Source organism: Rhopalosiphum padi, chromosome 2 (genome assembly GCF_020882245.1).
Source record: "Rhopalosiphum padi isolate XX-2018 chromosome 2, ASM2088224v1, whole genome shotgun sequence".
In the NCBI taxonomy this organism is placed as follows: Eukaryota; Metazoa; Arthropoda; class Insecta; order Hemiptera; family Aphididae; genus Rhopalosiphum; species Rhopalosiphum padi.
Window position 1 is genome coordinate 47623788 of NC_083598.1, and position 72089 is coordinate 47695876.

At 32.2% G+C, this 72089-nt stretch overlaps 1 protein-coding gene across 1 annotated transcript; it reads left to right on the forward strand.

Moving 5' to 3' along the window:
* The first annotated feature begins 14984 nt into the window (after nucleotides 1–14984).
* Nucleotides 14985–29356, forward strand: LOC132918980 (uncharacterized). The gene is made up of 3 exons (XM_060980333.1): nucleotides 14985–15336; nucleotides 28656–28681; nucleotides 28796–29356. Exons 1-3 carry the CDS (start codon nucleotides 14985–14987, stop codon nucleotides 29354–29356), a joined length of 939 nt encoding a protein of 312 aa, XP_060836316.1.
* Nucleotides 29357–72089: the final 42733 nt, after the last annotated feature.

Below are 72089 nucleotides of genomic sequence, written 5' to 3' on the forward strand. Positions count from 1 at the left end.
TGACTGTAGTCTGTAATACAATAGACATAATATTATAAATACAATCGATTTTTAATACATTATTAATATTATTTAGTTATCTAGTTATTATTTGTATTTAATGTATTAACATTATAATGGTGGAGATTTGGAATGGCATAATAATATGTTGTTCAATTTTTTATACAAAAATCTAAAAAAATAATTAAAAAAATAGTTAATAGGTACCTATTGGTATAATAATTTATAATACATATAATATTGTCACCAAGCTATTATCTAAGCTACAAAAGTTAACTCGCCGACAAATTACTTTTGAACTTATATATTCGCTACAGTTATTTGTCATCGGAATTTATGTATTATATAATATTACGATGATTTCGTTTACATTAGTTTATACTTTATTCATAAATCGTTAAACGTTCCACGATTAGGTTCAGTGAAATATATTCACAACTGTATGTTAGATATCTTCACTTTGCTGTACGTTTCTGAAGTCACACTTACATGATATACGTTCTCTGCGAGTGTGTAGTTCACAAATACCAAAACGCATTCAGACTCAGTGGTTTGACGACAAAATATTTACGGCAAACTGTGAGCGATCAACAAGTGTGAATTCGGCTACTCGTTATCATACGCCACGGCAGTAAGTCATCTCGACAAAATGTATACATAATTTAATATCACGTGATCGCGTCGTATATCGACGTTTGGCAAATATTCATTACATCCGTAGTCACGTAGGTACTTCAAAAATTCGAGTGCAACACACACAAACATTTAATCGTATAATATACTTAGACGCGTGACAATCAAACAACGAAATCGAGTAATGCAGATGAAGGACGTGTGAGTTTACATTTTGTACGTGTGCGCATTATCGGTGCGTCGTCGTCGTCGGCACTCGACAGTGCAGTTTACGGGGGTAAAAGTGAAAAAACCGTGCACGATAATTACAAAGGACTTTTGCACCCTTTAAGCGCGACGAAAACGGCCGGATTCCGCATCGTTGACGGGGAGGGAATGAGGGCTAAACCGCGGCGAGGGACCGACAGACGTACGTCGGTGACGCGCGTGTTTACGCTTCAAGCGCAACGGTCGTGTTTGGTTTGTTCTAATTAAAAAAAATAAAACCCACGGATTTCCGTCACATCCGTTTTCTCACTCACTCATACACTTTGTCTCACTCTTTCTCTGTCTATATATATATGTATGTATAGTCTACCGTATAATTATATATCCGTTTTTTGTTTCCGCTGTCCGCTGATTCACGGTGTTTGATTTGTGCGACTTTTTACGTTTTTTTTTTCGCTTTTACACATAACGAATTATTTCAACGAGTGCCTCACGGCGTCGTACCTTCCTAAATAATGCTTTACTCCACCGTCACACATGAGCAATTTTTCGTAATTTATCAACGTAATTTCAGGACGTACTTGTGTATCCAGAGAGATACGTCTCTACAGTGAGCAGATTTTTACCAAACCTAATAGAATTTGTGTAACATACTATATTATGTAGGAGTGTATATTAAATAACCACTCGTTGAAGTAATAAAATATATAAATCTTAAATCGTTTACATGACACTCAGTGAATCCATCGCGATCGTTGTCGAGTTTTCATTTTCCGTCGTCGCCATCATCATTTTTATTTCAATGAAGATAGCGGACCGATGACGATTGCTATTTGACTACTTTTTATTTGACACGACGCAAGAGTCCTGAAAAGAATAAGTCATCTATCAAAACATGCAATTGTAGTAGAGTCATGTACTCATGTGATTGTTAATATTCTAAGTTTAACATTTAAAAATCTATTTAATGTATTTTTTATTTAACAAATGTATAATTAACCTGAAAAATCGAATGAATAGAATGTGCCCTGTAAGTTATATTTTATAGTAATCCAAAATTTTAACTAAAATTTAGTTTATATCACTGGCCTATATTGCAGTTCAATGCAAATTTTAGACGTAGACTAAATGCACATTTTATATTCTAAGTGAAGTTAAAAAACGTTAATTTTGGTGTTGGTGTGACTCAAAAATGAATAACCATAGATATTTGAAATTTTCTACAAATTTTTAAATTAAAACTTTTTGTACATAATATATACATAACACAATTTTCAAAATATTTAGAAGTTTTTCGTAAAGACGTTTAAAATGTTCTTAAACCTAATTACGTTTAAACACGCCATTTATACGAATTTTCAAAACTATTTTTGAAATTCACACGATACTACTTTTACGTTAAGACTCTTAAAGATTTATAAACATGATTTTTTTTTTTTTATAAACATTTGAAATTCAAATGTTAATAATATTATATTGATCAAAATCACGAAAATTTACCAATTATTTTATAGTTAAAAACTATTATTAAATGTATAATTTTATGGCCTAGTCTTGAAAATTTAAAATTTAATTCAAGGTGCCTCATAAAGAGTAGTTAATATTGGAAAAAATCCAAAACATTTGAAAATCAGATTTCAACCAAATTTGGTATCTACCCCGCGTAGTATAACCTGAACAAAATCAATGGCGTCAAACACAATCGGGTAAAATCGCGGGAACTATGACGTACAGCTGTTATCCGCGATTGCATAAACATATTATCGCGGCAATATACGCTAATGCGTTGCGTACGGGGGTGGATAAAAACCAAATAATTGTCGTTACGCTCTATAATTCGAGGGCGGCTATGGGTAAACGGGGTGAGGCTCCATCATTACATATATTATTTTATTTTAAATAATCGCGTATACAATCCTTATTGCGTGGGTTACATAATAATATTATATAGAGCTACGTAGGTATATAACACGTTATCATCATCGTCGTCGTAATACGAGTAATATCGTGTGCGGTATACACCGTACAGGTATACTGTGCGGCAAAGCGGTCTGAGTCTTGCGGTTTCGCGTTTTTCCGTACAGCGGTCATTACGGAAGCAGGTGCGCGTCGTCGACGTTATAATATTGACTTCCGGGTCGTCCGGTCGCGCGTCTGCATTGTTATAAGTGCTGCAGGTGTGAGGAAGTGGCGGCGTCGCGGGCAGTGATTCAAAGCGAGTGGCGTACACGCACGTCATAATCCCTCTGGTGACGTGGGCGGAACACCGGATAGACGAGCGAAAGGGGTGCGCAGTCGAATCGCGTATTTCGCTGTTCGATATCACATAATATATAATGATACATTATTAAATACGATCATAATGTGCGCATTGTTCAACCGTCACATATATCGGTATACTGCAGTGTGATATAATATGATATATTATATTATATATACGTATAGCAGCGCGCACCGGAGCTCTCATGTTAATTACGCGTACCATTGTGACCGCGTGCGGATTCGATTTCCGACGACGAAGAGGGTAGGTACTCGCGCACGAACATAATACGCGCACATAATATAACGGCGGCACACGACACCGTCGCCCGAAATTAACACTCCGCTCGTACATATATATTGTTATTATTATTATTATTATATGATATGATATGCGTACATACGATATCGTGGTGTAAAACATCAACGCCACAGTGTATAAAATTATACATCGTATCGTAATCGAGTTACGGATGTGATTAATCAAAGTGGTGGTCGACTTGTGTATATACGCGCACGACGACGACTATGACGATGATAATAATAATAATAATAAAATATAGTGTCGGTGAAGGGTTTCGCGGCCGGTGCGTTAGTTATATATGATGATCGCCCACGGTTATTGTTATTATCATTATTATTATTTTTTTTTTTTTAATTTTTAATCTGTTTAATTGGCGAACCGGGTCCCAGATGCGATACGGCGCACCGGCCGACGTTAGCCCCGCGGAAATTACCGGCCGCAGCTGATGGTCCCGCCGCCGCCGCCGCTGGATGACGATGATTACTAGCTCATACTACGACCACCACTACACCACGACTGACTATATATAACTACTACCACTATATAATATACAACCACAACGATGATGATGTTATATTCTCGTCGTCGCGGGCAAGTGACGACGAACCCCCAGGGTCCGATTCTTCTTCGTTATCCGTCGACGACAAACTTTCACGGACGCAATAATTATCGTCATCGTTATTATTATTATACAACGAAGAGTTGGTTCAGGCCCCGCCGTCGATTTTTCGGCCATCACTATATAATATAATAAGTATACCATACTCATTATAATGATGTAAACGATGTCTTTTTTTTTTTAACAATTTCTTTACACATTCTTTTTGCAAAAATCATAGCGCCATGCCGATAACAATAACGCTGTAGTCGAAAAGTTGAAATGAAATTGAACGCCTTTGTATAGAGTCTATTTTTCTGAACTTAACAAACACTTATTTTGTAATTTTGTATACAAATATAAATATTTAAATTTAAATCTGATTATTACGGTTTAAACCTGTATGATAAAAAGTATTTTTCGGTTATTCTTAGATTAGTCCTAAATCATTCACACATTGGACAAAATCTAAATCCTAAGTAAAATAAAGTAATTCCCGTGAAAATGAATAAAACTGGTGACAAAGCTATTATTTATATTCAATTTATAATTTTGATATTCAGAAAAAAACAAGTAAATTTTAGTTTAATTATAGCTCTATAGCTTTGAGATAATGAAATTATAAACAGGATTTATGTAATCGAGCAGATAAAAGGGCGAAAAGTTCGATTCTATTTTAAACAGGGCGTATAACTATAGTTGGGTAACAAAACTTTAGTTGACAGTTAATCTGAATTTCCTAAACGTGCTCAACTCGATGAGTTGATTAAAACATTTTTGCAAAAGAATCATATCTTGTCGTTTGCATTGTAATTACAACAAAAATCTTAAAGTCGTGAGTGTTTTCCATAGCCCAGATTGCCAGATATAATAAGCTAGACGTTTGTCCAATTAGAAGCAAATAATAACAATCATGCCTCTTCATAGAATGTGCTCGACAATCGCTCATAATTATATATTATTGGCGTAATTTTCTTTATACGTTGTATTCAGAAAAAGTAAAAAACCAGCAAAGTAGGAAGTATAATAGATATATTATAAATTATGTGCAATATAAAATAAATAAAAAATAAGTAAATAATTATCTCTTTTCTTTTTATCAAATATTTCTGTAAACAATAATATAATATACCTATCATCGAATTTTGGTGATTATCTGATCACAGAATTAAGACGTAATTAGTCGTGTAGGGATTTTATGCACAGTTGTGGGTCCAACAAAAATATTAAATTTATTTCTATTTCCATTTTGCACAGACTATATACACCGTTTCCGAAATAAAACGATCGCGTACTATATGCAGATATAGTATATCTTCTACAAATATCGATAAACATCAAATTCAGCACAACATTTTCCGCTTTCGAAATGTTACCTCTACACGACCGAGCGTGTGCGGAGTGTTGGGAAATCATCCGTCACTGCGGCGAACACGCGCCATTGTCGTAGTGGTGCAGCGCCGCTGTTATTACACCATCACCATTATATCGCCGTCATAATCATAATCATCGTCGTATAAAACTATTCCGTTGCCCACGTGTAGCCCACGGCGGGCGCACGCGGCACTGTCGGTTATATATATATATAATACTCGAGTCGCGCAAGATGAACGAGTCTATCGGGAGATGCGAGACGGATGTGATCGAGTATGGACCGGACATGATATAATATAATATATAGCACCCTCCAGCCCACATATATTTCTTGTCCCCGGCCGAAACAGTTATATTGATTCGATTCTCGTGTACCGGTGAATTAGGGGGCGGGGTGGGGGTCAAGTTTTCTCCCGACCAAAGAACTATCGAAGAGGGTGATAGTTCACGTGTTACGTGTTGTTGTTATATTATATTATCCGTTGAGAACGAAGACGCTATTCTATAATATGCGATATGTGTATACCGCCGCGGATCATATAATAATCAGGGTTCGTGACTTATGTGTTATGTAACTCTATAAAATGTCTTAACGGTGTATGTGATCTAAATAACATCCATGTGTGAGGTGGTTCACTCCGGCACCGCCGCCGCTTACTATAGTTAAACATTTTGAAATATTAAAACAAAATTATAGTTTTTAAACTATTCGTCGAACGATTTCGAGATGTTTGTAGTAATAATTGTAGGCATTGGCCGTTGATGTATGTCGTCATGTATCCCGAAGTGTAATTATAAATTCAGATATGGCAAATAGGAGCTTAAATTTTAAATATTTCAAATTGATTTGGTACTTTGGAAAGTCTTTTTAACACTATGAATGACTTATTCGACTGCACTAAACTTCGCGTTTACTTTCTCTGCTACTCTTTGAACATTATGGCTTGTGGGTGCAAGTTGTATAAATAACTATAACATATAATGCTTTTAAAGCGTTAGCATCTTTTGCATATGGGATTTTCTTAGGGTTTTAACAACAAAACAATGTAGGATTGAACAATTTGAATTCTAATGATTCTTAAAATTAAGTTTACAACTCACAAGTAGTAGAGTAGTAGTTATGTGTTTCTATTCTTTAAGAGCTTCCAAGGCAAAGGTTTTTGAATATCGATGACAATTGTCGTTTAATTCATATGATGTGTCTTTGATCGAGTGTCGTAATATTCCGCCTCCCCGAGTTTTTGAAAAACCTGCTCATGTATGCAGCTATAATTATCTCAACGGCAAGTTGATATACCCAAATAAGAATTTTATCTAAAAAATTTGAATTTATTAGAATGATTTATCGTAGTCTCACAGAAATATCTAGACCTCTATGATAACACAATGCGTTTGGGATATACTTTATACTGATCGTAAATCGTAATAGGTAAAATATAAATGATATAGATAATATTATGGGAAATACTCTATATTACACACGGGTCGTGTTTATTGTTAGTTTTTAGGAGTAGGTATATTACAATGAAAAATATAGTGATTTATAATAATGGATAAACAATAACACATTTTCGAACCATTTCGGAACAACGCAATTGAGGTATCTGATACTTGACTTGCATATTATATAGTATATTCGTGTGTGTATACTGTATATACTATATAATATCGTATTAGTAGCATAATATTCGTGCGTGTCGTGCGAATTACGCGCACGCAAAAATTTTAGCGCTTAATGACTGTACATAATAACATTATAATCAAAACTGGTACATACATTTTGAAACGACCTGTAACACTATCAAATTTAAAATACAGTAATAACTGTGGCCGTCATCATAGATCACTTTGATTAAACAACTAGTGTTGTAGTAATGCAGTAATAACTACGGAGATTTGTTTCGTACACGACAATCTATAATATCACAACACGTAAAACGCACATACGACATACGTATACATATTATACAATAATATATGACACATGTATAAATGTATAATAATTAATAAAGAGGTTACGTTTGAAATCAATGCGCACATAATAATACCCTCAACGGTCGGGAGCAACGCGTCAATCGTAGCGACGTTATTAGTTGTATTATGATAAGTAGAGTCCGGATTTTTATGCAAAAACATATTTACAAGCCTATGCTGTTTGATGGGAGTAAGAAATGTTTGCATTTCATAACCCGTAGAATATGTTAAAAAAAGTTTTTTTTGCACATTAGTGCATATTTAGACTTCATTTAGCATATTTCCGTAATATTGGATTGTATTAAAGGATATTCAACATATATAAGACATTAAGACAATTATCACGGACCACTGTACTAACTTTACTCTGAAAAATGTGGAAAAATATATTATTGTACATTCCTTTAAAAAGATCGTATATTATTTTTTTTTTTTTTTTGTTAATGTATTGCATAATGTAACATAAGATATATAATAATTATATAAATAATGATACATTATAAATTCTTAGTCATAATCAATAATCATATTGCATTTTTTTTTTTTTTTTATATTAGTTTGTATTATTAATATTTTTCAGAATATTTTTGGGAATATTTCATCAATTTTAGCTGCATATAAACATCATATTTCAAACATTTTAACAGAATATAAATCCGTATTTTCCGTAAATTAATGATAAGTTTGGTTTGTAGCGATTGGCATAGAGCGTCAATGCAGCCTATACACACAGTGCAGTGAAAATTGTCATTTATCGTTACTTGTAATTGTAAACCTTTATGTTGCATCGAAAATATCGATTAATATTATAATAATATAATGAATTATTTGATAGATGTTTCTGTTTTTTTATTTATTTATCTCACCACAGTCATCAACTTTTTTTTTTTAACGCGTTGAGCAACTCTTAATCGTTTGTAATCCACTCATCAAAATCATCAGTAGTGATAGCGAGCTACTTTTTTTGTTGGAAAGTAGCTGTTACGAAAATAAATAAAAAGTGTTTGTGGCTCAACAATAATTACATAATATATGTATAACACTATAACGGTATAGATATCGCTGTATACACATTATGCCAGACGAAAAGCGCCCACAAGCTGCACAACACGCACCGCGAATGTACATGATATATATTATTTGTTCACTTAATTATGAACGACTGTTTTCCGGTCGGGCTTATACATTTAAACGCACACGATTAGAGGGGCTTACGACAAAACCTTTTTCGCGATGGGGTGGAAGCATCATCCCTTTCTCTCGATTCATCTCATTCTCTCCGTAAATCGCTGTCCCTCGCTCTTTCACTCGCCCTCTTAAACACCCATCTCGCTCTAACGCTCTCGAAACACTGCTACCGCGCCACCCTTCACTTCGCCGTGGCGTAAAATCGTGTGCGGTAAGCCACTGGGGTGCGGTAACAGTGCGGTTACGTGACGCGGTATCATGTATATTACACCGACCGCCACATTTCTGTATAATATCGTTCGGACGTATATACGCCGCCGACCTGACTAGGGCGATAAAAGTTTTTACGACTAACGAAATGCTGATACAAAGCGACTATATATATATATACACTATGTGCGTCGTGCGTCCAAAGTCGGAAGTAACATTGAATTTATTTATGGAATGAACTTTGATTCGAATTTTTTTCGCGTGGGTGTGGATTTAACACGGAAACGATAGTAAAAACATTTAATTATTTCGATTTTCCGTTGAAATCTGTTACACAACCGTCCGTGTTATATTTACGTGATAGTATCATATTGTGTACAGTATGTAGTTCATTATAATTAATGGTATTCAATGAAACACGCTGGACTGCACCCCGTATTGCCTACCTCTGGAAATTCTTCCGGTCATTCAAGTGTACTCGTAATATGTGTTCTGCCAAGTACCCAGGACAAGCAACGTTTGGCCGGTTCAAAATCCTGTGTAAACACGTGTTATGATTATACAACAATCGTGAGTACTACGATGTGTTGCACTAATAATAATAATAATAATAATACTAATAACAACTATAAAACTGTTACAGTTCTTGCGCGTCAAAAACCGCCGTGGGGCATAACGCTCGGTGAGAAATATAATCTTGCACATTGATAATATAATATGATACGCGAGTGCGATCGTTAATCGTTTTAATAATGATGTATGGGCACGTATATTGCATATTATTCGCATTACGTGGGTGGAAATGTAAACGAGATCGCAGTTCTTTCTAATATTATTATTATTATTATTATTATCACGATATATCTCACGGTATTAAATATAAAAAATAAAAACTTGTATATATAGTCGTCGTTCGGATGTCGGCAGTTATTTAAATTATACTCACGCGTGCATATTATATGATAATACATGCTGTTCATATACAGGATGATTAGATTAATTTTATCGCGGAAAATGATTTCGACGACAATCGTCGCGATTCATATATTATAACATCATCCGTTTCCGTTTCTCTTATAGAATACAAAGGGATAATTATTTACGTGGATATTTGAAAAGTATTTAAACTGCGAGTGTAGGTACCCGAGTTTTTAAGTATACGAGTGTTATAACTGGTTGGTATACCTATATACTGTATAGTTTCAAAATAGAGAACGGAGTCGGAACACCGTGAGGCATCCTGTATACAATACATCACGTCTGCAGTGTAATTATAGTTATGTTTCAGCAGTGCACGTGCGTCGTTCTGTAAGATGCATTTTTATTTATTTATTTATATTTCTTTTTTTTTACACGCACACAATTATTATATTTATATTATTATCATTACGTCGGCGTTCGTAAAAGCGAACGAGCGAGGACGGTAAAAATCGACGAACGCGATATAAATCACGAGGTATATATGCGTAATATTATAATGCGCAATGTACCTCGGCTTTAACCTATATATATATCCATGTATATACTACGCAATACGGTCGTTTATAGATTCCGATCGGATCGACTAGCGAGTGATGTTGGCGCGGGCGTTGTAGAGCATAATATAACAATTATATCGTTCAGAATAATATAATACCTACACACAAGCGCGCACTTATTATATGATTATATTATATATTATTATTGTTATTTTACATTGCCCGCGTCGTCGTCGTAAACGCGTCGGTCCGCCGTCTCGGCCAGGTGTCGTCGACGGTTTACGACGCCGATTACGCTTTCTTTATTATTATTATTACGATATCGTGTGCCCCGCGATATACGACTCGTCCGTCCTTAGGTATTTTTTTTACGACGTCTGTTGCGAAAACCGTTTTGTTCTTCATTCGGTTTTAATTGTTGCGCATAACGCCGTCGCCGCCGCGGCGTGTCGAATTTCGATTTCGTACGCCGCCACCGCCGTCGTGGTTGTAAACGCAATAAATATACCAATAACGCTGCGGTTATAGGTACACCAAAGCAGCATCGTCACGGACATACGAGATGTTCATTCCTGTTCAGAGATCCTATGGTGCGGATTTCGTCGAGTTTCCGATTTTTCTGGATTTTAATTGAAATTATGTGTCATTTCCGTGTTTATATTATTATACACAATATCGAACTGAAAGCACTGGAACTAAAATTCGGTTTTCTCAAAACACACGAAATAATTACATCGAAACCTAAACACAAAGGTCAATACTTAGACTGGCTAGACTGATAATTTTCGAAAACGATCAGTTGATAAAAGCACATTGAAATATTCAGGAAAATCATATACATATTTAATATGTATATCAATGTACTTTTTTTAATTTAATATTGATATCAGGTATTTAATTATATTGTGTAATATAAGTACATGAATAAAGTTAAGACAAATAATATAATATAATAACAATATTATTATACGTCAATCTACTAAACGTTTTAAATCCGTTTGAGCTATTCCTGATAATATAATATATTCAACTGTAAGTTCTGCAGACTGAAGCCACAAAGGAAATATGATATTGTTCGACATAAATTCGCCGTACCTATAATAATAAAAGCATAATATATACTAAAATAGTACCTCTTCGTTTTGTCTGTACATGTCCATATAAATATATATATATATACATGATATTCGTACTTATAAAATAATAATAATTATAATATAATATGTTGTGATGCGCAAAAATTTGTCTCAGGATTTTAACTAAGGATGGTAATATTGGTAATAAAAAAAAAATGAATTAAAATATCATTATAAGAAGCGACGACAAAAATATATTATTTGTTACGGATGATAATCGTTCTTCCGTAAAACTATCATAATAGATATACCTACAATTACAATAATAATGTGCGTACTAATTTATCGTACACTCGTCGCATAGGTATAATAAACATTGTATTATGTAATAAGAAATTGACAAAAAGCTATAGAATGAAATACCTCTTCCGACGACGTGAACCTATAATAATTAGGTAAATGGCAAAAATATAGCTATATACGTATAACGATAAAAATTATGATCATAATGAAATATCTAATACGTGTATAGTAAAAACGCAGATGGTAGAGAAATATAATATCATGTGTATATCTACGTACGTGTAACGTATCGTGTTTTTCGGTAGCAAGAAAAGTCGACGTCGAGATTGAGATTTCCGACGCATTTTGACGAGTGATTGCGCGCGTGTTATGATAATAATAATAACGGACGTGCTCTCGGTGTAGGTAATAAATCGCGAGGTTCAACTCCTCCTCGGCTCCGCGCACCAAGCCACCGTCACGCAGATATCGTAAAACCGCGACAACAGTCTAAAATGAATAAAACTCTTAATTAAATTGCACGGCACATCGCGCGTATAGTATTATGTTTCCCTGTCTGTAACACTAACAACCTCAGAAGTCGCGAGGTGGCGGCTTTTTCATGTTTTCGGGACGCGTGCGAAAGGGGTTTTCCTTTTTTCTCCGTGTTATATAGTGCTGTAAACTTTATGTGTAATACACGTATACCACCGCCGCAGTCTCGTCCACGTATAACAACCACAATAACAATTATTAATAATAAGTTAATAATAATTTTTAAAAAAAGAAAAATTCTCCTCTCGCGTCTCGGAAAACATTGCCGCTGCCGAGAAATTAAATTAGCGCGTCGCAAACTATAAAAATTAATAACCCAAGTGGCGCGCCGCACGGGGATCCGAAAAAAGGGTTAGAAACGAGCAATAACCCACATCCGTGCGCGAGGAATAACCCTTTTTCGCCGCGACGTGTTCCTTTCGTCGTCGTATTACGACACCGCTACGACGGTAGTTCGTAATTATTATTATTATTACTACTATACATAATATCATGTTATATATAGCTGAAAGGGTGGCTTGACATTTCTTCAGACGAAGATCCAACCCCTTGGAAAGGCAAGAGTAATTTTTTTCATCAAACTATCGACTTAACTATATATTATTGTGAATAAACCAATCTTAAAAAAATAAACGTAAGTTTCGTCATGTCAACTATTTTAGTTTTTTAATAATTATTATTGCAGGAAGTGAAAACGTTAAGGCGTCATAAGTCACACGAAAAAAAAATCTGCAATTCGCAAAAACGCTACTCACTTTTGTGTTTTATATTTATTTTAAATTTCAAAATAAATGCATTACATTCTTGTATAAATTTATTTTTTTTTTTTTAAACACCCACTTTATTATAACAGTGCAGCTTGTACTATATACATTATACAGTTAGAACTATACAATATCGAATTATAATGTTCTTAAAAATGTTAATAATATGTATTAACAAAATATGTAAAGCTATATTTTTAATGATAAAACTTATAATTATATTAAAAATAGTTGTATTGTTGTTTTTAACATTTTTAATTCAATCTTTCAAAATAAAACATTTTTTCTAAAAATGTTGTTAAATATAAAAATCAAGTTTCTAACAATTATTATTTTTAATTTAAATGAGAGAAATCGCACCGAAAATAACGCTAATCTATTACTACTGTTCGTCTTAAAATACTTAAAATAATTAAAAACCTCTGTTTATATTATTATAAATACTATTAATATTTAAAAATAATTTGAATTTAGCCTTAACCCCCCCAAAAAAAATATCCTGGGTACACCCCTATTTATCTATATCGGCATTTGATCAACCATAGGTGAACTTAGCTGTACAATTTTATGGTTTATGCACGTACAATGAAATAATAAATATAATATATAGTATGTGTATACTACAAGTCTACAGTCAAATGTTATATTATTTTCTTTACATTTTTTTCGCAACAAATAATGCTTATTTATATTATATACTTACAATATTATAATATGTATTATGTATGACCTGGTACACACATAGGTGGATATAATATATTTGCAGACAATGATATTGTAAGATAATTCATTTAAATTTAAATTCTAATAAGCAATTTATGAAGAACCTTGTATTAAATGTTCAAAAACTTTAACAAAGCAAAACAATTTTTAACATTGTACACAGAAAAACTACTGTAAAAAAATTAAAAATTAAAAATATCTATAAATATTAAATAGCTTAAAAATAGATACGATTTTAGATATCGATTTTGTCAAATACTTAACAAACATAAGTACAAAGTACTTTTTTTGTACATTGGCACATTGCACATTATAAATATTAACGATATTTTAAAATAAGTAAAAATATTTTGTGTATAATATAATCTTATTATATGTGACCACTTTAATAATCAAAGGTCAAATACAGTTTGTATACCAAAATAACTGTTGTATATTTAACATAAAATGTTAAGAAATTTGAAAATTAATAAATATATCAAAATAAGTTACCGTCAATTTTAATTACAATTTAAACTTGAAATACACGCTTTAATGTATTATTAATAATAATCTGGCCGTATTAATATACTATTTATCTAATGTCTTTGGTTGTCATAGATTCAATTTTTATTTGTAAATTGGATTTGATATTTTGAGTCAGTACGATATCACAAAGCGAACAAGTTCTCTGAACCTATAGTGATATATTGCAATTCATAGTAATCAATCTATTTATTTCATATTATTTATCTATTTTCTTACCAAAAAATGGATGACGAAAGTGCGATGATCTTGACACCAGAAGATTTGAAATTTTTAAACTTACTGGACGAAGATTTGACATTAACAGCCGCCGAGCACACGTCATCAGATTTAACGATGCCAGTGATTTATTTTGAGGGGAATACAGACGAAACACCTGAGACGTCATACTCGGATGCATCTAATGATGAGCGTCTTTCGACGGAATCGCAAGAATTCGCGGATGATTCATCGGATGAACACCAACACATCGAGTACATCATGCCGATGACGCGTCCCATTGGAAACGTACCAGAACTGTATACTACATCTGTAATAAACGTAGAGATTCGAATACCGGAAATCGAACATCGCAATACTCAGATTCCGCCGACGACCGATTTGCCCAATAGAACACCTAATACTAGACGAGCGCCGACTACGTGCAATTTGTTAAAGTTCTCGATGACGGTGGCTTTCCCTGCACAGTGCGTCGAGGACGATTCGTCCACGTCAGTGTTCATCGCTGAGATAGACGAGAGCCATTTTCCACCGATTCCGTTGAAGCTTAAAAACGCGTCAGAACTAGCCGATGCGCTACGAGCATCAGCTATACGGAGCTCGTTGAAGCTACCGATGACGGTTGTTTTTATGCGTCAACATGAAAAAATCATATCAACATATTTCTTCGGCGGCAGTAGTACAGCACAAATAGTCATCGTCGATACTGGGAATTTAGCTATCGACGAGGTCGAGGAATTCAGGCCTGCCTCGGAAATGATAATCGATGAAATCTGCGATTCTTCACCAATACACAGGCATATTGAAAACTTATCGATAGTACAGCGTCCGTGTACGCCATTAGCGGTACACTCCGGTGACGTCAATACGGAACTAGACGTCAACGAAAATGACGGCGTTGAAATAGCGTCAGCGACGACGATAGAAGTAGCGCCGGTCGACGAAGATAAACCACCACCTATTCGGCGTAAGTCGCTCCTTGCACGAATAAGGCGGCAAATTCTTAAATTTGGCAGGAGACTGTTTGTTGTGGTGTGAAGTCGACTAAGCGCAGGACGCAGACGAGTAAGTCTGAATGGATTCCGTCTTAAAAAAGTATTATTATATACCAATAAAATACTCTCTTGTATATGGTATGTCTATATCAAGGTATGTTTATCAAGTGCTTAAAATATTTGATCTAAGTTGTTGTTTATAAAAAAAAAGTTTGAATAGCTAGTGATTTTTGTAGGTTCCTTAGTAACAAAACATTTACTTATTCAATTAACTGGTATGTATATAATATATATCATATCAAAAAAAAAAAAAAATTGAGCTTAACATTATTTATTGTTAGCTATTTCTTATCAATATTTTGTAAGCATTTGAATCACAATTGTTGTTGTATGATTATTCTATTATGCTTGTAAATATTGTGTGGTTTGAACTTTGAATATTTCATTGTAAAGTTGATTCTCTTCTGTTAGTTATGTTTATCAAGTGTTTAATAAATTTGATCCAAGCTGTTGCTTAAAAAAATTCAGAAGAGTTAGTGTTTTTGTATATTGCTTAGTTGCAAAACATTTACTAATTTAATTAACTGGTATGCATATCATATCAAAAAAAAAAAAAAAATTGAGCTTAACATTGTTAGTTTTCTTGTTAGCTAATTCTTATCAATATTTATTAAGCACTTGAATACCGCTAATCACAATTGTTGTTGTATGATCATCCTATTATACTTGTAAATATTGTTTAGATTGAATATTTCGTTGAATAACTTATTCTCTTCTAGTAAATTATCTTGAGATTTGCACCAAATGTTTACACTAATATTTTAGTTACACACACAATTTTGAGAATTGTAAAGACATTACTTTTATGAACATCAAATTAAAATTATTAGCTACTTAAAAAACCTTGAAATTCTAGAACAAAGCACATCTAAGGTTGTCAAATTCTTATTTGAAATAACATCCAAAATAGATCGATGAAACATTTTATTGATATTTTATCAAAAATAAATTTTATAAAAATTCGGAAAATTAGTAGGTTATTTGGTACCTATTTAGAAATTTTAAAACACGAATCATTGTACTTAATTTCAAAAATAGTAATATATACTTGACATTTGCTACAAAAATTGAATTAAAATTTTCAACAGTCATGATAGATTATCTTGAAATTTGCACCATATATTTACACTAATTTGAATAACAAATACAATTTACAAAATTATAATTGTATTTCGTAATAAACAAATTATAAAAATTAAGAATTAAAATTCAAAATTTTATAATTTGTGAAATTAAAGTGTAAAATAAGTATTTCTCCTAAATTAATTTTTGAAATTTTATTTTAATTTAAAAATACTTATAGATACATACAATTTGCGACGAAAAACATTAAATTATACATAAATATTCAACATTTTCAATACTGTTTTTAGTTCTTCAGAGCCATACTAGATTATCTTGAAATTTGCACCAACATTTTACACGAATAATTCAATCACAAATACAGTTTTTAAAATTGAATTTACCACATTTTATAATAATCTGAAAAATAAGTATTTCTCGTAACATAATTTTCGAAATAAATTGTACTCTATTTCAAAAATAACGTGGCAGCATTATTTTATTGTACTTTCAAATTATAGTTTAATCTAACTATCTAAGTATAGTTAAATATAGCTAATTTCAGGTTTCTAATTATCAGCAAACAGCATTATTGAAAAAAGAAAGGGGCGAGCATGATTTACGGATAATAATGATTAATTATAATATATTACTACATTATTTAATTTTATATTGATGTCTACACGTCTACATAACTATTTTAATGATTCACTTTGTTTTATTTATAAACGTTTATTATTAATCTACATCTTCATTTAGTATTGAGCTCAGAATAATACTAAAAACAAAATACTAAAGCATACTGTCGTATAATATTATGTAGACAGTCATTAATATTATTGTATAAAATATACATAGAAATGTATAAATTAGATTAGTAAGTATGAACGTAAATAGGGGAAGGTTTAGGAGGGCTCAGCCCTCCCTGAGTCATCTTAAGCCCTCCCTAATATATTTTAATATATAGCTTATTTTATGATATCGTGTAGCGAATTTGTCCATGTCGTTCGTGTGTCATCGGTTTAAAAACAAACTGCAAAGCGACGACCAACAATATAATAATATAATATCTATACCTATATATTATTGTATTAAATCGAGTAATGCACTCGCGCCGTATAAGTTTACTGTCAGCGATTTGACGTAACGTTTATAATATATTCTGCAGATATTTCGATTGAAAACATGACAAAGCTTTTTAAACCCCCTCTGCTATTCCGATCGCCGAGAAATGTATAGTTAAAATAACGCGATCGGAAATAAAAATACACCTAACAGATCGGTGACGTTTGAACGCGCGTATAACATAAAGATATCATAAATGTAAGTATTTTTTTTTAACCAAGACATACAATACTATCACTTTCGATCGTCGCGGTTGACGTCTGGAGATTTTTTTTTTCGAGACCCGTTACTTCGCGTACGCATGCGATCGAAGAGATAACCTCGTCATCCACATTTTGATTACCATATTTTGTTCCACGTGCCCATGCTAAGTTTGGCGATTTCGTTTTCCTTCGAACGCCGTTCATAGACACTGAAATTTGCGAAAAGATTTCTGGCTATATTATAATAATATGTGTTATTGAGAATTCAGACACTATGCGAAGTGTGCACTTCAATACTATATACATTATACATCGTAGTAAATATGTGTGCTCGTCTTAAAACTTTAATGAATTACAACTCCAATCATTTTTTTTTTAATAATTTACGATTTTTTATCGGACTTAGACACAATAAGATACAATTATGTTTGTTGTATTTTCTTCGACTGGAATTTTTCAGCGGTGGTCAGAAAGTGCAAAGTGATGCAGTCGTGATGAGGGAGCTTTCTATGAAGACATAATAATATAATATACCATTTTGCTGTGTTACATAATATTATTTCACACGGTTTCCGCTCTGTCTGGTCTCTGGACAACGGCTCATTAAATCGGAGTGTTTAAGGAGGGACTACTGTTCGATCTGGTAAAAATTACATTTTAACTTCGTGTGTCTACTTATGTATATTTGATGAATTTCTTCAGTTTTCGTTTGTCGATATAATTTTTAAATTGCAGTTCATTTTTGATCGTAACTATATAGTATATTAAATAAGCCTCAGTCGGTTTCACGCGTTTGTTCATTAAATTTAAATAACTAAAATATTACACGTTTTGACTTCAATTTAGTCAGTATATATCTGTTTTCGAAATAAATATCTAAAAATTTTGTATCGTGACGTTTTATTTTTTCTCACTGTATTCTAAACGTATTCTTAAATATACCGCAACTGTACGCGTAATATTAAATATTATCGATGTGTTCCAAGCCTTTTAATTTATATTTCGAATTAAAACGTCCTTCGTGTAAAAATATCAGCATACGGACTCGCGGGCCTGCAGGTTCCACGCGGCGGCGCATTACCGTTAACGCAATATATTATTATACTTTTGGCGCCGCGTTTATAATAAATAATGACGTCTTTCTCTCGCATTATCGTGTCCGTGTGTATAATATATCTCATGTACGTTACACATCAAATAAATATGTGCGCATAAACACGCGCGCAGTTCGCATATATATTATACAGGTATGATATAATATCACGTTATTATCGTATCGCCCGTAGTTCGCCCGTTTATTATTATTCAGTCCGCGGAATTCGCACGCGGTCTCGGCCCCGCGGCCAAACGATTGCAGTTGTTTTCACCGTCGTGGCGACGATGACGACGACGACATTCACGCGAAAATATGTTGATTTTTCTATACGTATACGCGGCGGATAATATTATATAGGTACTTTTATATATATTTTTTACGGCGGTCGTGAAAAACACTCGCAGACCCGCACTCGATAAACGGCGAGTGGAGGGTTGGGGGGGGTGGCGGGTTTGCGAACGAGGACGGGACAGACTATATACGCATATCGCATTACCCCCGCACACACGCACTAGTTCACACCGGCAAACATACATATATATATATATATATATATACACGTGGTATGATATATAATATAATATGCGAATAATATAATAATACAGTGTGTGTCTGCGCGTCATTGTCGTGGTGGTCGTCGACTTAATGCAGACATAAAAGAAGAAAACGGGGAAAAATACTTTTGTACACAGCGCACATATATATATATATATATATATATATATAATAGTGTGCGCCGAGTGCGCGTGTGTGATCGTACGTGTCGGGAAAATAAAAAAATAAAAAAAAAATATGAAAGAAAAACACTTTGCGCCTGTGGTGGTGGTGGTGGTGCGAAAGACCGGTGCTCACTCGTATATATATAATACGTCGTCGTCGTACGCGATTTGAATTTCTAACCGGCGGCTGGTCCGACTGCACAGAGGGTGTTTATATACATATTGATAGATATATATATATACACACGTATATGGCCGCCGTTGAACGATGCATTTTGTGTTTTATGGGAAAATACACACGCGCACATATACCACCTACTCTGTGTCGCCACCGCAACAATCTACTTAACTTATCCGACGCGCGCGCGCGCGCACACACACACACGCACACACGCACACACGCACACGCGGAATACTCGATGAGGGAAGGAAATAGGAGTCTGCCGCCGCCACGCGTTGGGTGTCGACACTTTTAACAGAATTGCTTTCCGACTGCCGAACGCCAAGCGCGCTATAGCAGAGCGTCTGTGTGTGCGTGTCGGGCATTTTTTTCTCTTTCTTCTTCTTTTTATACACACACATACGTACCTATATATGTGCGCGCGCGCGTGTGTGTGTGTACGTGCGGACGCGATTTTTTATCGCCCAACACATTACGCGCAGGCCTCCGGGGCTATTTGTCCTGTCGGTCGGTTCGCCGCCGATCCATTTAATATAACGTCCCGGGGTGGTGTCGTTGCCAATTTCCTACATTATTCAATAAGCCCTCTACCGGGACAGTGAGTTAACGTGTGCGTGCTAGGCGTTTCTATACACAATATCACATATACACTCGCCTTCACACACACACACATATATATATATATGTGTAAATGCACACACACATATATATATATATATGTGTGTGCATTTACAGACGTAAAAAACTATATACCGACCTGCGATCATTCGATTAGTCCATGAATATGTATTTCACGGCCACTGTATATATAGAAACGGTTTTTTGTGACGGTAAAAAAGATTTATGTGGCTGTATAAAAATACGTTTGACCTCTGACGCTCCCGTTTAACGTAAGTGTCTGGCAGTGCCGTTTCCCTGAACACGGAAAATTAATAAAATCTCACTGAGTGACAAGTTTTGTTCTAATCCTATAATCTATATATTATATAGTCGAGTATATATAAAGTACGCAGAGTAACTCTTATTCCTTCGTCGTATACCCGTTGCGGTGGCTAGGAATAGTTCTTAGCGCTGTGTGACAAATAGATCGGAAAATAATATTACGTATACGTGATACGATTATACTATAATATTATCATTTATGATTAGGCACACGATAATAGTGTATATAGTATATATTATCATTATTATTATAAAATACCAGCGAACGCAGCACGCATTGTTTATTTTATCGATGGTCACTTAATAATAGCGATATTTATAAACGTGATGATTTATAATAAAATTATACACATTGTATAATCTAATTTTCTAAAATTAGGTTCGTTTTAGAAAAAAACGTTTTTATACCCTCGTCTTTCAGTATTTTTTTTTTTCAATGATACGATAACAAGATCAACCCTTATGTTTTATAATAATGAACAAGATGTCTTAGTTGAAAAAATATTTACGTTATCTACTAATTCAATTGATTCAATCGTAAAATCATAATCATAAGGCATAACTGTATTAAAACAAAATTAATAATGAAATAATTTTAATATTCGTCATCATTCATCTGATCTTCTGTTTATCATATTTTCAATTCATATAGTCAGTATAGTATCTACACTATAATCGAATACATTTTTGATAGATTAATAAAATATTGTTTTATAAGAGTATCTGTATGTTTTAAGTATCCGGTTCATCCGTTGGAAAAATTAACAATAGTTATTAAAAATATCTCGAGAACCCACCCCCTATAGTATTGCATTATAGGTTAGGTCATGTACAACGATCACGTCTAGATTAATTCTTAAATTGGACGTGTTTGTCTTATCTTTATACGGATGTTATCGATACGTTTTTCACTCTGAATTATTACGGCTTATGTATAAATAAAATAATATTAAATTTATCTTGAATAATATGTAAAATATTATACAATATAAGTATATTACGTATGACATATGTAGGTCACGCGGTGTATTTGCATACCGGAAGCATGTATTATAGCAGTCGCAGTTATCACGAGCTTAACACGTCATTGGAACCCAAACGCGCGTCAAAAGACTCCGAAAGGGGGAAGGTGGATGTGAGGGCACATATATATATTATATAAGACCGAGTGTAGACACAGAAAGAGTATAGCGACTTACGCTCGCAAAACGCTACTACGCATTATATATATATATATATTGTATGGAAATACACGATGCCGATTGGGAAATATGATAATGCGGCTTTTGATACCGGTGTATCATGATGTGTGTGTGGAAAAGTGTGAAAATCGGTACAAAACTACAGAAGGTACAGTTGTTGGATGTGAAGTGGCAAGATGAGTATAGCGCCTTTTCTTTATGCGACGATCGACATTCGAATTTGATCATGTCAATCTTAAATCGTATTGGTACACATTTATCCGTATAAACGTAAGACATCTACAAACTTTATATATTATTATACACGCGAATAGCGTTTCGATTATGTATCGTGATCCAACGGCATTTTTATAATATTACAATTATTATAATGCCGACACAACGTTCGTATTAATTTTTAATTAATCGTGTTCTGTACAGTATACTTTACTACTATCGTAATATTTTATACTGCATAAGTAATTATAAGTTATAACAGTAAATATTTTTGAGAATCAAATCAAATTTGTTTCCATGTCTTATAATAATGATGTTTTTATTTAATTTATATGAAAATATTTTATACATTTTAAAAATGTATATTATCACTTTCATAAAACTAGTTATATAATAGTTTATTTATTTATTAATAGGTACAATTTAAACGAAATGTTAATAATATTTTTAAAACTATTTTATATCAAAGATATAATTAGTTAATAATAATAATAATAATAATAATAGCTAGGTTAATAATAAGTTTCCAATAAAAAAGATGAAAAAATTGTTTTTTCCTGGGAATAAAGTAGCATTAAACATAAGTGATTATACATCGCAAGCTATGTAGAAATGTTTTTTTTACGACTAACATACACATTTATTGAGATAATAGTGAAAAATACCCTTTATACTGTCCTACATTGGTATACTTTGATCGTTCAGCGAATGCACGCAAAGCTGTATATCTTTACACCCCAATACGTCGTATGGGCAACTACTATTGTTCGCTAGCGTAGGCACTTTATAACTTTTGTCGTCCACCGAAATCGATTTTTATTTCACTCTTTTGATTTGAGCAAAGTATGAAAGGTCGTTCTTGCTAAAAATATCAAAATAAAATGAATTCGAATACTCGTAGCTGATGTAATTTTTACAATAATTTACAACATTATTGTAATACATAAATTATCATAAAGGTATTGTGTTTTATAAACTCGTGCGTAATATAATAGTATGTTAGTTACTTATTTTAAAATGGATACTATCTGAGTTATAAATTTAAAAAATAATACATACTAACATACTAATCTATACATATTGTTATAGCATTGTAATCGAGAAGGTCTGGTGCCACATATATAAATTTATATTTTTTTTCATAGAAGCTTAACATTTACTTTTGTAATCCTTGATAACATGTAGTGCAAATTTAATCGGATTCGTCCGCTGTCATCCTTATTGTTCATACAAAAAACATTATTTTAATTATTATTATTACAAAATATACGTACTAGACACAATTATTAAACTTGGTTTTAAAGTACAATATACTTAACATTGTGGTTTTCTCCGTTTTCTGTAAACAACTTCTGAACATAATCCGTTTAAAAAATTCATTACATTTTTGAATTAAGTAAAAATGAACGTCTAATAATATTAAAATGTAAATGGATAGGTAACAATTATTTATAATAATACTTTAAATTTTTATACTACTATTGGTTCCAACATCACAAAATACAAAATAAATACGTACAATATAAGTATTTTAATGTTTTAAAATTAATTTGCGTACCAATAAAAATAAACTGCAACTTACATCCTGATAATATGCTTTAGTTAAATGTAAAGTCATTGTTAAAAGTATTTAAAATGTTTTTTTTTTATTGCTATTTATATTGTTGTGTATTTATAGTGTATCAACTAAGAAACTAATTATTTTGAGACAGTTTAGCTTAATATAGTTTAAATATTTAAAAAATAAAATTACAATTATTCTTTTTTGTGATTAACCAAAAAAATTATATAATAAAATAAATCGTTCAAAAATTCAACTAATGAAAATTCTTGAAGATCATAGATTATCACCGTGACAAATCGTATCGTCGACGTCGTGGTCAACATTCAAACATTTGTTCATAGTTTTTAAGTAATACTATAACGATATATGCGATGTATTTTCCTTAAAATATATTATTATTATTTTTGACTTGGTGGTTTGTTTTAAGTTTATTGAATTAAGTATGAAAAACTAAATAAACTTAAAAGCTCGTTAGCTGCAACTCGACGATTGAACAAGTACCGTCAAATATTGTTATTTATAATATTATATGTGTGTGTGTATTTGGAAGTTGCAACAAGTCCAAGATCGGACAAACTACCATCGGCTAGGTGTCATCTGCGAATGTCGGTCGGGATTTGGGATATTCTCCGTGGTCGCCCTATACACATATACACCCTGCACGACTGCACCACCATCGCCGCAGTTATAGCGCGTTAACGACATAACGTCATTATATCGTCGCTGACACATAATGCGTTTGTGGACCCGAAAAGAGTTACGTTATTATATTATATTTTATTTCCAACATCGGCGGCGGTGACTAATGGTGGTTTATATATTCCCTTCGCCCTTCGCATGATGATATTATATTATTTAAAACGATTACCGCCGTTACAGAACCGCAAAATGTCGAAATCCGATGTAATTATATTTACATTTCTAAATAATAAATAACAAATAATAATAATAATAAAAAAAAAACAGAAACAGAAACGTCGGTCATCGTTTCGATTCGTTCAGGTTATGTGACTTTAAATAATCGAACCACGCGACCGAAAACAAATAACGAATTTTTAAAGAAACACGCCCGCTGCGCCACCCGACTGCAGTGTACAGACAACGAGCGCGTGTATAATAATATAATATAATAATATTATATACTATAATAAATATAAAATAACACAATATTCCACACTACCACCCGCCACTGACGTTCCACGCGCGCGTCCGGTTTAAAGATTTGGGGTTGAACTTCACCCTGTACACAATACGAACGATCGTAAAACGTTATTTATATATACACTCTAAAAATAATAGTGATTTCGTTTCGTTTTTTTTTTTTTTTAAAAAAAATATAAAATACTACTCTTTCGCATTTGGTCAACGGATCATTTGTTCCGGGTATCGCGACGAACGACTGCGCTGCGGTATATGATGACTATATGCCGCATGTACGTGTACAATAATAATAATGATAATATATATTATTATATGTACCCTCGCCGAGGGTTTATATACTGTGCAATACTTATATATACACTTATAATGGTCTTCCGCCGCGCCGTTAAGGGGGTAATATGTCTTGCGTACCGCGGTTGAACGCGGTAAAAATATAGGAATAAAAAAAACAATCGAAATTTGAAATTTAACTGTTCGGAATGAAACGCGTATCCGGTGAATACGATATAAATATATATTATTATAATATATTATAGCGGGAAAACGAATATCATGTAAACCCATAAAATAAATAACGTTCAAACGGATTGTGAAAAATATGATATTAAGCGGCGGCCGATCGAGTATAATATTATATTGTATCGTGTGACATTTGTATAGACACGCTTATAATATTTATATCATACATTAAACTCATGTTATATTAAAGTGCACGCGCGCGATCATAGATTTATGAACGAAGTAAATTTAATAACACTGTAAATCACAGACATTTTGGATATTTATATTTTCACTAGTTGCCGGTGTAATAATGTGGTTTAGTTAAACGTTTCGGAAATTGACGATGGACTCAAATGCAGAAATTTGGAGCACTATATCAACGGATATAATCGACTGACGACTACCCTATACGTATCATAATACTATACCGCGAATACCACATAATAATTTTCAGGCCGTCATAAAAGAATTGTACTTGAAAAAATTCGTGGCATTTCTCATTTCATATTTATTATACAAACAATACTGTTAAAAATATTGATCGGTTACAAAAATTACTAGGTTCACACAAACATGAGTTTTTTTTAATATTTAAATTATTATTATAGAGCATATTCGTCAAAAAATAAATAATGTAAATACTTGAAATTTTCACCAAATTTTTATATTAGCGTTATCTTATTTATGATTAAATTTTCAAAATACTTACTTTTTACTTTTTTTAAGCTATTCGGACAATTGAAAATTTCGATTTTTTTCGAAAAATTCGAAGTTTTTTTTTTTTGAAATGACTATAAAAAAACTTGCCAATCCAAAAAATCTTTAAAATTTAATACATGATTTATTATAAGTAATACTTATTGTAGTAAAAAAGAAATCAAAAATCGTTAGTTACAACTTTTGTTTATAAGCATTTAAAATTCAAATGTTTACAAAATATATCAAAATCGCGAAAATTTGCAAGGAAATTTGAAGTTGAAAATTCGTAAAATTTTTGCGATTTATACATAAGATTAAAAAACCTAATTCAAGGTTATCCATAAGTTTTGCTTCAAGTAATTGTAAAAAATAATTCTAGCGTCAATATAGAAAAAATTTTATGAGTATATGAAATTTAATTTTTTAGAAAATCGCGTAAAATAACGATATATTACAATTTAAATATAGGTGATCTTGATCGTGTTAACGAACGGTTGGTTAACACGAATCTGTACCCACTTTCATACACTTGTAAAAGCTCAATACTAAGAGTAATCGCTATATCAGAATTAACTAATGTAGAACAAATTAAACGTTTTATAAAGCACTAAACAGTTTACTTTACAATACAACAATATAACAGCTGGTTAAACAAAACTAGGTACAACGGCTGGACGCACGGAGCTGTCACAGACCGTCTATAGGTGCACCAAAAAACAATAACATTTAAAGGGTGTTGCCAAGCTAAAAATTGGAATTATTAAATCGATGGGTCCGTGGAAGGTCCAAGTTGCCTCTTGGCTATCCGGTATTGCTGGCTTACCAACAGCTCTCCTCTTCCCCTTAAATGTTTGCATTTTTCTGCGGTTTTCAGCCTGCTGCGCTTCTGTTTTCGGCTTCACCGCTGGCGGCACCTTTTCCGGTGGTGACTCCGCCGCCTTCCCGGGCATCACAAGCTGGGTCGTCTAGTCTGCACCGTTTTTGGTGCTGCCTGTGGCTGCAATTTTTTCGAGTTCGTTGTATTGAATTACCGAACTACACGCGCATTCATTGAGTAATTTTTTTCCGTGTGTATTACCGATCGACATCCGTTCACAAACCCCAAACCTACACTACCAAAATTTTCTATAAAAATAAATATAAGATTTCTTATTTATTACTGATAGTTTATAAAAATTATAAGATAGTTATTGTTATAAATTAACAATTATACAAACAGTCATATTAAATCCATACTATGGTTATAAACTGATGTATATTGTTTAATTTAATTTTATATATTGTGTGGTCGTAACACATAGTAACACATACCTAAAATAATTCAGATTTATGAATTCAAAAAAAATAATAATAATGATATGTTTTAAATAAAAAAAATAAATACTAATTTTATGCTAAGAGTAGAAACTTACAGAGGTTAAAAATATTTTTGCATATTTTTATAAACGATTACCTACATATTTTATAAAATATTCAAATTGAACCCCGTTATTGCTAATATTCTTTAATAAATATTATTTACCAGATATATTTTCATAATCCACTATTTTTGTATCGGCCAACTTGCTAGAGGAAATAAACGGTTTTTTGCAGCCATTATGTATGATAGTGCCATAAATCCTATTGCCAGCATTGTTTAAGATTTCAGAAAATACCCGACGAAAATATCAAGAATCAAAATAATGTTTAGTAATAACTAATAATAATTGTGCAGTATACTTTTGTCAACTAGTTACCTGGTTATTTATTAGCAACGCGTTCATTGTTTATAATTTCCGCTGTCGAATGGCCAGTATGGGTAATAATAGGCAGAGTATTTTTACTACACTATTATAATATTATAAAAATATAATATTTTACGTTTTATATAAGGGCAATATAGGGCAATAATAGACTATTCACGATAGATTAGGTACTACCTATTCCATAATCAATGCACAATAAAGGAATATTTTAAGTATACAAATATTACAAAATGCTTATGACATAAAACATATTATAATGTTATAACATTACAATGAGTGATGATAATAATTTTGAAAATTAATACCCATAGTTATTATTAAATAAAATAAGAAATATTAAAGTTAAAAATAGGATTCAAAATTATAAAAAATAATTTTATCTAATATTATGTACAATACCAACCGATACTGGCTTTAATTTACTATTTTATACTACAGATATTTTAGTAAAAATAATATCAGGTCAGTATATGTGGTGCCCCTAAATCCGTGGCTATGTTATTTGCTGCAGCCTACACCACTTACGTCTTAATTGGGGTCTGCATCCACGAACAACACTCCTGTAATATACATTTTGTATATTTAAATGTATTTAAAATTTTAATTAAACAATACATAATAAAAATTAAAAGTTCATTCATTATTGGGTTCTGTAAATTTTTTTGTATGATTTAAACTTCTAGGGATATATTGGCTAAAATTATTTGATATTGAGCTAATCATTTTTTTTTATTTATATGTTTATTTAGATACGTAACTATATATCTAATACGTTTAAATATTTTTTAAATAGAATAAATTGTTTTTATTTTCAGATGTGATGGTCGATGAACCCTTTATGGTAAATGGAATAAAATCCAGGAGGGTTATGTCTATATGTTTTAATTTAACAATAGGTTTTTTGTTTAAAAGCGAAACGAATACTTATATATATTGTTTTTAATGAATATAATAGATGGACAGCAACAAATTGAAAGACAATGATGAGCGGCTCGATGCGTATTTAGATTTTATGAATAACGTGACCGAATTGATCAGTATTGAAGAAGATATCGATGAAAACGAACTTGATAAATTGTTAGATACCGACGACAAATACGAAATATTCGACAGAGCTTTTAAAAAAATCGGAGATGACACAATTAATAAGCCACTTTATAAAAGCATTAAGGTAGACATAAAAAAGTTGTCAGTTGCAAAACATCAGTTGTTGGTTAAAGGGAGACAGGAGATTTATGAGAAAAATCTAAATCTGGACATCTACTCGACCACAATGGAGAATCGCGCCGATAATGAAATGTCCGACACTAAGGTAGAAAGGTTATCATTTAAGTACGTTTGGGAAGAGTTACGAAATCTGAAAAGTACTAAAGCATTTTGTGAACATTTGAAGGACAATCCAGACTTGGAAAAGCCAAAATATCTCGTAGACCTTGGCTTTTTCAACAATAATTATCATACAAGTAACAAGAAAAGGAAATCTTTAGCTTTACACGAAAAACATACAAGGTTATAGATTATAGGTTTGTTCTCGTTTCTAGTATTTCAATAAATCGACATCTATACGAGATGTTTTAGCTTTTCCAAACACTTGTCGCCTTTATTTACTTACCATAAAATTCTTTGGAATTATTGAGTTGTAACACATCTACTCGTACGTCCTCAAACACAACGTTTATCTACTTATGGGTTGTAAAAATTCCATCGGCACATTCCTCCTTCGCGGCTCAGTTGATTTACAGTCTTTCTTTTTCATGAGCTTTGGTCTATTTATAACCAAAAATAGACATTCTATCGGTTACCTCCTTTAATGATTTTGTTAAGTAATCAATTGCAATTTTACCTAACTATATTATATTGGTGGGAATTGCTGAAAACCATAATAACTATATTAACTGTTGTAAAAAAATAAATATATTTAGTCTTAAACTTTGAATTGTAAATAATAAAAAAAAAAAATTCGAAGTATTCAATATTAATTATTTTGTCCGTAGTCGGATTATGCAATATCATGATTTTTTGTTGACAAATTTGTCAAAAACGTCAACAATTAACATCAATGAGTTAAATAGTAATACTATAATATGTACCTAATGTGTTAAACTACATTTCAGTGGTTAATTATTTTATTGAGTTAATAGAAAGTAATAGAATAAATAAAGTCGCATTAATTAACAGTGCCTATTAAATTGCATGTTACAAAAAGTTGTAACATACTGTAGATGCAGTGAAGTTTACATATTTTATATAATAATATTTTTTAATTGATATTTTATACATTTTCTATTACCTATTGTAGTTTGATTCCAATAACTGTTGTTTCATTTGTTGTTTGTTCTATAATATTAATATACCTAATAATGTTTACCTACGTAGATTTAATTTATTATTGTCAGCGTGTAACTAAACTAACCTAAGTAAAGTTTGTTAAGATAAATATAATCTATCGTTAACCCGGAAATTAAAAAATATAAACGACTATAGAGCAAACTGTAATATTGTAATTTATTATTGTACCACATACCTAAAAATCAACACGTGCACACACGTTACGTTATAGTTACCTTACCTAACCTGTGCGTATATCTTATACACATTCCCATAAAATTGACGACCGTTAAATATATTATATATATTATTATAGTTTAAAACTTCATAGCTGATGGCGGAGAGTAGATGTCGGTTCGTCAATCACCATCCGCAAGACACGACCCTATCCATCTTTATCGTACACACCGCGATAATAAATTACGTATATTAAGCAATTCATAGTGTGTACACTGTAATCATAATGTTATTATCGTACACGCGTTATAAATTATTGTATACTCGACGTGTTAGGATAACGGCGATGTTAAAGAATACGACGGACGCATGTCTTCTTGTGAACCATTTAACCACACCGAAATACACGCAACAGTATACAATAATATTGCACTAATTACAATAATATTATGAAGTACTCCGCAGCACATAGTGTGCGACGATTGGCGATGCCGACCAATAAGAACGGTACTTATGGATTTCGGACACAACACTCGACAACCCACCGCGGTTAGTAGGCCTGACAGGCTAACTTTTAGTAAACGCATACAACGAACTAGATACGCACGACAGCTACTTTCTTGACGGCATTCGACTTTGTTTAACATCCCGGATTTCTATGCAAAATCCGCCTACTTGACACTATCCACAGCTTTCATCAAATCATTTTTAGTACCTTTATTGTTCGCGGCATAAAATACACGACATCAAATACTAAACCGATACGTGCAAATTTCTAGAAAAATGCCTGTCTCTCACCATTCCGTTTATTTCACAGACTGCACAAATCACATTCCGCTAAATTCGAACGTAAACCTATCGCTCTTTGCAGACGATACACTGCAGGTTCGTCACTATACCAATTAAAATGGTTCAAGAATAGCCATTGAGTTACGTAAACAAATTAACTCGGCAATAGATTGATTCCACAAATGGAAATTGAAAGAAAATGCTCAAAATTGGCTGCAAAATAATATTCAATCGCCAAAGAGAACAAAAAAGATTCACGGGTCTTAAATCCAAATTAAACAGTCAATCAATTCCGCGATCGCCAAAAACCAAATATCTTGGTACGACACTTTATCAAAACTTAACCTTTCGAGGACAACGTCAATAACATAACGGTAAAACGGAGCAGTACAAATAGAGGTATACTGTACTTAGTTTTTAATCGCCATTGCCCAATTCCCACTACGACTAAAATCATCACTTTCCTGCAACTGTATACGTTGGCTCAATCCTTAATAATTATACCAGGCACACCTAGGAATCCCGTCGTATGCAAGCTAGAAAAAATCTAAAAGTTTCAAAAACTTTTGTATGTTTTTATAAACGTCATACTATAAGAATAAAAACCTTATAAAAATATAACACAGATGAACTGCATAATAAACATCAACGTTTTCCTGAAAAAAAAAAAATTGTATTCAGTTTTTAAATACGTATACATTATTTTTCACGAGTGTTTGCTGATAAAAAATTAATACGTATTAACAACATATAAATACATAATATTATGTGTACGTGTATTATAACCGAAGTAGTGGCTTTTCGTGTAATTAAACGGGCGTTATTGGCCGGCACACAGACGTATTATATTATACCTACAACGCCAAACGAACGGGGGAGGAGAGAAGGATACTAATAAAGAGAAAACGAAAAAAATCGGTCGAAAAGAATAAAGAGAAATAAACCACAAAACCTCGACGATATAGCCATCACCGTCGTACATAATAATAATAATAATAATAATAAAAACCGAGGGATAAACGGAACGTTCGGAACCGCGGTAATAACAATATATTTATGAAAAGGCTGAGCAAACACTGGTTGATCTCTATATATTATCATACATATATATATATATATATATATACTATTATACGATAATATACATGAGAATACCGGTCGTAAATGCGTGTGTGTGTGTGTGAGTATTACGTACGTCAATACATCAAAAGGCCGTGGACAAAAAGAGTGGTTCGTCTGCACCACAGCTTTTCTCTTTCCGAAAACTACCCGCTACCGCCGCGGTCTCTGGGGCTTTTCCGCCGCGAAATCCTCGTCGCCGTCCCGTGGGTCGACTCTTTATCCTGCCGCCATGCTCTCATATACTTTTTAATTATCCTCGCGCTGCCCGTTGCGTTCTCGACCCGAACACTCTTCTTCTACCATATAACCTTTGTTGACTTTGGTTACAGCGACGGCGCAGCGGCTTGTGCATTATATTATATTGTAAACGGTGTACGTGCGCTTTTCGATATCGTGCTGAGCGCGGGGCAATCTCGGCCACGGGTTTCACGTGGGCATAATATATATCTATGTGTATTATATATACCTATACAGTGTACGTTATAATAGGGAAAAAGAGTACGATGCCTTTTATTATTTTGTTTATTTTTAAATGTAAAAACCCGAATTAATGAATACGACCTCAAAGTGCTTACCTTTAATATATAATATTATAATAAATCGAGCGCCCCCGTCGAGCGTTCAAATAAAAAAAAATTATATATATTTCAGTGTTCGACTGACAGCTGCACACGTGGCTAAACAAATTTCAATTTCAATACATTTCGCGCTGAACATCATACACGATAGGCATCATATTATACTACCATACTTTCCTATGTCCGAGCGATATTAGAAAATATAATATTATGCATATGAAACGAGCAAACGAAATTAAATCAGAACTTTATAGAAAAATCCGTTAATAGTTTTAATAATTTGACTGTAAAAATACTACTATACCTATACGACTATAGAGCTTAGATAATTTTTTTTCTGTTTGCTAATATAAAAATAATAACTATCTAAGCATTATTGTTAAATAAGCAAATCAACCCACGCTTAAGTTTCTTCGATGAAGTTTCTTCATTCAACTAAAATTATATAACATTTATATTGAATTGAATTTAGAGTAAATGTTTTTTTTATATACTGTGTAATAAAAAAAATAATTTAAAAAACGATCAATAAAAAATCTAATCTAATCTTATAATATTATTAAATAACTATTCAATTAAGTTATATGCAATAATTATGAATTAATACATTTTAAACGCATAACTCTGTTAAATTCTAGATGGATATAGAGTATAATATTAGTCTATAATATACAATAATGTTGTAAAGGTATTCGGCAATTATACCTACGTGTTATTATTATTATAATTTGTAAACAAAAATAAAAAAATGATTTCGCGGTATACCGGTTCGCCTTTAAACACGGACCTTTTCTCTATTTTGACAGTTGGCGAAAGGTCAATATACATTATATACGTATCATCGTATTGTCAACGACTCGATCGGAAAGTGCTGCGATATTATCGAAATGTCACATCGAAGGGCAGTTGCCTACGTGTATCTATATAATATTATATAATACGAAACCCATAACTACTTAGTATAAGTTCCATCAGCTCCCCCGAGAGACAAAAATAAATTATTATTCTCTACATTTTTTTTTTTAAGGTCTTTGATAGAAGGGTGAGTTTAACTCTTTTTCACTAGGTATATTTTGATATTTTAAACTCAAAAACTTGAAATATCGTTCACCCGACACTCACATCTGATAATCATCGATAGGTACCTACTGTTATTATTCATTAATTTATCAGTGACATTTCGATTATTATAATATTATTAATATAACAGTTTAAATCTTTAAGTGTGTGTCATATATAAAGCACAACATCTTAATAGGTAGGTATACCATTGTATTATTACATATTGAGTTTATATATATTGAGTACTGTTTGATTGCGTGGGAAAATAATGGGATTGAAGAATCTCAAAAAGCATAAAGCTAACCAGAGCAATAAACGAGTGGAATTATTTCGGAACGCTTATACTTAAAGGTCTGCAGAAAGCTCGCCAAATTTTACATTTATCCGACAGATCGATTCTATGCGCGTCGTCGTTATTTCATAAAATATTCTACGGTTTACGGCGCTTTTTGTCACTCAGACGACTCGGCCGGTTCGTGTGCGACGATGAAATATATCGCACGCTCGCTCACATAATATAATATATTATACATATATCATCAGGTCGACGGAGTCTCTGCGATGCGGTCGGGCAAACGGAACGGTACGCGACCGCAATACGAGAACCGACAGAATCGGGGGGTTTTTTTTTCGACGAGTCGATTTTATTTCTATTTCCGTTTTCTTTCCCCAGTAGGATCGTACAAAACACTATTACATTCTCGACGCGTTCGCGCTCCGAATTTATCGGCGGGAAAACTACGACGGCGTATATAATGTAACACACGAGTGCAATATAATAATAATAGTAATAATAATGATCAAACATCTAAGCCGGTATGCGTTATTATTGCGCCGGTTTTGACTATTTTTTTTATATTGTCTTTCTTCAGGTCGAAAAAACACGAATACGACAATATATAACACAACCGTGTCAAAACTACAAAGTTATATATAATATGAATTTAAAATATTGTACGTACACACGTGCCCGATCGACCATTTTTCCGTGAAGCTCTCTACCACCGGGAGACGATGACTGCAGAACAGTCGTTTTCGTATTATATCGCGGAATATTGTTTATGATTATACAATATTTACCTATTGATGTGCGGGCACGTGAGCTGCGATCACCGCAAGAAAGCACATATTATGGCGGTAGTCTAGTTACTGCGTGTATAACATTATATTATGTTATAATATTATATAAGGCGCGTGCATAATTTCCATAGTTTCCAAAAGATCATCTCGATGAGTTCTGTCGCAAAGAATACTTAGGGTCAAACCTGTAAAATATTTTATTTCAGTCATCAATTAATTGATAAAAATCATTTAGCAATATTTAAGTCATAATATTTTTTTATAATATATTCAATATTCATATAACAAAATAATATTTATACAATTTAAATGTATAATAAAAAAGGTGGACAAGTGGATATCACTTTGATGTACAGTAAGTTGTCGGGTTAGGTTAGGTGAGTCAAAGTAAAATGAGTCACTGTAATGGACTTGTTAAATTTAAATTCAATGATATATCATTGTATTTGTATACAAAAAACGATTCCGAAACAATAATACGGTTTATCAAATATTAGCATAAATCACTAAGTATATTTCATGATAATATGTATTTTGTTATTGTTTAACATTTATTTTGCTATTAGTACATAATATTATACGATAGGCTAATTCCTTTTTTTCAATACCATTACATTCATTTTATTTTCATTAATTTATTATAATACTTAATTTTTAAATATTATGATAATTTAATATATTATTTAGTTTTACACACGTAAAATTACGTAAAAAAAACCATAAACACATCTCTCCACCATCAAAGATAGTAAAAACTAATTTTTTAAGAAGATTATAGAGTTCATACCAAACGTTTGAATACACTTGACATCTGGTACGGCCAAAATCATGTGCACCCCGATGCAAGTTTCGGCTTAGGTTAAAAATAGCTCAACATTACCTTATGTGCAGACTGGTTTAGTCCCGATAACCTGTTATAGTGCTGGTACAGAGCTCATAGTAAACACAGTTAAACTTCTATACTAACCGTCGTGGAGGCCCACAAAAAATCATTCGCCTCATCTCTTGTTGTGCCTTGTGCGTAATAAAGCCCGTTGCTTAGAATATAATATCATAATGTCTAAACGTATGACTGCGTGAGCTAAAATAAAAAAAAAACCGGTACTTATATTAAGATAGTTACAACAATTCGTTTTGATTCAAAACAAATAAACATTTTGAATTTTTTTTTATTATTATTATTCGATGTATAGGTATTATTTTTAATACTAATATTATTTAACACCAACCTGCAATTTTTAAATTTATCTATACGGATTGTGAAAGATATATTGTCATTAATTAATTGTATTATACACTCCATAATACTATTAGGTAATAATTATGTGTGTTATGTACGATTTTTTTAGTTTCATTGTGAACTACTCATAAGTGAATAATTTTTTTATCAAAATTCATAAAAACCGAAATAAAAAAAAATATCGAAAATTGCTTATAGCCACGAATAGCTCAAAAAGAGTCACAATATTTTGAAAATTATAGTATAATATATAAAAAATAATAATATAGACACTTTTATTTTATTATTATTTGTTTTTAAATTAAAGCAAAATAAATTCAATCAATCTTGTCAAAAACTAGTTTAGCCTAAAAATTCCCGTCTTTCCTTAATTTATTTTTCTGTTTTCCCCCGATTATTATGAAGAAAAGTTCAGGGAGATTTTTTTTTACTTGTGACGATCGGCAAAAGTACCGATTAACCAATTGGATCCGATTCGTTACTAGAAACTACCCTCAAAGTTCATGCACGTCATTGACAATGTATTATCAATACATTATAACCGCTCCGCTCAGAATCAAAAATTATTGTTTGTAGTAGTCACTAGTTTTAGTCTCAAACATTTTAATAACGATGTTCTATCATTGGCTTGATACATAAAGACGTATACGTGCAGTATGTATATCGTCAGTGAATCCGATGTCACAGAATACCTACCACACACAATGTAATATTATTGTTCGATACTCATGGTATATAATATAAAGACTTTGCTTCTAACCGCTGCAGTTTTCTCACGTTCGTTATACATGTATATTAAATCACTGCAAGCGATGGAAGTGATCTAAGCATCATCGCGATATATACACCAGTCACTTCCTATATCCGCGCGGTGCCACGGTGATGGTGACGCCGTTCCGCGGGTCATTACTTCCGCGCGTCATCCCTGTGGGAACCCTATCGCCTCCGCCGCCACCGCCCCGCGACACGTGTTGCGCTTCGTAGACGTATCTATTATATACTGCTATAATAATATAGTGTGTACTCGCGCGAAATCCAAATACACGCGGTTAATTGCACGCGCCGCGGAATCGGCGGCGGCTGCTCATCATCCGTCTCGCATCCCATAATATAACCCCGTGGCCCGGATACCGCTGCGGCGGGAAACCGAAACGTATAGCAGACTGCAATATTCTTATTCTGCAGTCTCCGTCTCGATCCCCCTCTTGCGTGAGAACCGTTCGTCGCGGAGGCAGTGGAGACGACGGAAAAACAAAATGCCGAGACCGAAAATATATAAAAACGCGACTCCGTACCTATATATACGCGTATATAGCAGTGTAATATATTAGTCATATACGGCGCTGCTGCGGGGGGGAAGCCAGCCCGGAAATAGCCGTGTACGCGCGGTAAACGAACCGTCTGCGAAAACGTCACAGGTCGGGAGGGTTAGACAGACGACGTTAGGTGTGTGTGTGTATGGGGGGGGGGGTTACAGAACGAAACGCGCATCCCCGAAAGTAGCTCTCTGCTGCAGTCGAGTGAACTTTTGAACTTTATATTTCCCCATCCGCCGCGGAAGAGAAAAAACCAGATGTCACGTGCGTGACATGTGCCACACGTGTTTTTGGCTAATAAATTCCAAGTTGTCGCGCGTTTAGTGGTCTCGTATACATATTTTCCGGCATTTCTATCTACATATATAGGTACAATACATATTACATATACATATATATGTATATATATATGTGTGTGTGTGTGTGTGTATTACGGTGTATCCTCATGCAAACGATTACAGCGATAACAAGGGGTAAGTATACATATCATATATTTATATATACACGTAGTATATGGTGCGCAGTAGGCAAATTATCATAGCAATATGTAATAATGTATTATTGCGACATACTATATAGCAAGCAGGTATTGGCAACACTATTGGTTTGATAACTACGCATGTATAATATAGGCAATAGTTGTAATACGGACTGTAATAGATTTTATTCTCATCGGAAAACGGTGTTGGTCGATTAATATAAACAATTACGAGTGGATATTATGGTATACGATTTATTCTTAATATTCAGAATTATAATATTATCATTATGAAATAGACTATACGAACAACATAATATAGAACACAAGAACACCTATTATATAGGTAGTAGTTGTTGGTCATTAAATCCCGTTATAGGTATACCGGACCATGGGCTGAACAAATTAATGAGTTAAGTAAATTTTTTTTAATAAATATCACAAACTTAATTTCAATACAGAGTTCAAGTTAGTAAAAACTCATACTAATATGTTCACTAAGTTTAATCAATTAGTTAAGACTGACATACATTTAACTTAATAACTCGTTAAATAATCACACTTGAGTCCTATCGTATTCGTTATCATATAATACATTTTAAAACGATTGATCAACGAAATCTCTCGTATTTAATCTATGACATGACATGAAACAACTAAAATCATCGTCAGTTCTACTGTATAAGGAGCACGATAAATACATGTAAATATATAATATATCTCGTATCTATTACAAATATTAAATTTATTACTACTATTTACTACTCAAATATTAAAGTGCAATTTTAACTTTATAAGCCAAGTGAAATCAAAATTTGAACGGATACAATAATAATACAAAATCGCAAAAAAACTGTTTTTTTACAACAATTGATGTTGACAAAAAAAAAAAAACTTAATTTTATTATGCATTGTGTGTATCCAACTAAGAATTGGTAAATTAAAAATACATTCTATTATATAATTATTAGTTTTAAATTCCGCTAATTTTATGATGAGCACTCATCTAAATACTGTAGAATTTAATATGCATTTATACATATCGTTGATTGTTCAAAGTTTTTAATGCATCTCTCTCTCGACAGCGTTCAATACATAGAGTTCTGAGAACTCCATTATAGTTAACATCCGTCGCTCGATGATGCACACAGTTTAATATAATACTATAATATTATACAGTTTTTGTGTTCTTCATTGTATATAATATTATAGTTATCGAAAAAATGTTTTAATTTTTTAACCAACTTTAGTATACATCAATTAGTAGACTTAAAAAAAAGAATATTTTTACCTATGATCGTCAGTCGTAGATACATAATATTTAAGAGTTTGAGATAATAATATAACTAGGCTATAATTAATATAACTAGTTCTTATTATAACTTTAGCGTAATGATTTTTGAGTAAAATTATACAAAAACGAATAAGTCCATATTTTAATAAAACAAAATTTTAATTTATTTGTTATAAATATACTTATCGTGATATAATTATTCGATATACTATATTTATTCATACAACCGATACGTTTATTTTACCGACACAGTATATACCTAATAATAGTATAATAGCGTATGAGTAATATAATATACACAGTTAGCATTTCACTAGAAATTATAGATATTCATAAAATATTATTATTTTTTGGAGTTAATAATCACACTGCACTACTACAGTAAGTTGTACACTCACTAATAGCGTTATTGGCGAATGGAACAATTCTCATCATTTAACATCCTACACTGATCTGGAACTCTGATCACGTCGAACAATCAAAATTTGGACGACGACGACGACGGAAAGGGCTTAATATTTCTTTCCGAAAACATAAGAGCCAATAGTGAAAAATATCGGACATCGTCGTTTATCTATGATAAAGCGTATGAACTAAGCATAACTAATACGAAAAGCTTCCTCTCTCCACACACGTCTTTTTCGTGGATATATATATATATATATATAGTATTCTATACTGCTATACGAACGCTGACAATAGTGGAATAAGGGGGTAAGGGAGAAAAATTCAAAAAAAAAAAAAAAAATACTAAAAAATATTATAATATTGACCGGAACAAGCGCGCGTGTTATTGAATTTGTCGCGCCGACGACGAGGTAAAACCGCGTTTGACGGCGGACAAGGACTACATATACCTATATGTTATACACGTCGCGATCGTATATAATTTATGTGCCCCGTCACCGGATTAAATTATTATATTATTATTATTATATTACGCGGGCGGCTCGAGAGGGTAGCTCTGCCAAGGCGATGGCGGTTGAGTTATTTATGAGAACGGGGTCGTAGCTGGGGCGGACTGCACACATGTGTGGCTCGGTGGCGCGCGCGGTTTTTCTCTCTAATCGCCTTCCGACTTCTCTATCGGACTGGGGCTATTATCTCGAACCAAATTGTTTTATCGTGATTACCTATACAGTTGTATTTATTACCACAAACCGCATACTTGAGTCATATTTCAATGTGACGATTTATAAACTACTTATATAATCAAATTAAAAAAATAGCGGCATTTAAAATATTAAAACTACCTAGTTGGGCATTTTCCTTCCACTTATGAAAAAAAAAATATACTATAACATATAATTCTGCTGCTGTTTTTCTATCTAAGATTCATTTTTTCATAAATAATAAGTAATATAGGTTCGTATATTAAATACTTCTTATATAAAGTATAATTATTATTGTAAGCATTATTGATACTCACAAAACTGGTTGTTATTATTCACATCATAGTCCGTTAACTATTATTTTGTATACTTCGTTAGCACTTTGGAAAATAAATGTTGATACTTATAAATATTATAATTATTTAGATATCGTGAAAAAAATTAGATTTATTTTTATATTAACCTTTTTGTAAAATCGTTTTATGATTTTTGTCTATTTGCGTCTAACTGCTGACGACAAATCGTTAATTTATATTATAATTAATTATTGAAATCTTCAGCTGTAAAACTAATTTGTCTCTTCTCGATCAACGTGACATTTTATTTACCGTGTCGATACGTAATATATTATTTATATTAGCAACTGATGAAACGCTGTGTAATAACTGATAATAAAAATGTATTGAAATCGTGTTAAAGTATATAATAGGTACTATTATACCAAAGCATTTCTAAAATCAAAAATGTTCTTAGCCAACCAAACAACGCGCAAACTTGTGTCGTAAAAATATCATTTTTATGCATAACCAGTATTATAATATTGTACAGGTATACATATAGCGGCAGTGGTATTATTGATTTTTAGTAGACAATCCGTCCGGTTCGACGACGAGAAATCACAATGAACCATCCGTAATTTACGACCACAATAATTTATGTCTCTTCTCGGCGGCCCTATAGGTATTTGCGAACAAGTTATAAAATACATAGCTATAATATATCGCGTCGTGTACCACGAGTACAACGAGTGTCGGAGTGCCTAAATGGCTGAATGCATACCGAATTCGTTTATTTTCGATTTACAGACTTTGATAGTCTGATGTACTGTACAGCTTATACCATTATACATTACAATAATAAAACGTTTCCAATGAGAAGATCATATAGTGTCATTTTAATATATATAGTTATATCAATCTACCAGCGATGAAACTATACATAATCGAAAATTTCTCATCATATAATTAGAGGTAATAACATCTGATGTTTAGGTATAAATGATGTTCGTATAAGTATACTCTAATAATATGTATCATATTATTAGGATATAAAATTTATATTTGATTCGTAACATTCCGTCTGAAATGCGCCGTAAAATAATATTTTATAAGTACATTTTTAGGGCTTCAGACACGTAAAAGTTAGTATAATACAATAATATATCGCTAATATATTATAATTATTAGTTAGTATATTGTAGAAACCGTGGAGTCTCAACAATTTTTAAAAAATATATTATATATGTGATATTTTGAAAACATTTTTCCGTCCGTAACTTTGTAGGTAACATATTGAATATGAAGTATACTTTTATCAACTGCGTCTCTAAAAATAATTGTTCAACAGAACGTCCACGGCATAAACAAAGAACAAAAACCTCATACCATATTAATATATTTATTTAACGTTTGAAACCTTACGAGTAAGGAGTAACGGTGAAAATTGAGCCGTCTATTGCATATTAGAAACTGCTGTCGGCCTAGGGCGACCGAAATAAATTCGACTGAGTTTGAAAAAAATCGGCCGAACTTGTGTTATATCTGCCGCGACTCAGCGACTGCTGTAGTATATCACCGCCGCCGCACTGTAATAAACCGCAAAATGCAAGTGTATATTATATCCATAAGTTTTAACAGCGTTAATAATAATTTAGCTATGTATATTTTGTAAAAATTAAAATGCATATTGCCAGGTTAAAATATTTATATTTTATCGTCTCATTTCGAAATCATTAAAACGTACCAAAGACATTGTTATAAATTAGTTTCACTTTGCACAGAGGTTTAGGTACATTATTATAATACATATATATATATATATATTATGCGCGCGTGCACATATTATTATTGTAATACGTTGTGCAGTGTTTATTTTAATAATATTCTACTCTCTTTCTCTTTTATAATAATAATAATAATAATAATATACAATAATATCATATATACTCTCCGTATCCATGTAAATTCCGTGCAATATTGTACCCGTTTGTGCAGGAAAACATTACGAAGTACCTACTTTATTATAATATGTTCACTGCGCATTATAATAAATAATATACAATAATATAAATGTAGGTACATGATTATACGATCTCGCGAGGTATACATTACATGTTTAGATAGGTATATATTATAAATATGCGTGTGTAGTAACTGTAAACGGTTCGTACCTACGTATAATAATAATATAACGTTATAATAATATGTATATTATATTATGAACCACCACTGGACGTAACTGCGGTAATATAAATGTCCGGCGCCCGAGACTCGATTTGTGTTTCGCTTTGCAAACGATAAAAATGTATAGGTACTACACAATCGTGTGGAATTTTTTTTTTTATATTTGTAACCGTTTGAAATTAATTTTAAAATAAACATTTACCGCGCTAAACATAATATAATATATAAGTATACACGCTCATGTGTATTATGCGTGCACGTTACAAAAGACTAATGCGAGACATAAGTTATTTCGTGTCCACACGCGGTAATTAATTTATTATAGTGTATTTTTTTTTATTTTTGTTCCGTATGGGAAATTTAAAACAGTGACATGGTTTTAAGCTACCTATCCGAATGACTTTACTGGACGTCAGACATGAAATATGTTTAATATATTTTATACGTATACGAGTAGTATAACATGCAAAACGAGATTGACGATATAAACATATAATATATATCATGTATACCGCATATATTATATGTGATTATTGATTACTATAAGCAATCAATTTATTATTATTATATAATGTGTGCGTATGATTATATACTATGTATTCTTAGTCAATTTCCATGTCATTAATAAAATATTTTCTTTAAATTAGATAAAAACATATTATACTTTTCAACATCACAAAAATTATAATATAATGAAACTGGTAAATATAATATACATACTATTAATAAATATATAAATTAACATTAAGTTGTAGATGCATTATTTTTCAACGAAATACAGCTCTCCAGTATTAATTAATACTAAATACTAATCTATATTAATAGTCCCAGCTAAGAAGGTTTTATTTTTATAGAAAATAATGGATTGGAATGTAAACATATTTTGTTTTGTTTTATTTATGTGAAACGCGTTTTGTATAGGAAAACAATCTGTCCGGAGCTGCGATAACCCTCAATAATAAACATTTCCAATGAAAAATTTTCTGTAAAAATAAGTCTGAGAAAAAAAGGAATACGATGATGTGTTTTTTCACATCCATACACGGTTCTGACTTCTGAACCAATATAATTGTCCAAACTTTTATGCATGCCCGTGCACGCTTGGGAAATCACTTCGTATACACGTACGTGTCCCCAGCCCCCCCACTTTATGTTTTCGCAATTTTTTTTTACTCGATATTTAGTACGAAATTTGTACGAATTTGTACGATAAATAAAACAATTTGTACGAATTTATTTTTGCGGTTAAACAAAAATTTGAGTGGGGGGGTTATAGAAACGTTTCTCCAGCCCCCACCACTCAGGAAATACTTTTTTGCACAAAACACCTATGCAAATATTTAGTACGAAATTTGTACGAATTTGTACGACCGAATAAAAAATTTTTCGAAAACACCTTCCCACCGATAAACACATTTTACCCATTTGCCGTTTCCCCAGCCCCCCCACCGCTCAGGAAATACTTTTTTTCACAAAACTCCTATGCAAATATTTAGTACGAAATTTGTACGAATTTGTACGACCGAATAAAAAATTTTTCGAAAACACCTTCCCACCGATAAACACATTTTACCCATTTGCCGTTTCCCCAGCCCCCCCACCGCTCAGGAAATACTTTTTTTCACAAAACTCCTATGCAAATATTTAGTACGAAATTTGTACGAATTTGTACGACCGAATAAAAAATTTTTCGAAAACACCTTCCCACCGATAAACACATTTTACCCATTTGCCGTTTCCCCAGCCCCCCCACCGCTCAGGAAATACTTTTTTGCACAAAACACCTATGCAAATATTTAGTACGAAATTTGTACGAATTTGTACGACCGAATAAAAAATTTTTCGAAAACACCTTCCCACCGATAAACACATTTTACCCATTTGCCGTTTCCCCAGCCCCCCCACCGCTCAGGAAATACTTTTTTGCACAAAACACCTATGCAAATATTTAGTACGAAATTTGTACGAATTTGTACGACCGAATAAAAAATTTTTCGAAAACACCTTCCCACCGATAAACACATTTTACCCATTTGCCGTTTCCCCAGCCCCCCCCACCGCTCAGGAAATACTTTTTTTCACAAAACTCCTATGCAAATATTTAGTACGAAATTTGTACGAATTTGTACGACCGAATAAAAAATTTTTCGAAAACACCTTCCCACCGATAAACACATTTTACCCATTTGCCGTTTCCCCAGCCCCCCCACCGCTCAGGAAATACTTTTTTTCACAAAACTCCTATGCAAATATTTAGTACGAAAATGTATTAAGAATATTTATGAAATTTCCATGAATTTTTAATTATTATTATGAGTATTTATGCAAATTTTAAACATTTAAACCAATACTTGGTAAACTTGTATTCATTTACGCAAATTACCACTTAATTATAAATTTTAGAATTCAAAATGGAATTAATTTTATTTATATGTTTGACCAACACATCTATGATTACTACAGAGTCATTTTTCATTTTTGACTTACATTCTATTCATCACTTTCGATTTATAATCAAAGTTTTTGGGCTCACTCTGTAATCCTTTGCGCACGTTTATGTAATTATTTATCACAATATTCTTAGGTAATATTATATTTTGTACAACATTAAAAAGGTAGGTCATTATAATGCTTACTGCAAACGAGATGGGAAATATTGGGAATTAATAGATGACCAAAAAAAGAAAGCTGTTCCGACGAAAGAGAACACAAAAGTAATTTGTGAATACATTATATATAGTATTTAAATTAATTTAATTTAATTTGAATTTTACTTGTATAATATATATGAGATATTATTATACAAATTATGTATTATAAGTAAATAAAGGATGTTTTTTTCACTTAACCTAATCTATTTTATACACCTTTTTAATGTTGTACAAAATATAATATTACCTAAGAATATTGTGATAAATAATTACATAAACGTGCGCAAAGGATTACAGAGTGAGCCCAAAAACTTTGATTATAAATCGAAAGTGATGAATAGAATGTAAGTCAAAAATGAAAAATGACTCTGTAGTAATCATAGATGTGTTGGTCAAACATATAAATAAAATTAATTCCATTTTGAATTCTAAAATTTATAATTAAGTGGTAATTTGCGTAAATGAATACAAGTTTACCAAGTATTGGTTTAAATGTTTAAAATTTGCATAAATACTCATAATAATAATTAAAAATTCATGGAAATTTCATAAATATTCTTAATACATTTTCGTACTAAATATTTGCATAGGAGTTTTGTGAAAAAAAGTATTTCCTGAGCGGTGGGGGGGCTGGGGAAACGGCAAATGGGTAAAATGTGTTTATCGGTGGGAAGGTGTTTTCGAAAAATTTTTTATTCGGTCGTACAAATTCGTACAAATTTCGTACTAAATATTTGCATAGGAGTTTTGTGAAAAAAAGTATTTCCTGAGCGGTGGGGGGGCTGGGGAAACGGCAAATGGGTAAAATGTGTTTATCGGTGGGAAGGTGTTTTCGAAAAATTTTTTATTCGGTCGTACAAATTCGTACAAATTTCGTACTAAATATTTGCATAGGAGTTTTGTGATAAAAAGTATTTCCTGAGCGGTGGGGGGGCTGGGGAAACGGCAAATGGGTAAAATGTGTTTATCGGTGGGAAGGTGTTTTCGAAAAATTTTTTATTCGGTCGTACAAATTCGTACAAATTTCGTACTAAATATTTGCATAGGTGTTTTGTGCAAAAAAGTATTTCCTGAGCGGTGGGGGGGCTGGGGAAACGGCAAATGGGTAAAATGTGTTTATCGGTGGGAAGGTGTTTTCGAAAAATTTTTTATTCGGTCGTACAAATTCGTACAAATTTCGTACTAAATATTTGCATAGGAGTTTTGTGAAAAAAAGTATTTCCTGAGCGGTGGGGGGGGCTGGGGAAACGGCAAATGGGTAAAATGTGTTTATCGGTGGGAAGGTGTTTTCGAAAAATTTTTTATTCGGTCGTACAAATTCGTACAAATTTCGTACTAAATATTTGCATAGGTGTTTTGTGCAAAAAAGTATTTCCTGAGCGGTGGGGGGGCTGGGGAAACGGCAAATGGGTAAAATGTGTTTATCGGTGGGAAGGTGTTTTCGAAAAATTTTTTATTCGGTCGTACAAATTCGTACAAATTTCGTACTAAATATTTGCATAGGTGTTTTGTGCAAAAAAGTATTTCCTGAGTGGTGGGGGCTGGAGAAACGTTTCTATAACCCCCCCACTCAAATTTTTGTTTAACCGCAAAAATAAATTCGTACAAATTGTTTTATTTATCGTACAAATTCGTACAAATTTCGTACTAAATATCGAGTAAAAAAAAATTGCGAAAACATAAAGTGGGGGGGCTGGGGACACGTACGTTTCGTATACGTCACTCGTTTTCAATCAAACACACGCAATGTGTTTCTACGTAAATGATAAATGATAAACGATATATTTAAACGTGGGGGCTGGCGCATAATATTAATATATAACTTTCTGTGTGACCGTCGTGGGACGCGTACACCATTATAAAAACAATTATCATAGTGTCGTCGAGCTAGAGTTATTTAAACAATAACAGTTGACGATTGGTTGGCAAATCGAAATACATGGCACGTTGTTATACATGATATAATATAATATACGGACAAGACGTCGTATTATCATATTATGCTATATTATATTAAGCACTATTATTACTGTAATATATGGTTGCTATAATGTAATGTACTGAAATATCGCAGTACCTATACCGTATTGGAGAATATTTATTAAAACGAAAACGAGAAAAACGCAATTTGTATCGCGCGTAGGTACAACAAATCGTGAATATTGTTTATTATTATTATCCTTTGTACGTTATATATGCAGTGGTCGTTGCAGCATATGATATGAAATATAAAAATTATGTAGGTCACGTTACGCGGGTGTACCTACCTATATATACACACAATACAATACCCGCCGTCTACTAACTGTCTACGATATATAATGCAGTTTGTTAAAATAAGTACAAGCCACAGCGTACGTATAGTATTATTATAATGGCCTGTTCTCGTATATACCGCACATAAAACATAATATAATATATTATATTACGATGATATGTGTATAAGTGCGTATGGCGGTTACCTACTACCTGGTTTTAGCAACACGCGCGACGTCTAAACCAGTTTGCTTGCGGTGTGTTAACAACGGCGTAAGCTGCTGCGCAAGTACTATTATACACGCGCAATAAGTAATCTACTAATAATAATTACTATTAAACGAACAAACGAACGTTAAAGACGAACTTTTTTTTAAAAAATATCGCACCACCAGAACACTGTTGTGTAGCAAGCCCCCCCCCAAAAAAAAAATAAATAAATAAAAAGATAATTGAGTTTAAGATAGGTACTGCACAATCATAATAAAAAAGTAGGTATTTTACATCCAATATTACAATTTATTATTTGGATACATTATTATTGCGTATTATGTAAAACAACACGAGCGAATTGTCGAGAATGTAACAGAAACCATATACTACCAATTGTATGCGATTCGAATTAAACGATTTTTTGAATTCTTACACTTACACTAATATTCTGTTAGTAAAAGATATAATTATATTATATATTATTAAGTTTTATATTTGATTTACTGCCGCCCTTCGCTTATATGGCTTAATTTCTTTGTATAAACAAGACTATAACAATATTATATAATGTATTTATATATATATTTATAAATATAATTAATTTTTTACTTTAAAAATGGTTGATATTCAGCAAAACTATTTGATATAGTTTAACATTTTTTTTTTTTATTATTAATATCAGCAGCAATGGCCATTAGTTTTTATATTAACTACAGTAAATCGTTAGTTCACCATTATATGGGTTAAAAAACTTGTTTTTTTATTTTTCAATTAAACATTCATTTTCCATTGTTGCCACCACGCTTGTTGAGTGTAAGAAAAATTGATTTATCTATATTTATTTTTTAAACGTGTCTGTTTTAATATGTTGTAATATAATTTCATGAGCCACAAAAAATATGTTAAGACAATAAAACAAAAACTCGCCATTCGTGAAACCATAAAGAACAAACTTGACAATATAGTAGTGTTGAACTTTTGATATTTCTTCACTTAGTTATTCTAACACTCGTAGTCCTATGCATAAAGACATCATACTACCCTAACTATAATATATTAATATCGTGACGGGGGGGGGGCAGAAAATAACTATATAGCTGTGTAAATAAAAAAGTACCTTTAATGCGTACAACAATATATTGTCGCAATTAACTGCCATTATAGGTATGTGTGAAATCGGTTTTGTTTTTCACAAATAATAATAATGACACACTCGAAATGCGCGACGGTCAGTCCTACCCCTACGCGCGCCTTTAATATTATGTGATTAATATTCAGCACACAATTCTCCGTACTTAATATTATTATAAGTATATTGTGTTACGTATAAACAATATCAACGTATATAATATAATAATAATAATATGCCCGTTGCACCTAGCGCGTATGTATACATATACATAATACACACTATTGTCACCTATGCATAATAATATATGCACTTGACGGTTGACGGCCATTAGAAAAAAACAAGAGGATCGTTGTACACAATATGTGTTATACATATTATAATATATTCCGATAAGGTAATAATAGCCCATTTATATTATAATTTAAGCGCGGTGAGTACGATATTATTATATAAACCTAACAGCGTACACACACATTTCCGACCAGCTCCGCAGAAAACGTTCTCGAATTCATATAATAATATACCGTATAAGACATGATAGTACCTATATTATGTGTTTGTACATGCGCGTAATAGAGTCTTTCTTCTGGTGGCGGCTAAACTTTACACATTACACGTCGATTTGGTTTTTAAAAAAAAATTACGCGATATGTTAACGATATTATATGTTATAACGTTACAACGCGTATAATATATTATAATAATATGCTTGATTATTGTTACATTATTGTGTATACATTTATTAGTTTATACATTACGTTGTGCTTTAATCCGTTGTTGTTTGTATTGAGGCATTACAACCCCATACGGACGATGTCCTATACATTAGTTTCGAAAAACGTCCCAAAGACTCGAAAACAACATTCCAACATAAACAACAAATACCTACGTTTATCGCTAGTCAGACGTATATATATATTGGTTATTCGTTTATCCGATATTCGCATATTACCGTATGTGATGAAATGATCGCGAGACGAAAACGATCTGCGCGACCGAGAAGAATAAAATAGTATAATAATAAACAATTAGTGCCGCAGATTCGAAGAGGCCGTTACGCGTTTTTCTTTGTATACGTATATATTTTTAACGCTCCATTTACCGCAAAGGCCATCAAAAACGGTTTAAGGAAATTAAAAAATAAAGCATTATAAAAACAGAAAAATCCGACCGTCGTCATTATTTATTCGTTTAAGCGCGCAAAACGAGAGAGCGGGATTGGAGAAAAAAAAATAAAGTAGTAATTTCTTATTATTATCGGCGGTGGCGGTGGTGCCGGTGGCTGTAGGGTGAACGCGAAAAGTCGTCTCGGCCGGAAGTTCAGGCGGCTGTGGTGGCCGGCGGATGTCGTACGTTCGCGTAGTGTATCGCACACGCATATAAAAATGAAAAATATTAATATAATAATTTTTCTCCGACGCATTATTATATACGGTGTGCGCGTCTTATAATGACACACATATAATATATATACCATGATGTTAGGTGCACGGATTGCTGTGATATTATGCCCGTGACTCTCACGCACTTACTAACATTATATGCACAGGGTTTTTAGTGGAAACATCATCTCCGCAGAACAGACGACGACGACGACGGTATAATGATAATACATAACGGTATCGCGTATTCCGCGACGACTAACCCGACGTACACGCAACATATTATGTATATGTATAATAATATGTAGATAATGTGTTAAAAGTATAATATTATATACAACGTGTGCGTTTGTGTGTATTTAGTCTCCTTCCGCGTGGGAACATCCTGCTTCCAGGATTCACAAAATAAGACGTCTTCAACCCCACCGGCAGCGCATCCCTAAACGCAACACGCATATACATGTATGTATTCCACCGCGGTGCAGTGCACGCGGTTTTCTACACGTGACGTTTTATTATGTACACGACGTATATATAATATACGCGAACCCGTCGAGAGGTTTCCCCGGTTAAGTGGACCCGCCGCCGCCGCACATGTGGCCCAGCACGTCAATATGACAAATCCCTCGTTATTGCGGGCGTACATCATAATATATAATATTATATATATATATATATGTTTATGTAAATCACGCTGTCACGGACCGCGGACTTCGTGATTTGTGTGCTCGTATATTACGTATTAGCAGCTGGTTACCGCACGACCGACCTGCCGTCCGCTGCAGTTTTCCATTTTTCGATTTTATCAACCCTGCGGGTTTTAGGTGCGTCCAGAGAACGTCCGAAAAATATTCGTTTCAAAAACGTATCATTTTATTACATATATACGTTATTTGCTATAAAACCATAATATTTATATTTTATGATTTTACCATTATAGCAATTATATGTCCAATTTTTTAACTTGAATTAATTTTTTTCTTTTTAGCTCTTATTCTCTGCACTTGCGACATTTATAGTCAGTAGGTGTTGACCGTTAGTGTTAATATGCAAGTGATGATGGATCTTCCTTTGATATCAGAAAACCATACGTTTTTCTGCTGTGCCCGGTTCTTAGTCTATTAACTATTGGTAAAGCATAGTATAAAATAACGGAAAATTTATATGACTAGAAAGCAATAGCGTTTTTTTATTAAACAGAATGTTTAACGCATACACCTTTCGGTTCGAATACAGTAAATCGTTCGTGTTATTGTAAACCATTATACTACTAATTAGTAATTTGTTGCGTACGTCCAAATATAATCTATAAATATATCGTAAAAATACGTTTCGTCGGCATATCATCGTCGCGTGTCGTCGAGTGCGCACAGTAGCTAAACAGTACACGGCGGCACGTCCACTAAATAAGACGAGGAAATATTATTATGATAATCAACACGACGACAATGAGAACAACGGGCGAAAACGCTGCAGAGGGAAAAAAAGTGGTGAAGATGCGCGCGTTGCCGGATTATGTCGCAATATATTTCGTACAGCACTCCACCACAGCCGCCGCCGCCGCCGACGACGACGACGACGACATTTGAAAGCGATTAGAGATATATACACGCGTATTATATACGACAACCCTAAGACACGTCGTCGTGAGCACATAAATCAACACTATCGCCGATCGTCGCCGCCAAACAAAAGGTTTTCTTCGACTCCCCCGTTCTCCCTACCCCTTTTATAAATATATGTGTGTGTATGTGTGTGTGTGTGTGTGTGTGTGAGTACGACACGACGACCGCGTTTTACCTAATTAAACTTTTAACAACCACGATTTATGATATCGCAAAACGACTTTCACTGTGTGCAGCGTACAAATGATTTTTCTGCGACTCATTATATATAGCTAGGTACGCCCGTGTTTATCTGATCGGCTGTTTACTTTTATTCCTCTCCCGCGCGGTCTCGTCCTCGGCCGCACACGATAATAGTAATAATAATATGTCGCCTCCCCCCTCCCGTCGACGATTTAGGTACGACAGCGATCGCGGCGGTTGTCGAAAATATCGTCTAAAATATTATTAATACAAACGGCTTTAACGATTGTTATGAATTTATTAGACGAGCCGATCGTAGTATTATCATAGGCGTATAGCCGAGGCCTCCACGTGGGGTGTAAGACTCGGAGCACGGTTCGGTTATTTTAAGGGCCCGTTGAAATGGATTCGTAATTTTTAAAATGTTGATAGGTGTACCTATTTTATATCAAATAATATTTTATTAAACTAAAATATTCGACGTTTATTAACGATTATTATCGAATTTATAAATGTCAATGAAAAAACTGGAAAAGGTATGTCCAATCAACTAATTTCTAGACTTGATAGTTATAAAATTCCACTATTATATTTTAGAGGGAAAGCCTACGGAAATGACTTCAATATGTCCAGGAAATTTGTTAAAAAAAAAAGTTGTTACGCAGTAGTAACAAAAGTTGTAACTCATTTCAGTTACGCTCAACAGTTATTTATATTTTCTATTTCGAGTACAATTAGGAGGAGTATTTTATGAGCCGGAGACTTCATTACATTCACAGTTAAACGCTCGATAGACTTCGCGTATTGATACGATTCATCCCATTGCAACACAATTATCTAGTATCGTAAATGTATTGGATCGCGTAATAAATAAACTTAGTAACACATATAAAAACATATTTTATCTCGTTTAATAATTTGATTATGCCATTGTTTTACCATAAAATATTATCCAGTATTGATCAAAGAAATATTATTATATACAAAAAAAAAGGAACATCATCTCAGATTTTAAAAAAAATTACCTAAAAAATATACGAAATAATTGGCTTCAAAATTTATTCAAATCGAAACAAGTAGCAAGTTTGCAGATAATACAAGACAAATAAAAATAAAACAACATTTTTTGACGAAACTTCAAAAACTTATTCACTATCCTCTTTTGAAAGTAACCCGAAAAGGTACTAAGAAATTATGTGATTTACTACACAATTAATTTTATTCTGTTAGATTTAGATCATCGATTTTCAAGTGTTAAAATCAAATATTTGTAACATTTTTAAGGCATTATTAAACTATTGATTACTGACTAATGACGAATAAGAACTGAAAACAACATTTCTTGTAAAAAAAAATTCTAATAAGATTTATTTGAAAATATGTGTCTTGAAATGTTACATCTGAAAACCTATATCTTCAACGTTTCAAAAAAGTATTGTAATGCCACCACTCGAATTATTATACGAAAAATATGCAGACAATTTGTCTGGACCTATCAGATGAAGTAAAAAACACCAAAGACTAAGCTTGTGATACAAAAAAAAAAATACATTGCACCAACTGCGTAGTACGTATTTCTACGGTCCCGTCGAACATAATAATATAATCGAGTGAAAATAGTATTACTTTAACAATGACTTTATTAAAAACCTGATGACTGTAACAATACAAAACCCTATACTATTTTTTTTATATTTATAAATATATTATACTCATGATTGTGCTATTTCCATGCGGATTTTCGACACGTCCTATACGTGTATAATAATAACGGATATATTTGCCGGCGGCCGGAAGTTAAGCGGAGGGGAGACGCGGTACCTGCTACGAAAAATAAAATAATAATATAAAAAAAGGTTTGAATGTAATACGTACTTACATATTATTATTATTATTATCTGTCAGGAAATTGAATTGGGCTGCCGGTCCGATACTTGATTTCCGCCGGGCGCTATAGTAGTACGTCACGTTGTATTATAATACGTCGAGCGGGGTTTTGTGTCCCTCGAAAATGCAAAATGTCTCGTTCGAAGGTAAACATCAGAGACCACCGGCCGTATCTACATCTATATTATGTGGACATTTTCATTTCCGTTTCGACCACTACCGCCACCCTTGAGCCTGAAAATATAATTATCGAAATTAGTTCAATGCGTTCACACAATATTTAAACGAAAACGGTCACTCATAATAGCGAGTATATCCATGTAGAAAATGTACCTATGTGTATCGTTATATTATATTTTGTGGTCCACTTCAGAACTTATGCACCACCAGATATTTCCGATATTATTGTTGTTGATGTTATTGTCCGACCACTCCGACCAGACAATGAAAAGATTAGTTTTTATCGATTCTCGTAATTAATTTATCAAAAAACAAATTGTTACGCGCGTTTTTAGGGTATAGTGCTGGTGTAGCTGATATTGAATTCGGTCGTTGACGAACGCGTTCGGATCAAAACGTCTAGTCCTGTTGTAGTATCACTCACACGAGTAAGTACGCGCTAAATACACTCAATATAACACTTGAAAAGTCTTGCCCTCGTACGCTCTAAGTCGATGACCATCGTATCCGAAATTTAGTTCATTCTGCACTGTAACCATATATATAATTTAATATTATAATGGTATACGCTTATTATTAAACGTACGTTCCTTTTTTGAACTCATTACCATATGTTATAAATTATTATGCCCTGGAAAATGATAAATATGTTGCCATCTCAACACTTCATCAGTACTTTAATTATTTACTAATCTAAAATTTATTTCTATGTACGTTCAGTAAAATAATATATTAATGATTGCAGTTTACATTTTATACGGCAGTACCTACTCAGGAATTATAATAATAATATGGTAATAATATATGATATCGAAATAAAATAGTATATTATAAAACTGTTCTGATCACAGTCGGACGAGATTTAATCAACCAGATGCAATCGTGGCTACATTTGAATATAATATATTATAACACAGAATCCAAAATTTAATTCGTCCTCGATGATAATAATATTTTGACGAAAAGTCTCATAACTCGTAGTGATGACAAATCAGCTCTTATCCAAACGTCTTGGTCCTTTTTAATTTTTTATTTTTACCAGAAAAATATTTAAAACACGTTCTTATGCGGTTCGTTAAAAATGAGTAACTATGTGTTTGTTTTAAACGACAACTGAAACGGAAATGTTCATTATTTATTTAACATCACGCTGAATCGTTGTAAATAAGAATGCAATCAGACGTTGGGAGCTGTTTATATCTTGTCATCGCTGGCCGCGGGCGAACGGACAATAATTCGCTAATTTAACATTATTATTATACAAAGGTGTCCACAGAAAAGAGCGCAATATTATTATAGACGTCCTAATATTCCGGACGTTTTAATGTAAATTTCCAAGAACCGTGAAGAATAAATACTACATTTTAATTTATTTGTATATTATTCTCCTCTCGTTTCTTTCGGAGTTCCACGCATAGCCTTACGCATTACTATGATAATTAATTCGATGTGGACGATAATAAATAAAAACGTTCTACGTAAATGTAAAAAAAAACATTTCAAATTACAGCTCACCTTGATGTTAACAATTCAAATATTATTTAATTTACCAAACAATTATATTATAATATGATTTTACGCTTATTTGTCTGATATCCTGTAGGCTACAACATTCATAAATAATTTAAATGTTCATACGATTTATCGATTTTGTTGACACAGTCGCGTCAAATAAACAATATTCAGTAAATACCTTTGTCACACTATATGATACTATCGTACTTGCATCAAATTGAACTATTTTATAATTTACAACTGTCTATAATGTCATTAATAATTATACTTGTATTATACATTATAGGTTATTACATTTATACGTTTGTAATACCACCCATAAGTCGAAAATGTAAACTATAAGTATCAAACACTGATAATGTATGAAACGTAAAATAATTTATTGTTATACGCAATATGAAAAAATAAATAAGTAGTAAATAGTAAATAATATTAAAATAGTGAGGAATTGAAATGTACGTTTGGTTGCCTACATTTAAATAATTTGTGAATAAAAAAAAAATTTACGAACATATTCAACCAATTTAAAGACCACAAACAATACAACCATAACATTACAACACATAGAAAATATTATGTGTGTAGTACTGTGGTGGAGACGAAATGCATTTTTCAAATTTAAAATGACGATAATAATATCAGTGTCACCACCGCTGGTTCTGCGTGGTTAAACTAAAATTTAAAAAAATAGAAACACTCATTCACTACGATAAGACTTTTGGAAATAAATAAATTATTATCTGTACTAAGTACAAACCTGCAAGACAGCTTTGTAAACAACCTTGTACACATGACCTATAATTTATATTTTAAAGTAAATACAAATTGGAAATTAATATTTTATTTTTACATGTACCTATCATAGAATATTGACTTAATCAAATTCTACTTAATTCTATGTTTACCATTTTAGTTCTATTTTATGCATACTCGGGATTATTTATACTCGTAAACTTGTAAGTAATAATTATAATGATATAATTACATTATTACGTGTTGAGAATATAATATACCATGAATATTTTTTAGAATTATTTAATAGTAAATATTGATTAATTCATATAATTTATACATAATGTGGAACTACTCGAATGCTGGAAAACCTAACCGAAAATTAATAGAAATTCTGCGAATTATTCAGTGTTGATATTTTTTCAATATATTTTTTTAATATTTAAACCTATTTTTTAAAAAAAAAAACCAACGGATTATAAAAATAACACGAGACTGAGCCGAAATATACGACGTGATGGTAAATATTATCATACCGATTTTTAAAATATTATATATACATATATAAAAAACAAATAACCGAAGGCATTTAAAAACAACAAATTAGATTTTATATTTATATGGGCGTGGCCGAAATTCACACGAAATGTCAGTGGTTGACGATTGATTTATTAATAATTAACTAACTGATTACTATATAATTTTGACGCTGTCGTCGTATACACTCTGTTTCACAGTCCTGTGTGTATAATATAATATAAAACGATCTAACATCGTGATTGTATCGATATAAATCGTATCGAAAAATACGACGGCCGGAACACGCAATCGCGCAGACACCTAAACGCCGACGGAAATCAAAATTAAAGACACCGTCTCAACGCCGCTATGATACCTATAACGTGACGATAAACCCGCAACCGGTACGGATTATGGAGAAAAAAAAACAATATCGAGATCTCAACGCTCGATGATCGCCGGCGGCGTCGGCAAGTGATAAACAACCCCAGATGAAATTCCTGCGGTTTGAAAACCGCCATCCGTGAGCGGTAGGTACATTACACATATATTTATAAGTAACCGTGATGAATAATAACGATAATAATATAACAATAATAACATGAAAAACGTGTAATGCACACGCCGCAGCTCGGCGTACTTGTGATTCGACGACTCTCTGTCGATGGTCAGCAGTCTGTTGGTGAAATTAGTGCACGCGATAGACATACTACACGCAAGACCGTAGCCAGAAAAATATTTCGGGGAGGGGGGTTCTGAGTATAAATATGTTATATCATAAAATTTTTAAATATAATAGGCATTTAAATAATCTATTCAATCTTATTTCAAGAAAAAATTTCGGGGGGGTCTGAACCCTAAACCCTCCCCTCCTGGCTACACGCCTTTGACGACGTTCTATCGTCTGAAAGTCGACGGCGAAGAAAACTATCGATATCGGTGATCGCCGCGATGCAACGCGTAATGTCATACTGCTATCTAAATATATCCGGCCGAAAATAGTAGGCCTAGCTGAGCGATTACCGTGATGTGATTATATCGATATTATATTTTCTACTATCATGTTATTGAATATACGTAATTATAATTGTTATACTGTCGTTTTTCATCTGACCCCGAACCAGTTTTTATGTGCGCGCTATTATAATATATAAACTGGCCGCCGCCGGAGTAAACCACTTCACGCGGAATCCATATCTATATCTATAGTTTTATGTGTATATATATACATATTATATACATATATACAAGACGTGCGCACATTCTTCGAATGTGTCTTTTTGTAGTAAAAAACACAACAAATGATCGTAAAAATCTACCGGTGAAATCTTTGTCCGCTACGCTGCTCCCCTCCCTCCCCCTAAAAAAAACCACAACTGGGCCCCCCCCTCACCTGCAGTGACTACTCGCTGGCTACGACTCTCGACTACATATATATGTATATATATACATCATATGCCGTACGCATACCAGCTATGTTATTGTAATCCAGCACGGCGTACCTGCCTATACATAACGCCGCCAACCAATTGTTCGGGGAATATTACGTCCGAGACATACGCGCGAGACAATGGACGTTTTTCGACAGAACCAAACTCGCTCTCTGGTTAGCAAGCCGATCTTCTGTCTCTTGGACGGTTTTAAATTTATTCATGTTTTTATGTTTACTTACGGTCCGACGAATGATGATCGTATGCATATGTCGTTGTAATAAAACATCGAAACCGAAACTGACCACAAAAAATAAAAACGTAAGTTATAGTACAGGTATTGTCGTTGTCGTCGAAATCGAGTCGTTTGTTCGCGCATATCGTCTACACCGTTATTTTTCCACTCAAACCTGCGTGGTAATGGAACGCCGCCGCGTAAGTGACGAGATAGATCAACTTTATATTAAACAGTGTGAATGGATTTAACCATCGTTTTGCACTCTCGGTACAGATGAAGTGCATTATTTCAAAAACAAAAAACTCATTTTGCACAATGGTAAAATACTCACAACCCATACAGTATTTTGCATTCAACATTACAATTCGGATGTCGCATATTTTATAGAAATAATAAATATATAAAAACAGTAAATATTTTAAAGTAATGCATTGTCAATAATGTAACTTTTCTCATAAGAATTCGCGTATAATGTATAACTAAAATAAAGACCGATATTTTTAAGTTATCTTACTATTGCGTATAATGTGTGGAAGCTTTGTCAACCGACATTGATAAGTGAAATAATATAATTTATGATGCTATTTTAGTTGATAACATTTGATAAAAATATAATATTTTTTGTCTTATACAGTTATAAAATAAAATGCACAACAGTCGACTAAGGCATATTCAATAGTTAGTACAGTACACGCTTGACAAAAACATTATTGTTCACACATAAGTATGGTTAAGTATAAATTATTATCACACGGCGTCATGGATAGGCTATTTTGGTACACCACAGTCGTCAAGATATTTTCCGATATCCTGTGATATTAATATTACGATTACCTACAATAATAATATGTCATTGTAGATAATAATATTCTATTGGGGTACAAGATGTACAACAATGTGGTAGGTCCATTTTCTTAGTATTTTATAAGTACGGTTCATTAAAATATATAATGTTTAAAAATTATAAAATAAAAAGAACTTGATATACGAGTAATTTTATGACGCTGAAATTTATTATTGAATAATTGAAGTGCTCTGACCATTGAAAAATAATATTTAACTTCTTTACTGCCATACAGACGACCACAGATAGAAACAATAATCGAGAGTGGCCGGAAAAGTTTTTTTTTTACCAATGGATTTAGATCCTTCAAAAGAGAAAGCTGCCACTGTGCTCGATTGACCAAATATCTAGTAAAAAATAACTCGTTAAATTAAGTGCGTTTATTAAGTATATTATGTATTATATCTTATTCTGTCTATTTTTTAGTTAGTAATCACTTAAGAATCTATGATCTAATACGCATAAACCGTATAATATTTTGAATTAACCCTACCCATTAGTATTTAGCACTATAGTGTTTATACTGACATGAAATTTATTATACATATTATTATCGCTGTATCATCCAAGGCTATAGGCTGTATATTGTATTAAATATTCACAAACATCAACGCACCGTCGTGCAGCTTATAACTGCAGACGTACGCGAGTGCATATTATACACGGATAAACGCATAAATCAATATAATAATAATAGATAATACTTAGTTTGCAAAAAAAATCATAAAAAAAACGCGTTGTTTTGCGTTTTCCTCTACAATCTAGTCGTGTAGTGTTAAGCACGCGTACAGGGTGTTATTGAAATACTGGTGAGTGGCGTGTTAATATAATACTGTTTTCTATGCGAATCCGTTCTCCCGCGACTATAAATAAATAATAATATGTACAATACACGTATTTATTTATTTTTCTAATATACCCGATGAATTGTGTTATGTTATTCATAATATTATTGTCGCGGATGCACGTGTACGGATTAATAAAATATAACGCCTACGTTAATAAATTATTGCGAAAATAAAAAATGATAATTCGGAACGGAGTGTATAAGATGACAATATTATATGTTGTATTCTACGGAATCAGTATAACACTATCGAAAGACGTACAGATATATCAAGAAGTTAACATTATTATATATACTGTTGGTGGCAGTAATAATAGCAACGTGTTTACGCTCGACGAGACCACTGTATATATAGAGTATAATGTATTCCGTACTCGCGACGTGACCCGAATGACAACAATATAATACAACACGGATATAATAATATAATGTATGGCAGCCGGGCGCCTATATTACGCGCGTGGAATCGTTCAATCGAACGGTTTCGACAGAAATCCGTGTAATGTATTGATTCGACGACGATACATTTTTTTTTTCTCAAATGATAATCATTATTTATTAAGTCATTTAAAACATACTTAATAAAAAAAATATACGAATAAGATATTGACAACAAATTAATATTATATACCGTCTACGTTTTTATCGTTCTTCTTTTCGGCACGACGCGCGATGACACAGTACAAATAATTACATAAATTTTTATCGAGACTTGTGCGTTTAAAAAATAACTAGGTATATCAATTATACATAGAGAGTACCGTCAAGGTTAGGTCTTGTAAATAATGATCAACTATAACTATTACAGCTCTCGAGACGATACAACGGAGTATTTTAATATTAACATATAACACTATTATATAATGCATAACACTTCGGTTTCGTACCGTACACGTCGTGGGTCACCAAATGCGGCCCGCGAACACATTTTATTCGTTCCGCAGACAAAGAATAAATAACACATATTACGACAACATTATAATATGTGTTTATTATTGTCAATTATTATTTTTGTCAAATATTATTGGTTTTTAAATAATGTAAATATGTACTACGAATGTTGATGGCCCGCGAAAAATTTTCAGATTCTTAATGTGGCCCTTCAAAAATATTAATTAGCGACCCCTGATATACATATATTATTAGGCACGGTTGATATTGATACTCTATCGCAGTATTGAATTCAATTTTTTATATTTATTTTGGATTTCAATGAAATTGAGTGTGTTAAAAAATAGAGATTTTTTCCTAGTGATTTTTAACTATAGATAAATGTTAAAAAAGGGGTATGATATTTCTAAAAAAAAAATTAGCCATAAATTGGCAGAATTGTATACACAAAATGTCAATCAGCACGTTAATTTATAAACAGTGTTTTATATATAAACATTTTATGATTAATATAATAAAGTGTACAGTATAAAAATGTATACCTACCATAATGATAATTATATAATATATTATTATAGTTTGCTATTTAATCATTCAGATAATCGACATGCACGTTTATCAATGATTTTCGAAGTCCATTTTATTCACATATTATAGGTCGTTAATTCGAAATTTTGGGTAATGAAATCTGATTGCATACATATTATACCAAGTGAACCGATGACCTTGTATTGCATACCAAAACGTATAGTTTCTTCATGTACAATTGATTGATCAACGGTTAACGAATTAACGAGTGCTGCATATTATTAAATCAGTATTAATATATATTATATAGGTGTGTGGTTAATTAACATTTTTATTTAAGTTCAATAGAATTATTGATAGTATTATTCATTTACGACCAAGCCGATTTCTTTGTATGCAAATTTTTCGTGCTATACAATGCACGGCGTAATCGAGATTTTTCTATACGTATTTCGGGTGCATATTGCATGTATTTAATTTTGTAATCAAATTAATTGTGTGATAATATAACCGGCATTATAATATTTGTCATTCGATCGAACCACTAAGTTTACTCGGTGAATCCATGTTTTGGATTATGTACAATCCAAAGTCTTTCGCATCATAGATTCATATTTCAAAATACACACTATATCAGCTGAATCGGCAAAGCTCTATCATAAGTGCTTTACTATCAAACAAACTCACTATTATTCCAATCCAATTATCACACTGTCATCCGTAACTATTTCAGAAAATCTCAAAAGAAGGTTAAAAAACGGTTGGGTCGTTAAACTATCTTATCTAAAAAAAAATGTGTATGTATAATGTATATATATAGATAGATAATTATTAGTCATATACACTTATTAAACAATTATAGTAGTATTATTATTATTGTTGTTATAACTAATATTTCATATCATAACAAAGTATGTCTATTGGAAGGCCTTTTCGCTCTTTTAATTTAATTTAATTATTTATTATTATTCAATTAAGTTTAATTTTCAGCTTTGAAACAGATGACCTAATAAGAAAAAAATTAAAAATCATTATTTATCATAATGTTTATGATTACGTATAATATAACAATATAATAATAATATTATTGTATTAAAAATGGTTTTATATTAGACCTTATCGCGTCTTACGAATTCGAGACATAATATAAAGCATCCCCTTTGCCGGCTACTTTTATTATTCGGGTGACGGGGCGACGATATATATCCCGTTGTAAGCCAATATTGTTGGAATTAAATTACGAGTATAATAAAACGATCGAAAAAAAATCTAATCAGCAAAAAGGAGATTAAAAACGTGGATAGATAAACACACATTAAATCCGGTTGTAAATCATTTTGTATTTTAACGTAATATATTAAAACGCATAGTCTGGCGCACGCATTAAACATATTGTAATTCCGCGTTCGTGTGGCTTCCAATCGTCATATTTATTTGAGAAACGAAAACGTTCTACCATGCGTCCGTGCATCGTGTTTTGTAGTGAAAAAATAAAGACTGCGTAAACTGTCTGGCCATGTTATGTACCATATACTTATATTACTTATATAAATTATAATATTATATCCTAATGACATAATGTGTATGAACAATAATAATATGTTACATTGTCAAGTAATCTATGTGTAACGTACTCGTATAACACAACGACTTAGTGAAAACCGAAAAATATGTGGACTTGACCGGTCGAATTTAAACGACCGTTACGGCGATGGTAAACGAGAAAAAAATGTGAAAATGTATAGACTGTGATACTGTATATAGGCGCATATACGCGTATAATATCACGTGCACTCGGAACACATAACAATACATATATATATATATATATAACACAAAACATGATATAATATATAATGATATTACGCGGTAGGTGCCTAACCTAAGCCGCCGGACGACGTGTATATAATATACCAACGCGAATTCAAAGGACAGACGAACGCTCGTTAGGACGCGCGGGCGATCGCGTTATAACGATAAACATGCAGTATCGTGTCGTAATGTATTTACAACTGATTACGCGCGTTTTACGATACACAATACGTAGTGTGTTCGTAAATACAACAGCAACAATAAAATAATAAAATAATAATATCGGTTTGGCGCGCGTGATGAAATGTTATGTTATACGCGAGTGTTGCGACTTACGGTATAGTTGCAGGACGCGCGAAATTAAAGGGTATAACTACCTATTATAGGTATAGAGTTTATACTATCGACGATATAGGATACTGAATAGCACATTATAGCACCGTATAGCAATAGTATCTATTATATAAAAAAAAAATTCCCAAGTGTACACATTTTATTATGTCGAAATAAAATTGTACATAATATTATGTTTGATTTTATATGTCTAGAATTTTTGCCACGAATACTGCACCGTATAAGCGCAAGCTCATGCGACGATGCAACTCGTATGCACATTGCACGTTCGGCGAGTCGATGACTTTGTTAATATATAAAATATAATTATAATTCGGGCCTATCGTTTGATTATATAATATTATAATAAAATGCGTACCTAAATAACATATTAATAATAAGTTTATGTTCACGGCGTGCGATCGAATAATACCGATTTTAAATATTATATAGTTAAGTATTTGTATTATTATTTTTACGTGAACGCATATTATAAGTATCTCACTCGGCTATTTTACGGTTTTCACAGTCCGTGAAGAAATCGCGCCTTGTGATGTTCTACGCGACGACGAGATTACAAAAATGGATTATTCGGATAAATATGTCTATGCGTAAATTGTAATCACCCAATGACAAACGTTGTTGTATAAAATAGTCTACACATAAACGAAAATCGTTAATCGATATAAAATCATAACAATTCTAGTATAATTGCTGTTTACATTTATATAAGAGGAATAATATTTGATATTTTATTATTTTAGTATATATTATTGTAGGCTGTATTATAGTAAGTATACGATTGTCGAATCAAACAAATATAAACCACATAAAATAATGATGTTTTGAATTTATTTTTTTTTACCATATTAAACCCAAAAGATAATAATATCCTCGTCCGTTTGAAAAAGACCACCACCCCAAGTACTACCCGATGTTCTTTTGTACTAATATTATTATATTTACCAACATATGCGTGTAATAGACGTAGTGTACACGCAACACACGCGCACATGAAATTATTATATTTATTGAATATTATATAATATTTTTATTTTACGAACACGTGTTCTAATACGCTATCGTTGGTATATTATTTTATAGTTTTTTTTACCATCTACATATTATATTATAATGATATGTGATTTTCTGTTCATCTCTTTACGTCCATTATTTATAATAAGTAATGTAATGTACTGGTCGATAAACAGTTCCGAGAAGTAATGAAATATTTCTGATAGTATATTTGAACTAGATAATATTTTATATAATCGTTTTTTTTCTCGTTTTGTTCGTTGTGTCCGATAATTATAATTATCTTTATGATCTCCAACGGTTGTACAGTGAAAACGAATAACGATTTTATATTTCATACGGAGCATAAATCTGTCGGATACTGCACAGTACGTCGAAATTAGATTTGGTTTCAATGTTGTAAAAGAAAAACACGAGTACAAATAAAATATATAATCTACGAGACAATATTAACACAATGCTATATGATAATAATATACTGCACCGCGAGTTAAACGAGTTTAACACAAGACTATATTATTATTATTTACTTCAATAAATAAACAAAGACCGAATGTTGCCAGCACCGTGAACACCATTCGTTTTACAAATTTAAAACAAACAAAAGTTTAAATACCGGTATTCTTAATAATAATAATAATAATATACGAGTAGAACAGTTTTATTTACGCGATACGACGAATGTACTTATTGTTTTACGAAAGTTCGCATTGACAATAAAAAACGTGACATTAGACATTTAGACGACAATAAACGACGTTATGTGTAATTATCTTGTCTCAACTCGCGCGTAACAATTACATAAAACATAATATATAAATGTATATTATCGGTTATTGTTTTCCCGTATACTGACATGATACTCGCGCACGTGTACCCATTAACAAATATATACGTAATATACACACACACACACACACACACACCCACCCCTACTAGAAATATTATTATTAGACGTTTACGGAATAGTAGTCTTGTATTGTAATAAATCGATCGTCGAGAAATGAATACTCAGTCAGTGCGCAATCGGCCGTATACCCATATAGACACTTATAATAATAAAATATAATATTGTACACAGTGCGTACAACGTATAATACGAGTATTATGTTATCAATATTATATATAATACCTATAATATATTATCATTAGTCATTCAATGAGTCAGTATTATCGAGACACGCACACACACACACACACACACACATATATACACACACTACGACTATATTATATAGATGACCTTATTAACCACCAGAGACGGCTAATATGTATAACTGTATCTTATCGAGGAAGCGTAAAGAAAAAGTTAGGACTTTTTACAGCCGCATTTTTTTTATTTAATTTTTTTTTTTTAGAACTGTTTAGGTACGTTATAATACGTAACCCCTTACGTTATCGCGACATTATTACGATTCGTGTAACATAACACAACAGAAAAACACACACACATATATATATATATTGTATATGTATAAATTAATACCATTATTATATTATTTCCATTGAACTCGGGTGCAAAAAGGTTTACAGAGAGTTTGTTGCCCTTTACCCGCGTGGTGGATGTGTCCGACCCACGCTCCTGCAGGTGTGGATGTATGCGCCGCATTAGTGCACTGCAATGTTAGGTATGCCGACTATAATAATACTACAACAGTGCCGATATAAATGTATTATAGGCAGTTGAATTCTTTTCCGATCGATCACGACCGACGATACTATAAAATTTAGTAATTAATTATATCGCTTAAAGTGTATAAAGATCTAGACAATGTAAATTATATAACACAATATAATTGCTACAATACACTTCAGAGCTTATAATGTTATAAAGCAGGTGTACTATATATATATATATGATATATTAATAGTATTTTATTAAACAAATCGGAAACAAATTAAAAGTATCAGACGATAAACATCTAAGTCTGTCACGAATTCGAAACAATATTACTGCGTAGTTAATAAAATATAACGTTATGTCACAAAAACAACCATGTTAATATATAAATAAAAGTTACGTGATAATAGTTGTTGTGATAAAACCTTTGCAACATAATAATAGATTATACTACATTTTAAAGAGATCTAATATCATTGTTATAGAATATATAGTATAATACAATTGATTAGTAAAGAGACTTTTCCTTTAATTTTTATTAAGCATTTATCTGATTTCTAATGTTTTATGAAAATATTTATGCAAATAAATCGAAATGCAAATGAGTAGTTGTATGCACTTAGAAATAGTAAAACTTAACACAAATTAAAAAAAAAAATAGATTTTTTAAAGTAAATACAGTTTGAAAATTATTGTAATAAAATAATACGTCTAAGCATTATACATTTCTAAATCTCCTAACCTTTTTAAAAATATGATCACTATTTGTTCATATACAATGTCTAATATATTATGCTTACTCGTGTGACCTATATTTTTAAGATACAATCATTTTAAATACTTAATATAGTCCCAAAATTTAACATAATAAGTGACTTGTATACCTATATATCTATGTATATAACAATTTAATACTCTCAACTTTATCAATATTAACATTTTTATTTTAAATTAGCACATTGATATCCCATCAGATCATAGATTTACACATGATAACTTTGTTATTTTGTAAAAAAACTAAATATACGTGCGTCACGCTCGATATTATTTATTGTTATTCAAATGAATATATTCTTATACGTACAAAAAGGAACATCCTACAACACGAGTTTGATGAAAATAATTCATATTATTTTCCTGCGTTTGAAAAAAAAAACACCAAAAATCATCTGTATATTTATCTCACAGGACTCTATAGAGAGTCCTCTGTTGTAATCCTCAAAACAGTCTAAACCACAAAACAATACGATCGCATAAATCACACGCACACGATGGTCGTAATTGTATACGCATACGATGTGTGATTTGTGTTCGTGATTCGCATAATACAGAACCAGTATCATATTATAAATACTGTAACAATTAATTAGTAGCTTTATGCCTTTATAGGACGTTACACTAAGGTCTGTTGTCTCCGTCGTTAACACAGTCACGCGTAGGACATATTTATATATTGTGTGTATATAATGAGAACGCGTTCACGAAGATCTGTCATGAACAGTTACTCGACGCGGTCGCAATCGCCCTTCCAAAATTTCAAGTCGCTTTTAAGAGCGTTTAAATTTATTATTGTTAGGGTTGACTTGGAGTGTGCAAACCTTGTGAAATAACTTTACCATTTCTAACCATCAGAAAATCACGGGATATCTATAGCAGGTAGTGTGTACTTATATAATATATTAGAGCTTAAACAACTGATACATTTTTAGATATATTATATAAATACCCAACCAAAAACAATTTTTATCGCGTTCCACTTTAATCGTATAATGTATAGCGAAACAATGTTTTGACTCTCACTTCCCAGGCGTTTATTACGACGGATTTTCGTGAAACGTGTATTTTCAACGTTCACGCACGTACGAGAGACGTATAAGCAAATAACAACTATAAATTATGATGATAATTTATTCATATTCACATAGTCACATAAGCGTAAATTTGAGGAATACTGTCGTCTGGTACTTTATCTCGGTCGGCTAAGTCCTTGACGAATAAATAATGTTAGATTAACTACTTTAAACTGAAATTAATTAAAAATGCTGTGTTTACGTGTTTTTCGTCGTTACATCTCTTGTTCATTGCCAACGATTGATTTATCAGCTAAGAATCGTACATATAGGTATATCGAAAAGCTTAATATTTTATTTACCGTTACCCAACATGAAGATAAAAACCACATCCGTGCTATAAATCATTACAATATATGATGTGTTAAACTATGTCATTAATATTGATTTAAATAACCCACTCTCTTAATGGTAAAATTATTCAAGAAATTGACATCAGGTGATTCAAAAAATAAATAATTTGGAATTATTTTATCGAAAAAACAAGGGTTTTTGTGACGCAATCCACACGATTATTAATACAGACATGATAACTGCAAGTACAGTTAGGGTTATTGGCATTGCGTAACTGAATCTGTGAACCATAATTTTGCAAGCAAATATACCTGTGAAAGATATAAAAACATCAGTTATTAATGTGTAATAAATTGTCAAATGTTTGAAATTAATAAGTAGTCCCACGTACCACACTATATAGGTAATTATATGTAAATCTTTAAATTGATGGTCAAAGAAATGAGGAAATAATTTGTAAAATAAGAACTTAAAAAGCAGTTTTATATTCTCTACCAATTTAAATGGATTCAGCAAGGTTTGCTACAATTGTTCCACTTCGTATATTTGATTTACCTAAATAATGGGCAAACAAAATAAATATAAATAATAATAATAATAATAATATAAATTGCAAACATTTTTATTATTTACAATTACATCGAGAACTTGTTTTATAACGTAACGTTAACCAATGATAAGATTTGAGTAACATTTTCACCCTTGAAAAACAATACCACTATCATAAAAGATAAGCAACTTAAAATTGTCCAAACAGACATTAGCATATATGTAACATAACGCGTTGTACTATTTCAGTCTTTAATGTAAAATGAAAACTTCATAAATCCTAAAAATTTAAAAACAAATTTGTTATAATTTTCAAAATATTTTTTAAATAAATTTTATACTCGTAATTTCAAGTATAGCCTACCAAAAAATGTTTTTCTGGTTGTATAATTTTCCCAGTAACCACAAGAAACACAAAATGCTTAAATTGGGATAGCAAGATTCATCTGCTTTTCCAAGTGTCACTAAGGCCATAAAAAGAAACCAGTGATGGCTTATTGTGACCCTACGGCAATTAGATCAATTTAAACTTTGGCGTAAACTTTTCGATTTCGTTTTCAACTTTTCGTTATCCTTGATAATTAATCTGTATGATTAAACTTTTTATTGGTTGTTCTTTAAATTAATTTAAAAAATAGTAAGCTTAGTGAGCAAAGCTGGGACTAAACAAAGACAATCGGTAAGCATCGCACCTTTGACAACGTCTAAATTCGGTAGCACAATATACATATTAAGTGAAACTAAGTCGAAGACGTGAGAAGTTTCCTGGCCGTGCTATTTTCGGAGTACTAAAATCGCACTCACCGATTTTTGTCACACGTGCGTTCTCACGTCACACTCCTAAAGATAAAATATAACTAGGTACACGCGTATATACTCTCTATGTATGCCCGTCCGTCACCTGTTGCGCGCATCTCGAAATCCATTACTCATCCCACGACTGCGGCGGCGGCAATCGGGTGAAATAACAAATTGTGCGGGCGACTCATATAATAATATAATATAATATAATATATATATATATATATATCATACACCTGTATTATAAAATATTGTGTACATGTAAAGGTGTACCTATTATATACGCACACAAACACACTAATATACATTATAAAATTTAAATACACAGGTATATACACTCGTGTGTTTATAATTCATGGGCGCACGTAGGTATATAATAGTAATAATAGTAATAATAATAATATTAATAATAATAATGCGAGACAGGGTGAATACGATTACGAGCCATGTACAACAAATAACGCGCGTGAACGATCGGTGCGCGCGATCGTATAGTAATAATAATAATATATTATGGGTACGCGTGTAAAACGGTCAGGTGAGAGAAATAAAACGACGACGGCGTGATAAATGACGAGCGAAACAATATAATGGTAATAATATAATATTGTGCGCGCAGAGCATGTATATACGATATGTTATACACACACATATATATATATGTATATTATATAGCCGTATTGTAGGTATATAATATTATATATGTACACGCGCAGTCGGATAGAGACGGACCGAGAATCCCGCGGGAGACGGACGCGTAGAAATAATATTCTGACGGGACTTCAAACGGGTTGACCTCGGGGCCACCTCCGGCATCGACGTGTGTAATGTTTTTTTTTTCCTTTCGTTCTTCTTCTTCTTCGTCTCCGTCGTCATGTCGTCCTTCTTCCACCATCGCTGCACTGTTATATTTTATTCTTTACCCGCGTGTGGTGTGATTACGATATTTATATATTATATATTACGACAGCGGCGACGGCTATGATTCTCGTCGTGTCGACGTGAAATACAACGTGTACCTATAATATACCTATATACCTATATATGTATATATTGTATATATATATATATAATATTATGTTTATGTATATTTTTAATACACCTCCACGAGGAAGGTGTACATAATGTAATATTATAACCTGAAAGTATAATACGAAAGAAATATATTCCAATCGACGACAAATTGAATGTGATGTTATAAAATGTTTGCTCAAACTCGTCGTAGAATAAATATTGCCATCGTCGAGTGTACATCATATTAATATCATTTATATGATAATAAACACTGACCTGCAATTACTGATTGATTTACTAATCATGTTCAACTCCTGCAATAACAACCGTTAAGCAGATAAGTTTTTAAATATCTTGATATAGTTTATAAATTTAAGCTTGATCATCTACCTTCTGAATAATTCAACTTTATTAATACGGATAATGGTCTATAATAATAGGTTTAAAATACATAATTATTCAGAAATCATATAGTAATTAATATTATTGTATTAACTATTTATAGCTTATAAAGATATTCGAATACAATAAGTGCAGCACTAAATGCATCTATATTATATATTTTATAGGTATACTCAACTTAAAAATTCAAAGAATAACATAATTCGAATCAAACACATTATTATAATAAAGGATAAAGGAGGAAGCGTGAATCACATTTTATATATGCACGTAGATTGTATATAATATTAGAAGATGTACTATTTTCTGCAAAAGTTTTTTCTAAGTCCACAAACATATATCTATAAGCCACCATTTGATTTCATACAAATATTCCTGTATAAAAAAATTCTAACTATTAAACATTTAAGTTGAAAATATTACACAAAATATTTTTAAAAACATTAT

Coding starts and splice junctions, on each gene's coding strand:
- LOC132918980 (XM_060980333.1), top strand. CDS start 14,985: ATGACGGTTGTTTTTATGCGTCAACATGAAAAAATCATATCAACATAT. Junction 15,337..28,655: donor TAAACCACCACCTATTCGGC/GTAAGTCGCTCC, acceptor TTTTATTTTCAG/ATGTGATGGTCGATGAACCC. Junction 28,682..28,795: donor TGGTCGATGAACCCTTTATG/GTAAATGGAATA, acceptor TGAATATAATAG/ATGGACAGCAACAAATTGAA.